Below are 72,089 nucleotides of genomic sequence, written 5' to 3' on the forward strand. Positions count from 1 at the left end.
CCGAGCCATCAAAGTCTGGCGGCTACCGTTAGTACTTATTACTTTCAAAAAAATATGCCTAAAAACGATGACCCAAAACCCAAATCTTTCGCAGATACAAACATTTTCATAGCCAGGAAAATCCAAAACCCGTCACAAAAGCTTCACACGCACGCACACAATGATTATCTAAAGGCCCGAGTTTCCGACCCTGGCCTATAAAATTTTACAACTTAAAACGCTGGATAACTGTAGGTATTTACTGGGTCGTTATGGTAGGGAATTCCATCCTGTAAGAGGTGACGATGATTGTGAAATTTAATCACTAAAAAAATATTTTTTGGGTGAAAAATGAATCTTTCATTGAACAACAACATAAGTAAAAAGTAATAACAAAAATTAACCTTAAATTAAAACTACCTAAAAAACTAAAACTACTGCTTAAAAAAAACTAAAAATCTATATCTAAAGAGGGCTGCATGACGGGCCCTGGGGCATAGTACCAAATATACTGGCAACATTTCCTCGCTGAATTGCAACGTTTATTGGGTTAAGTACAAAAGGTAATCACGGTCCATATCCCGGTCGATATAAGTCTAGTACAACTAACCGTGAATCATTCAATACTGTTATTTTTTTATAAATTTAAATGGACGTTAAGGGGCCCACTGATGTCCGCCGGACGATATCGGCCTTTCAGTTAAACGCAAAAGGTGACAGTTCCGAATAACTGACAGGCTGATATCGTCCGGCGGACATGTAATCAGTGGGTCCCTTTAGTCGTGTATGAAGACGCCGTTCAATTCCTTTTAATTCAATTTATCCCTTCTCTATAAATATAAATATACCCGCCTGTTGTTTTGAATAAACCCAATACCTACAACATTTCCCGTAATAAAAAAAGCAAAATACAATTTAGGCAAACAAAACAATTGCAATTGCAATTGCAATGGCAATTGGTCAATCGCTTTTTTTTTAAAGATTAAAATACCTACAATACAATATAGTAATGGCCACATATTGTTATTAGTATTACAAATGCCATGCACAGTTAGCTTGGTCCGACTCTATCTCTGTTCCGGATGTGACTATCATTCGAATGTCGTATTTTTATGGCAAGATATTTATAAAAATGGAAGCATAAATGCGGTAGGTAGGCACTGGAACTGCCGGCCTAGCCAAGGTGACAATCGCTATCGCTACGACAACGAAACGCTTTGTGTCTCTATTACTCTTCCATATTAGTGCAACAGTGACAGTTGCATTTCAATGGCATGTTGGCTACGCGACCAGGAATATAGTTGGGTGTTTTTACGATTACGAATTCGACCACAAATCAACAATTTTTATGCCTACCCAGAAAACGCAGTAAACAACATATGCATAAAACATACTACTCGTATTTAACCAGAAATGTGCATTCCGCAACAAAATCTGTTTAATACCAACCATAAAAGTATCCGCCATTGCATTAGAAAGTACATGTTCTAAATTTAAAAATGGCGTACGTTACGAACATCTGTTATTCAGGACCACCTAGTGAGACAGGCCTGACACTACCATTCATCTTTATTCGCTTAGACCTAGTGATGTACCGACGGTAGTTTTAACTTTAACCGACTAACCGACTAGTCGCCTCCTCGGCCAAGTTCATAGTTGTTACTTACTTCCCGATAAAGGTTACATTCGTATGGCCACTGCAGTAGCTTTGTCTAAGTTCGGGTGCATTAGAAAAACCATTTTCAAAATATTACACGAACTTACTGTGATGATATACATAACTACCTACACATGAATTTAATGTGAACAGCAAATTTTGCACCCTAAAATACGTATTTGAGTAAAATGACACAAAACATTTGAATAGTATGTATTGGCTGTTTATTTTGCTTATGTCCTGTTTTTCTGTAATGTAACTAATAATAGGCCGACTAATCGGCCTTTTTGCCGACTAATCGCCGACTACAAATGTGGCCGGATAGTCGACTCTTTCCCGACTAGTCGGTACATCTCTATTTAGAACCAAGTTGCTAAGGACAATCAAATATCCTTAGCACCTTCAACTTAATGACCAATATCCTGTATCTCAACTGTAAAGGTAAAGTTGTTTAGAATGAGGAACCATAATCTAACAACACTCTCATACCCTTAATTCTATAAGCATAAAGTTGAGTTCCCATTGTCTGGAATGTAAAGGTAAGTTTGTTTGGACAGAGATGCTAATTTATGCTATTCAATATATATTAAAGCTTATTTTGATGGGATAAGGTCGTATTTCGTTAGTGTATGGATGAATTATGAAGAGGTGCAGGTGACGTTTCGTTACCGAATGTATGGAGGTCTGTATTAGATCCCTCTTGAAGTATTTGGGAGAGGATTTCAGTTTACGTTAATAAGCAGTACCTACTTACATTTTATGCCGAGAATTATATTTTTGCTGATTATTTTTACTTTTAGTATAGACTGCCAAATATTAGATTTATAACATCTTGCGAAGAAATGCTGAATAAGATATAAATAGTCAATATAATATAATATGTAGTAACACCCTCATCAGGTTTTTAAAGGAGAAAATGGAGTATTTTTGTTATTTCAGCGCGTTAAAGGTTGAATTTTCTATTCGTCTATTATTTTCTCGACGTGTATACGAAAGACTGCAATTTGGCTAATAACATAATTAACAAATTAAAACTATGTTTTATGTACGGGATGTTATTTAAGAATCGTTTTATAATGAAATTGAACACTATTTAAAATTATTTATGCCAAATAAGCAATTTATATTTGAATGGTTTTTTGTATTTTGTATTAATTGTATAGCGACGGCTAGGTTCACGTGACTCTTAAGTAACATAAACATAAAGAATAAACATATAATCAATACATACGTGTTCATCGCATAAGTTTGGAAGTCTAGGTCAGTGACTAATAATACGTCGAGTTGATATGTGAACGTTAACCTTTAACCGACACTCTCTTGATAATAAAATGCACCTTTAACCTTTTAACCGCCATAGAATTTTTCATCGAGTGTGCTCTTGTCGCCGGGCGGTACGAAGTTACACAAAGTTTTGTCTTATTTATCAGATAGCGGCGAAATGAGCCCGATTTTATGTCTTATATATCAGTCTACGGCGGTTAAAGGTTAAAAACAGATAACGTAATCAAAAAGTGCAAAATAAGCGACTACATTTTTATACTAATACCCATAGGTACAGCACTGATGGTAAGCGGTTGCCGTAGCCTATGGATGCTTTCCATTCCAGAAGTGTGACATATGAAGTAACACTGAACATAACGGAGCCACCACAACATTCTATCGACAAAATAATGTTTTGTTTTAAGTTTATGAAACCAAAATATACACCTGGGTGGGCGAGTCCGACTCGCACTTATCCGGTTTTTTTAAGACCGAAATTACGAATTATTGTCGGCATAGATAATAAGACATGCAACATTGTAACTTTAGCTTGCTAAATTAAGCTGTACGGATATGATGGAGAACGACCATCATATCTGACTACGTGACAGCGTGATAAAACGGTGTCCGTCACTTTCTTTTCTATCCCGCGATGTTAAAAAGTGACAGTGAAAAATATGAAAAAAACGGGCCAAGTGCGAGTCGGACTCGCGCACGGAGGGTTCCGCACCATCAACAAAAAACAAGCAAAAAAACGGTCACCCATCCAAGTACTGACCCCGCCCGACGTTGCTTAACTTCGGTCAAAAATCACGTTTGTTGCATGCGAGCCCCACTTAAATCTTTATTTTATTCTGTTTTTAGTATTTGTTGTTATAGCGGCAATAGAAATACATCATCTGTGAAAATGTCAACTGTCTAGCTATCACGGTTCGTGAGATACAGCCTGATGACAGACGGACGGACGGACGGACGGACAGCGGAGTCTTAGTAATAGGGTCCCGTTTTTACCCTTTGGGTACGGAACCCTAAAAATGAGTGACATACTTTATCACGTGGATAAAACCATCCATAATACGCCTGCTGTAGGGCTAAGATGGCCGACTCTTTATCATTTGTCACCATGGCTGTCTCGTTCTAACAAATATGTAAGTGCGAAAGTGACGCATGGCATGACAGGTGATAAAAATGCGACCATGATAGATCTGATCGGATCCAGCATTATAATATTACCAGCTTTTGTCCGCGACTTCGTCTGCGTGGAGTTAGTAATTTAGGTAGCTTATTTTTATCCAATCTGCTTTTTATCGATTTCCCGAACAAACTTCCACCCGGATTCACCCCTTTAAAGGATGACTTCTGGGATAAAAACTGCCCTATGTCCTTCCCCGGGACTCAAACAATCTCTATAGCAAATTTCAACTAAATCGGTTCATCGGTTTAAGCGTGAAGAGGTAACAGACAGACAGACAGACAGACAGACAGACTGACACACTTTCGCATTTATAATATTAATATTAATATAGTATGGATATAGTATGGATTATGTAATATTTACAAGCGTGTATTAGACGAGCAACGTATAACCATTTCTGAAACTACACACAAGGGAGCCGGGCAATATTCAAAGCCAACGAATTTGTAAGAAAACTCAAAGGGGATAAATTTTATTTTATATTGGGGTGGTTTAAGACGAGGGAAGTTGGGGAATATTTTGTTGAACGGTTTGCTTAAAGTCTACGAATTTATTTTGGTGTTTTAAAAGAGAAAGAACCATCTTCACCGCTTAGATAGTTGGCAGTCCTCAGCTGTGCGTTTCTTTAGAAACTTCTTGCCTCGCACAGTTAAACTGTGGAATAAATTGTCGCCTGCGGTATTTCCGGACCGATACGACCTCCAAACCTTCAAAAAAGAGGGTACTCTCATCTTAAAAGGGTCAACGCACTTGTAACCCCTCTTAACCCCTCAAGGTGACGGTAATTGCTTACCATCCGGCGATTCGTCTACTCGTTGACCTCCTTTATCATAAAAATAAAACAATAGGTAGGTAGGTATAGATATTTTGTAAACATTTGACATTGGTAATATCAAATCCCGATAACAAACCGTATCAATGTCTAAGTAATATGTTCAAGTTAACACGACTACTTTACTTACCTACTACTGAATCCTGAAAGTGCAAATAGTGCAATACAATTTACCATAAAACGTTAGGGTAATCATTTTATTAACTTCAAAACTTTCTACATTTTATTAATCAACTTTCCGACAAAATTAAATTTGAGACATCAAATGTAACCGACTCATTACATAGTTGGCTATCTATCCGCTAGATGTAGGTATATGCACCTTTCTATAATTGTGTTTTTATCTTCTTGGCATTTCCTTGCATCTACCACCATTTACGCAAAAGTGGCTATATGGCGCAATATGTTATTATGTAAATAAGTCGAATTTACCTCCCATTCTATTTATATCCAAGCCTCGTGCCATCATCTGACTGACATCTACATTAGCCCCTAAAAGCCTCAATTTCCCCCTAATTTCCCCTACAAACGTATTAAGGACATGGTAATTCGTAAATCCCGCGCTAATGATCAGCCGATGTACCCTCAACTCAACGCATGATTTACATACAAACTTGAGCTCGTTATTTACATCAAAATGTCTTAATTCGATTCAATATCGTTGGCTGTTACGACCTTTAGTGATTAAGGGCGAAATAATGTACACCCGGTCCTACGATTACAGGCACATTTACATCTAATCACCTTAGAAGTAAAAGGGCTTATGTTTATATGAAAATCCTGGTCACGGCACCATTTTGTAACTGAGCCCCCTAATAGCTTACCTACCTACCTACCTTTGACAATACAAAATGGCATTCAATTTGCGAACCTATTGCTTTGAGTTAAGGTTGTCGTGTTTATAGATGTGTACTTAATAGGTTTGCGCGAGTGATATCAGAATTAAGTGGTAACAGGTGGTTTACGTGTTACTTGATGTAGGATCATTAGGAAACCAGTCTGTATAGGTAAGTACAATTAATTGATACATATGTAAAACACGATACATGTTGTAATGTTATGAACTATAAATACTTTGATATTCGAGTGACTCTGTAAGTATCTAAGAAAAGCTCTTTATATAAGTTTGCCTGTACAAATATTATTCTTAAATACATGGTACTTAAAGTTATATTTTTCATTTCTCGACATTTGAGTTTTCTCTAAGACATTCATTATTAAGACTGGAAAATAGATATTAAGGTAAATTACACTTGTGTGAATGTGTGTCTCCAAAATCCCAGTATTAAAACCCATTGGGATTAAATAAGCTACACACTCAGAAAGAATGATTAAATGTCATTTTTTGGATCTTTGTTATTTTAAGGTGTAGTAATACTTAAAGGCCACATTTAGTATTTAAGGGTAAGTATGCTTAAATAATAAATACATAGCTCAATTTAAATAACATCTGCGTCTTAAAAGCGGTCGATAATTAGAAAAAATAACACGTAACCCGCAACGTTCACATATGTTGCTAATTTCACAACTATACTTAGTAGGTATACAAGGCAGGTAATTGATGAAGCTATTGACTGATAAAAGCTATTACAGTGTAAACGATTTCCTCTTTGAAGATATTATACAGCCAGCTTTGTAGTCGTTTTAAGATTTTTGCATGCTAGTACAACCTGTATAGTACAAATAGCAGAATAAGCAACCAATTGTCACTTACCACCTAAGACACTATTGTACCTACTTATTCTTTGCAAATAAATACTTACTTACTTACAGTCGAAAGTTTTAATTTATGACCCATTTTGTACCTTGTCACAGTGACAATAGTATGAGGTCTCTTGCTACTTTCATATTGATTCTCACTGTGACAAGGTACGAAATTGGTCATAAATTAATACTTTCGACCGTATCTACGCTACGTTGTTATTACGATGTTTTAGGGTAATTTAGCCCTCGTAATTACCTATTTAATTCATACCCGCGAAGTGACGAATTAAGCCCCGTTGAAATTGCGGCATGCAAGTTAAGGTGATGTTCGAAATGTGTCTAGTAGAGAATTTGAAATAAGTAAATTCATAGGTCGTATCGTATTCAACTAATCAGCTAGGAAAACAGATTAGACCGACCCTCGTAGTCTGATAACTGCAACTTTTTATTATTGCCTTGAATTATCTTCACTCGATAAACGGGCATGACAGTGGGCTTATTACTTTTACGTCTCTTTGACACATTCAAAAGCAACTCCACTACAAACACTAAAATGCTAGCCGCGTACATAATACCTATAAACATGAAGGCACCCAATAAATGCCGAATACCTAGAGGCAGTACTTTGCTTGTCCCATCCACGCCTACAGTATGAATAAACAATTCTTGATTCCATTTCTCTATAAGCCCATTTTCGGATACACTGCGTATGATATTGTTAAAGCGCTCTAGCATAGGAAACCAGCGCCGTGCAAGCAATACTACACCGTATTTGTAAAGATTGTTGCCTTCTTTAAAACAGTATAAAAGTTGCTCTCCTTTACCTAGTTTCTGATCCTGATATTCCGCTTGACGACGCGATGCCACTATGGCGAAATTCCTTTTCAAAGCTGCCCGTTTAATCCCTTCAGAGAAACTCGTCGAGATGTATTTGCGATACAAATAAAACGAACTCGCGTTATTAGTCTCAAAATAGGATCTGTAGATCGCTCTGCCTCCCAAAGGAATGCCGGACTGGATGAGATCAGTCTCAGAGCTTATCTGCTTCTCGTATCGCGGGTGCATTAGAAAAGTTCTCAGAAACGACTCGTACGATATGCTCATGATCATACCAAAGAATAGCCAAGCGAAGATTAGGATCCGGAACGTTGCCATCTTTGGTTTAAACGATGCGCCCCAACCTAGTATCATACTAAACGTGTATAGCAACGAATTAGTCGGTAGTTTTGTCACTTTTCTATCATTTTCTCTGTAATAAATATAATGAAAAATTATTCCCATTGTGACTATGCTCAGCAACGTGGCCACCCACGTCGTCCATTGAAATATGATCACCAAATTGTTCCAAGTGGACGCTTGGGCAGACTTGGGCACGCACCACGTCATCTCGTCCTGCGTGTAACTCACGGTTGGATAAAACCACTTGCGGATGGTCCTCGTAACTTCTATGTCACCGATCACCAAATCAACCGAGTCGTTACGTAGGATTCCGTAAGCGCCCGTCGCCGTCCCGTTCGGGTAAATGAGTCCCCAATTTTCCGGTACATCAGATATTCTCACAATCAGACTCATGTTTGTGAACTCGCTAATCAGTTTAACTAGATTAATTTCACCGCCTTTTTGGAATTCGTAAGCGTCGGGGTAGGGAGTGTTTGTTAATTGGCGGACCGGTGGCATTACATAAGGTTCCGAGATAATGGCTTGTGTCACAAGAGGACATTGTTTCATGTTAAGTGGGAACATTTCTCTCTGAGCATTCTTCTGTCTCACAATGCTATTTTTACATGTATCTAGAATATAAACGGAATCGCATTCCCCTCCACAATTCGTATCGCTATAAGGCGCCCACGTATATGAAATCAATCCTGCATCGTCTGGGGAATAAATAAAGACTATGCTTTTCAGAAGCTTGTATTCTCTCAGTTCGTTGATAAATTTCTTTGCGATTGTTTCACCATCTTCATCTGGCAAGAGTTGATAATAAATAATAGCTTTAGCTAAAGGATTCCAAGTTGGCAGCTTGTTCAGCTGCAGAATGTTTCTTACAAGCTCAGATTTCTCTTCCAAAATCAGCATATAATTTTTAGCTTTCTCAGGGAAATGGGACGCGTTAGCATGTTTATAGAATGAATCTTTTACCATAACGGAATATTTAATGCCGCTGTGGATGGTGCGCAATAATAGCATCTGCGTCGTAGAGGTATAAGAGTTAATATTGATTATGACTATGCTTCCGCTTAGAGCTTTTTTCTCTACGAAATATTTTGCGGACAATTTTAAGACGCATTCGGCAGTGTCTTCTATTTGTCCTGAATCGCCAGATGCCGTTAGCGTAGAATTCTCGCTTTTTACAATGACAAAGTGAATGAAACATAAATATGATGCGAATAATGTGGAGTGCATCTTGGTTGTGTGGCGGCGGAGCAAAAAGACTCAAAGGAATCAGAGGAAAGGCCTTTTATTCTTGTTTATGAGTGAGCTCCCGTTTGATGTTGGCAGCGATGTGCAACTGTTACATTATTATTTGAAGCAAGATAGCTCGTATTTTATTTACTCTATAAACAAGATGAATTTTAATGAAAATGCAGTAGTGTTGTTTATTTAATACTGATTCGTACAGTGTTTTTGTGCATGAACAAAATCTGTATTAATGAAAACGTTATTTCTTATAATATATATTTTTATATTAAAACAGTATATTATTATAAAGAGTTCAATTTTAATTTGGTTGAACCTAACCCAATGTATATTTCAAGAAAAATATTAATATTTGACCGATATTATTGGCTCAATGATTATTGTTCCACGTTTAATTAAAACCTATAGGTATTACGTAACGAACATTGTCAGATTGGAAGGTATGAATGACAATACAGTAGAATCCGCTTATAATGACATCGAAGGGAACTGACAAACACGTCATACTAAGCGGATGTCATATAAAGCATAGTTGTACAACTTCTTATTTTTGTTAAGTTTTCCAAATTAATCTCAAATGCTTTTGTGAGAGATGAGTTTTATTAAACTTGTAACAAATATCGACTTGTCACTGAGAATCAAAACTAAAATACCTTACACGCCACGAACGCACCAAACGTCCTCGCAGGGAAAGACGTGGTGACGGCCACGAAAACCAGCGAAGGTGTCAGTATAACCGGACATAATTTCATGGAAATAGGATTTTTAGGTCATAGTAATTGGTTTGTCATTATAAGCGAAGTAATCTTATCCGAATTTGTCACAAAGAGTTTTATATGAAAACCAAACTTCGCACAGTAATTACGTCATAGTAAGCGGTTGGTCAGTATAAGCGGAGTCATAATAAACGGATTCTACTGTACATGAATTGGCGCGAGCTGGACGCACGGCCCGTACCTAAAACAAACTATTTAAATATGACAGGTTGTCTACATCTGATCCAATAAATTGTAGGTACCAATTTGTTGACATTTCGTACAAATTATCATGGCTGACATTTGTATAATGGGGCTATTGGCAATAAAGCTACTGTTACACATGCTGATTACTAGCACGAAAGCATGCCACTATTGAGCATTTGAGCAATTGCTACTTAGTAGTATGTGTGTCGAAACATTGCTAATAATGAGCATAATATATGCTATTTATTGCTAGCAAATGTAAACTGCTCATAAGCATGCTCGTATTGAGCATACTCAATAGCACGCTTTTTAGCATGCTATTTTAGAGCATGTGTAACAGTAGCTTAATGTCTCTTAACGTCGTAACTGACTTTACCTTGAACTTCTAAGTTTTCTAGACCTTCCGAGTCTTTTTATCTGATTTTATTTACATCAAGTTGAAAACTGAAATAGATAAGTATCGTACCGTAAAAGTATAAAACTTTGCCCTTTAACATAACTTTGCCTACTGCGTTATAGTTCAGTAAAAGCGAAATAACTTAAAAGTAGTAACAGATACGCATTTTTCAGAAAAAAAAATAGAAGAAAAAAAAAGAAAGAAAAAGAAGAAAGTGTATCTGTAACTAGGTACTTTGAAGTTATTTCGCTTATACTGAACTATGACGCGATGGGCAAAGTTAAAGGGCAAAGTTTTATATTTGTACGGTACTAAATATGAAGATTGTAATGCCAAAAAAAATCATTTTTAATACAGTTGCTCAAAAAGTGCTACTTTACGTAGCTGTTTAGCGTTCGCAAAGTTGTTTTATGCGAACTAGTGCTTTTTTTCGAGTTTTTTTAAATTTAATTCTGACCGTAATCGATACGTTTTATTTTGACATTAGACATATAATTCCAACAAACCGAAACACAATTAGGTTGGGTTGCGTTGTTTTATCATAAAGTTACTGCGGTCACCTCCTGTGTACAGTCAGCTACAGAGAGAGGTGATCCCCCTGCATAGAATTTTTTTCGTAGGGCGGGTCACCTCTTTCTGCAGCCGACATCTCAAATCAGCTCGATGGTACCATAATATTGCATTGTCACCTAACTTACATACGTATGTAAAGTTTCAACTAAATCGAATAATGGGAAGTTGGGCTAATTCAGTTTGCAAGATTTGACCCGAACATACATACCAACTTACGAGGGCATGCAATAATTGTAAGTAATAAAAGCTTGTAAAAAACCGGCCAAGTACGAGTCAGAGTCGCGTACGGAGGGTTCCGCACCATCAACAAAAAATAGAGCAAAACAACCAAAAAAACGGTCACCCATCCAAGTACTGACCCCGCCCGACGTTGCTTAACTTCGGTCAAAAATCACGTTAGTTGTATGGGAGCCCCACTTAAATCTTTATTTTATTCTGTTTTTAGTATTTGTTGTTATAGCTAATACATCATCTGTGAAAATGTCAACTGTCTAACTATCACGGTTCGTGAGATAGGTACAGCCTGGTGACAGACGGACGGACGGACGGACGGACAGCGGAGTCTTAGTAATAGGGTCCCGTTTTTACCCTTTGGGTACGGAACCCTAAAAAGTGACAAAGGGACAAGTCCTCCAGTGGCCGAAGCGGGGCAGTGGTGGAGGAGCAGAGGTTTCCGGTTTCCGCCCTCGACCACTTGAAGAGGCCTTGATTGCTTTGTCTTTAGTATATATCATCAATTTCAGTTAATAGTTTATACATAGTAGTGCGACTACTTGAAAACACGAATGATTTTTTTTTTATTAAAAATTTATTTTGATTTGGTCCCTAGTTGTACTTTAACTTCATTTAAAGTATAAGCTTGATTGTAATTTTTGTTTTATTTAGATTCCGTTACTAGTTGTAAGGGTGGGAAGGTCAGATGACAATCGCTTTCTTAAAAAATAGAGCCTAATGACTTTCTGAGTTTTCCGGAACTTTTGTACGAAATATTATTTAGCTATCTGTCGCTTTTCAGTGAAGGAAAACATCGTGAGGAAACCGGACTAATCCTAATAAGGTCTAGTTTCTTCCTTGGGGTTCGTTTCGTAGTGCCTACGCCATTTCTTGGAATTAGTTGCCAAGCAGACCCCATACACCCCCCATGCGCCGTGGCAACAACAAACCGGGACAAAGCCAGAAAGATGATCTTTATCTGGTAGTTGACGGTTCAACTTGCTATCGGTACGAAAAAAACACTGATTTCAAAATCTCGCTGATAATTATTTTGTTGTTTTGTGCGTAACTTCAACTCTCGTGAGTCGTGCCTCACGTATCACGAGAGTTGAAGTTACGCAACCTACCTTTAACAGTATTGACGATAGTTATGCGATAGCGGGAAGTGAAATAAAACACGCACATTATGTAATTTACATGGTATTATTTCAAATTCTGTCACTTGTACATTTAAAACAAAACTTGGTCCGACCAAAGTCGAGTTGACAACAACTTGAGGTGAATAACAAACGTAATAAAAAAACAGCAATTTTCTTAAAACACAGTCGCGGTCGAGGTTATAAAAACTAGTCTTATAAATAGAAATAAAGTTACTTACACTAAAATGCGTATATTCAAATGCCAACAAAGAGGTAAATAGACCTGTTAATAAAAATGCTGATGTAATACGAGCTTCAATAACGGTTAAGTATTGAGGCACTTCAATTAATTCTTGATACAAAGCTATAATATAACATGTCGTGTCTAATAAGAAAATTGCATCAATAATCCTTAATATCCCGGTACAAATCATCAACCATATTAACCTTTAAATTTTACACTAAAATTGACAAAACAAATTGTTGTTACTAACATTTTGTGCCGTAAAACGAGTGTGATAATCATACCGTACAGTACCGCTTAAATTTATTAATTACAATATCATAATCATTAACTATTTACAATAAATGCAATTTCAAAGACCTAGAACCTGTGCTTCATAACAATCTATATAAATATGTTTTTCGTCTTAATTTAAAGCTAATTCAAGGTTTCTTTTATATAATCGGAAAGAGGAAATGGGACGGTGGATGTACACTCTAGTTGTAAAAATATAAGCAATTTATTTATAACGATTTGAAGAGGAAACTGCATGCAATATAATAGATTATTACTAGAGGACCAAGGATAGCTCCTTGTGGCACGCCACCTGAGATACTCACTAACAATCTTTGAAACATGCACTGAGTTTTCAAACTGCAAGATAAATATTATAGAAGCGCCTTGTGTAATGGCAAGTTATATAATTATAAATATTTGAAAGTCACTCGCAACTTTCATTTATATTATTATATATTTAAAGCTTTTAATAAATCCAAACCGAACATTTGCAACGTGTTGTAAATTTCTTTATCATTTTTAATTAGGCCTATTACTCTAAGGGGACAGTTGCAGCTTGAGCAATGAAAAGAAATTGGCAATGTGAAACAGAAAATGTCTTTCTACTTTCCATATCAAATCTACAAGCTCATACTCGATTGTTAACTTTACGCGTTCTACGTATTTTACAATACCCTTCGGAGCATCTATCAAGCGAGTTTCGACCTTAAACTTGAGTGATTATGATTCCTTCTCTAAACTTCTAACGCCGCGTCTCACCTATTAATTAAAGTGTACAAGACCTAATAATATAGGAAAGAGATATTGAAATTTTAAAGTACGGTAGTCTTCATTTGATCGATATGCTTCATTTTCATGATGGCAGCCAATATTATCGTTATATTGATTTCGCTTGAATTCAAAGGGCAGCATAATAATGTTTGATTTCACCTGTATTGCTTGCTCATATTAGTATGATGAATTTACACCGATTTAAAGCTATTAAAATAGCTTTTTTTTTAATTTAGCATAGTTATTTTATCGTCAACATAAAAATTATGCTCCCCTTCTCCACTATCCACTATCTTTACGATTGTATTAAAATAACAATTTTGTTTTGATGTTTGTCATTCAAGCGATTTACTTTATCCTTAGATGTAATTAATATTACAGAAGGCAAGTTCGATAGAAAAGTTATTTCACGAAAACAGTATATAGATAAGCTAAGAGTACAAAAAATTGAAGTAGTAACAAATAACAATATAACAGAAACACTACAAACTTAAACAAAACACCAACGTCAACCTTGTAAATGCAATTCCATTTTAAACTAGACTTAACTTTCACGTATTGATCTTAAAAATTGCACATTAGATCGCACAAGTGACTAAACATTACAGTAATTAATATTTACAATACTAAACACTTGCGTATCAGTCAGTACTTCATCTTATTATATCTTCTTATGCATTAAAGCAACTTAATCATTATCATTACATTCACTATCTTGTTTCCTTTCATGAACGTTCCCTGCGAGGTTCAGGATCGAAGCAACTACGGGATTCGTGATACGAGTACATTCATACCTCTAGTCTACGATCTTTGATATGTCCAGGGCATATCACAAACACAATGGTGGTCGGTGGAATTCTGACCAATTCTAAAATTTGAGTCAAGAGCGTGACAAACAAAATGAAACTAACACGTTCAATATTTTAGGTTGACTTTCTATCTTCAGTTATTAACTCCGACTGGAGAGTAAAATCTATCGTTCTTTATAAGAAAGCGATATATTCGTATGTTTATTCCAAAGGTAGTAAGTACAGAATACAAAATGAATATTGACAACTCTTTGGTTTTGTGCACTCAAGTTAAGATATCGCTTTTAGTCTGGCAAACCAATTTCATCAATAGTAAAGGCATCGAATTTTTAAAAGGCTCGCCGGGCTTATATTCCATGCTGTTTTTTAATTTCGCGACGTTTTTATTGACAAATTAGTTTACCATACTATTGAAAAAAAATTCAAAAACAGTTTCAACACCACCCTCTTCCTCACATTTTAGAGTCGCATGAATAAAGTCTCGCTCAAAGTACAGCCTCGATAGCGTCCAACAGCGTTCGGCAGGGCGTGTGCCTCGGCCCGAAACGCACGCTCGACACTGACGCCAAACGCCGTACATTAGTTAAAACAGAAGTATGACGGTTGGCGTCCACGATTGGAGCGTGCGTTTCATGACCTCACTAGCGTTTCCCAAGCGTGGGTCCAATCTATGGCTGCTGCTCGACGCAACATCGACACCATTTCGACACTGACTGGACGCCGGCGCTCTAAAGACGCGATCTTCACTTGACATAGCCGCCGCACGCCCGGTCCCGTCCCGTTTAGACGTACCACTCCTTGATGCCGTCCCGCTTGACGGGCTGCGGCGGCAGCGGCGCGCCGTTCCTGGTGAGGGGGAGCGGCTGCAGGTTGCGCGCCGCGCCGCCCGAGGGCGCCCCGGCTCCGCTTTGGTAACTAGAGTGAGCCTGGGAATAGACGATTCATTAAAACCATGGAAATTCAAGAATAAACTGACCGACCCTCTTGAAAGGCCAATTAGACCTCCAGTTCATTATTATACACACTACCATTATCCATATTAAGATGACAATAGACCTGGCCCCTATTTCACCACGGTGACAGGTGCGACGATTGTCGACATCACTGTTACTGACATCACAGGCCTCCATAGACTACGGTAACCGCTTACCATCGGACGGGCGGTGTGCTTGTTTGCCACCAAAATATTAATTTAAAAAAAACTCCATTGTATCGCAAATAAATAAGTACTTATTTTGCGAAGCTAATGACAATTGTCACAAGAAACACGACAATTGTCACGAAATTTCGACACAGAACTCATTTCGTGTCAAGAATTACCGAAAATTCTATTAAATCGTGTGACAATTGTCATCATCATCATCATAAACTTCGAAAGAGAAATACCTGTTTTTTGCCGATATAATAACGTTTTTTTAAATAATACAATGATGGTTGCAAACAGGAATACGGCCCGCCTGATGGTAAGCGGTAACCGTAGGCCATGGATGCCTGTGACGTCAGCAACAGTGACATTTTTGTCAAATTATCGCACCTGTCGCCGTGGTGAAATAGGGGCCTGATCAGGGGCAGGAAACTTAAACCTTATGTATGGAAACCAGCGCTGTATCCGCAGTAGCATCATATCACTGCAATATTTCCTCACCTGATGCTTCCAAATGAATCAAACAGATGGCGCCACCGCGGAAAAACATGTGTTTAAAAAACTCGCATCCAACCCATAATTATTAAAAAGAAAAAAAAATTGTCTTTGCATTTTTGACACAAATTCCGTTTCAAGTATAAAACGTTTAAAATTTTCTGTAATTTAAGTATAGCCTGACCAGTAATATATGATAATTGTCAAGAGGGCGCTGTTATTCTCATGTATAGGGTGACAATTCAGTGTAGTATGAAAAAATTAGTTCCAGTGAAATTCCGCAACATGGCGCACCCTCAATAGATCCTGGTTCACCTATACCTCACATTTTTTATATCGTTTATATTCGTTTTAATATCATTTTATTTATATGAACATAATATAATCGTTTTTATTAACAACAACTAACTAAATAGATTCGCCAAGTGCCCTACGTGAAAGGAAACGTTAAAACAAAAAAAACATAGTAACCGTCAAACTACAAAAGTCAAACAGAAAACTTAAATTTTCTGAAATTATATATTAATAATTTAATTTAATCACTATAAATTGATGAAAATGTGTGCGCCTGGGAGAAAAAAGCGGCCAAGTGCGAGTCGGACTCGCCCATGAAGGGTTCCGTATTTAGGCGATTTATGACGTATAAAAAAAAACTACTTACTAGATCTCGTTCAATTTTCGGTGGAAGTTTACATGGTAATGTACATCATATATTTTTTTTAGTTTTATCATTCTCTTATTTTAGAAGTTACAGGGGGGACACACATTTTACCACTTTGGAAGTGTCTCTCGCGCAAACTATTTAGTTTAGAAAAAAATGATGTTAGAAACCTCAATATCATTTTTGAAGACCTATCCATAGATACCCCACACGTATGGGTTTGATGAAAAAAAAATTTTTGAGTTTCAGTTCGAAGTATGGGGAACCCCAAAAATTTATTGTTTTTTTTTTCTATTTTTGTGTGAAAATCTTAATGCGGTTCACAGAATACATCTACTTACCAAGTTTCAACAGTATAGTTCTTATAGTTTCGGAGAAAAGTGGCTGTGACATATGGACGGACAGACAGACAGACAGACAGACATGACGAATCTATAAGGGTTCCGTTTTTTTGCCATTTGGCTACGGAACCCTAAAAACGATATTGCCTTATCGGCTGTGCGAATCAAAACAAAATTACTCCAAAACGCGTCAATTCTTCGTGGCAAGTGCTATAGCTAGTCAAATTTACGTCCAAGTGTGGTCTAAGTTTTAATAGTGGATTTGTTATATTTCGAACTAATTTACTAAAAGTGGTACCCGTAGAAAATATAATTTTTATGGTTTGTTACGCATGTAAGTAATGAAAAATAAATACCATTTTTACACATCCGTGTTTTTACTTTTGCGACTAAAATATTCTTTGGTGTGAACATTTATAAAATACTAAATAAATAGGTTGTCGTAAATCGTCACTGCATGAATAGGTAATTAGGTATTACATAATATATTAGCGCTTTTTTCCTTGACCGTGTACAGTGTACTACAATGAGGTGTATTCATTTTTCACGTGATTGCTTTGCAATAAGGTGAAAGAATGGAAACCTCAAATTTGTAGTTCACTGTAAACGGTCAAGGAAAAAGGCGCCATAGTTTTATTAGTATGCATGTGTGCACTGTGCACGCACACATACGTAAAGGTTAGTTTGGTCAAATTCCGCTTGGAGCGTTTGTGTAGACGTTTTTTGACATTTATCGCGAGTTGGCTCTCTTTTACTATATATAGTTATTATACTCTTTGGGCCTGATACGATGGGTCCAGTGTCATATACCATGTACTTCACTATTATCAATATTCTCTGACACTATACCTGGTTGCCTAGCAACGCGGCGCTTACGCGCGCTGGTAGCTTTGTGACCATTTAAGACGGCTCCAGGTTATATACGATGTACTTCATTATTATTATTCACTATACCTGGTTGCCTAGCAACGCGGCGCTCGCTCCTTGCTGGTAGCTCTTGTCCTCTGTAACCTTGTACGACGGGTCCAGTGGATACACGATGTATTTCAGTACTATTATCACTATTAGTATGATTGCTATCAGCACTGATGCTACTATGCCTGGAAGGGAAAGCAGATAATTTTATTTTATCGGAGAATTCATTCAATAGTTAACTTTTTTATGGTTCTAATTTATACAGTTGACAAAGTGTCTGCGATACCTACTTAAAGTATTTCCTAACTCTACAGATAGTGACATTGACCGTCGGCGTACAGCGGGATAGCTATATATAAAGATAAAGATAAAGATAAAAGATAGTTTATTCAAGTAGGCATAATTACAATGCGCTTATGAACGTCAAATAAAGCTAGGTAGACCGGCTCCAACCCTACACCTCTGCCCCGAGAAGATTTAAATCCCCCCTCAATTGGAGGAGGGTATCCCATTATGGGACCGGCAACAAACTCGGCGGGACACATATTTCCAAAAATAATTACATCTTATAATTAACATGCATTACGAGAACATAAGGAAAAAAAAATACAATTTAAATTACTATAGAATTCATGCGATTATACACATAAGGTGTAATAGAAATTTGATTTAGAAAATATACATATGTACATGGAATCATACAAATTCGTATAGGTAATTACGCGTGTGCGATAGAGATAGAAACCATCAGGTCAACGTACGAAATTCAACCAAGTAAAACTCACCAACAATAGTAGCAAAGAACTCCGACTCGGGCGTCACAATCCTCCCCGGATCCGTCGTCTTCGGCAGATACCACTTCGTCGTCGCCTCATGCTCATACCCGTTATACTCGTTCCTCTCTTCGGCTCCGTTCGTGGGTGTTCGGGAGTCGATGTCGTTCTCGTTCGGGTCCGGGTATTCGGGGAGAGGTTCTTCTTGAGTCGTGTGGGTGACGTCGGGCGTGTGGTGGTTGGGCAAGGATGGGGTGAAGTGGGCGGCGGTGTGATCTGCAATCGAGTTTGGTGGGAGTTAAAATCGTTAAATTTGTTGGTCGTCATTTGTAATTTCCTATGTCACGAAAATGTCCACAGTCTTTTTAAATATCAGAATTTAAAGTAATGGAAGATTGCCCAACGTAACAAACAGAGGATCATGTAAGACAATACATGGCGCGATTACATTCAGGGCCAGCTCGAGCTACGAGCTACAAGCATTATCACGGGAAAAACGGTATTTAGTGATAACGGGTCGCTGATACTTAGTAGACTACGATTTACGAACTTACCGTCAGTAGGCGTCGTCTTCTCCGGCGTTGTAGCCTCAACTGTCCCGGCATGCATATTGCCATGATCAGGAGGCGTGGTTCCTTGGCTAGAGCGAGTCGAGCCGTGGGTGGCATCGGTCGAACCGTCCGTGGAACCTTCCAGAGTCTTGGCGTGTTCGGTGGAGATGGCGGCAGTGGGTGATGTCATACCGTGGGTGCTTGATGCGCCGTTACTGAAAAAGAATATTGAATGTAGAAAATAATAGAATACCACCATACAACTGTATATTTTGTTGATCTACTCTTTCGTGTGTACGATTTGACTTTATCGACTTCGCTCCATTTAATAAACCTTTTAGCCCCACGTTGGGCGCCACTGTTAAGTATGGTGTTAGACAAACTCAATGTTGAAAGTCGGTTGTTTTCTGTACTTTGACCTGATTTTAATAATGCTGAAAGGACTCTTCTAATTATATGTTAACCTTGCAAAAGATTAGCCTTTATTAACTATTTAAAAAATTTGACTGGTTCAATAGAAAAATCTGCCTGTCTACGCAAAAAGTCAGTTCAAGCTGAAACAAAGCCTTACTGAAAGAGGTATCTATGTAGTGGGTAACTTACGTGGTCATGGGGTGTTCTGGTTCCGTTATCTCCTCTCCATTAGACCCTGACCCTTCGATACAGTCCTCGTCGTCGCACGGCTTCATAAGCTTTCCACTCGTGTCACCCTGCCAAATTAGGTTATTATATTTATACATAAATAAATATTCAATAAATATACAAATCTACCTAGTGCAGACAGCATTAAAAATAGCAGAACAGACTACGTGACAAAAGTATCTGCCATCCTCTTACAGCTTTTTAACTTTGTCCCAAAAAAGACCCAACACATTGGTAATCTTCCAGGATTACAGACATTCCAGCATTTTAGCCTGATCATACAAGTAGAACAGTAACAGTACCTTATACACCCTGGACGGTGGTCTTCTTGTAGAGGGTACGTAAACCGGCGTGATCAGGTCGTCTCCGCTCCCAGCATCCGGCAGCACGCAGGCATCTTCATCATCATCTCTACATCCAGACCCAGCACCGGAGTAGACCAGCTCGTCTAGCACACCCGGACCGCCGTAGCCTGATGGTGGGGTCTGAAAAATAGAGATGTAATGTTTAGAATCAATGTTTGTATGAATTTCTGCAGATGCAAGTTGTGCAACAGAAATTGTTGGTTCCATTAAGAGTTTAATAGATTGAATTGAACTAACTGGACTAGACGATGAAGCCACGCCGGAAGATGGTCAAGATTACACACATACAGTTCAGGCGAAGATCACAGACAATAATTGTTGATTGTTGATGAAGTTCTTGATTAGTAGACGATTTTCTGATATGATGATGATGAAACGCAATGTTGCAATACTCTAAAGTTTTACTCTAACAACTACTTAAGCCAGAAGTGACTATTCATAATTTTTAGGTTAAATCCATCCGGTACCACTCAAGCGCTTCCCTGTTTCAACACTGTCAATTAAATGTCCCTCTCAGTTTTTCCCTTTTAACTCTTCTCTATCCTTAACCAAACCATTCTAACCTATTATTTCTACCTGACGTTCTAGCAGTTAAGTTAGTTACTATACTTGTTGCAATTTATTCAAATTTCTCGCGAGATAACTCTCGTTCCAAGATCCTCGCCACTATGTCATCGATGTTATCTATTTCTTCGTCGTCAGTACACTAACCTGTTGCATTCCATTGATCCACCCTTTATCAAGCGGCGACGTGGCTCTCCTAGCATCTCCCCTGACCGACACGGAGGCATCTCCGGCGGCGGCGAGGTCGAGCACGCGCACGCCGTCGACGGCGAGCCCGGCCACCACGCCGCTGAACGTGCGCGCGCCGCCCGCGCCGCCGCCGACGGTGATGGACGACATGCTGTTGAATATTGTTGATTGTTGCCCGCCTGGAACGGAAACATAAGGCTGATAAGGTATAAGTGACACTATTGCCAAGCAACTAAGTTTTTCTTTGTCAGTTATTAACTTATTAACCCTTTAACCGCCAGAGTCTAATATATAAGACATTACATATCCAGCTCATTTCGCCACAGTCTGATAAATAGGAGAAAGATCTGATTTGGTTTTTACAGCACATTTATAACTCCCGTAATTATGCCAACCTTACGATGTAATGTAATGTTACCTTAAGATGTAATTATTTTTTAAAAGATGTGTCCCGCCGAGTTTGTTGCCGGTCCCATATTGGGATACCCTCCTCCAATTGAGGGGGGATTTAAACCTTCTCGGGGCAGAGGTGTAGGGTTGGAGCCGGTCTACCTAGCTTTATTTGACGTTCATAAGCGCATTGTAATTATGCCTACTTGAATAAACTATCTTTTATCTTTTATCTTACTCTGCGTGGTACAATTACTGTCGGTGGCGACACGAGCACGCTCGATCAAAAATTGCTGGCGGTTAAAAGGTTAAATATCTTGATTCAATTGAGACATAGAGATGTTAAACTGAGTTTAAGATCTACTGGGAATAATGGGATTTGCAAACTCTAACAGGATTCGCTGTTGTGCTACAGAATTCTTATGGTCCGTCTAACACCGTTATCAGACCTGCCCCAAGTACCAAGTGTATCAAAACACAGCTAGCGATTATGATACACTGTAGTTGAAAGACAAGCAGGATGACATCAAAAGCGCAATTCTATGGCGACTATAGAAAAGTGCGTCTTGGTGTCTATCATAGCAGCCCGTTAACTCTATAGTTATCTCTCTGCAATGCTGCTGTCAATCTAGCTGTCGTATTTTATATTGCCTTGTCTGTTACGATTAATAACAATGTCTTACCTTGTGGATGCCTAATGTTAACCGCATAGTTATCAATCTGCAGGGCAGCTCTGCTCCCGTTCCTCGTAAACCTGGCTACGTGGTATGCACCATCATCGACTCTCGCCGTCTCGTCTCCTAGCGGATGGTCGCCGCCGCCGACGTTGTACACCATGAAGAGATTGCCGCGGATCTGAAACATTAAGATAACTTGTTTGATTGTATATTATGTCATCTTTTTCTGTCTGATTTCCTGCATAAGATCTCGTTTTTATCACAGTCGGAAAGTTCGCGGAAGGAAATTCCTTTCCGCCGCCGTGAGCATTTTAACCACCTTGTGACACCATGGTACACCAATAAGCAGGTATTGTCCTTAACACCAGTTCACGCACGGTCCCTGTTTCCTACACTTCATGCACACTCCTTTTAAAAAGTACAATTATAATTTGGATGTAGACCAGCGTCAGCTTTGCTTCTGATTGTGACGAGAGTAAGTATGTTTGTAAACTTGTAATAGTTTCTTGGAATTACGTCGACAGAGAACTCATTCCACGGCCGAAGTATTCGCAGACGGATATTCTTCGGAACCGCATACACTACGAGCTAGATAAGATGGTACATGGCAATGAGAGCAACAAAACTCGACAATGAGTTTGCTATACGGTCCTTATTACTAGATCGGGGCGATAAGGTGGAGTTCAGAATTACAGGTTAACCAAAGTTTTCAGTTGGAAAAACATTCTAGGTTTAACAGAACTTACGATTTCCATCTGCATATAATCCTGAGTGTTAGAAGAGTCTATCCTCAGCAGTACAGCGTCGGCTTTGCTCGTCACGAAGCCGAGAGCTACACGGTCGGTTTCGGTGTCTGCCACCGCACTCGGTGGGAAGGTATACGTTAGGATCCCTCGCCCAGGACCAAACTCGTAGGCTATCGACTCTGTAAATACGAAAATTATCATCGAATTTAAGTTTAATTCTTGACTTATGTTTATCTATTGCCGGTTACTGAAAAACAATTTCTGAAAAGAGAGTTCTTTCATATTGTGTGGAATTTCGTACCTATTTACGATAAACATGGAGCGTAGTACGATCTTGTAGTTAACTGAGTTTCTCAAAAGAAGTAAACTCCTTAGAAATCTTAGAATCTAAAAACTGAGGTTACTTTTTGAAGCCATTTTTTCTGCATTCGTTGAATGTGGTTGAAGGCCAACAATAAAATTAATGAATCCATATTTAACTTTCCACACCTTTAAAATTTATACCCAATGCTATCCACAATTTATTTTAGTAATACAGTGGTGGTAGACAAACTGACAACATACTAAAAAAACAATAATAATATGATAACATGACATTAAAGCTCTCTAAAGGGCTTCTTCGTGTTGGATCTATATCTCCACGCAAGCCTAGCAAAAGACCGGGATTTATATTATAGGCCCGTGAATTCCAAATAAAGAGATACAAATATAATAATAAAATGACGCACCATCGTAACAAGTTGGTCCAGTGAACGAAGTAAGGTCACAGTCGCAGACGTAGGTCTTCCATTGTTGAACACATACTCCTTTGTTTGCGCATGCGTTGTGCGTACACTTTGTCGGTCCTGAAATTTCAAATATATTTTAAGAACTCCTGCATTACGTTAAGCCTTGCAAATTTGTATAACTGCTAATGGGATGGTCAATAACTAACAACGGCTAGCAGTAAAACATTTTGTTCTAAGGAGTTTTGCCAACGGAACATTTTTGATTGAGATTGATCAAAATGAGAATGATATATTGTAAAAGAAAACCTTTGGCAAAGTAAAATATAGAACGTGACGTTTACCTACTGCCTCTACTAGCACATAACGAAAGATAGTACAACCATGAATTTCATACTTGGTAACCGTGACCTGCGTAAAGCGTGCGTTCATTACGCTAATCAATTATATGATAACAGTTCAATTAAATCATATTGTAGGTACGGCCAGAACTTGTTCATCTTTATGAAACTTGCAAAATTTAATGCCGAATATTGAATACCTTCACATCCAGACACCAGCGATGAACTAGGAACCACAGCATCTTCCATCAACGAAGGAGATTCCCCAGGAAGATCCAGGCTGGACATGCAGCCTTCGAACCCTTGGCGAGACAGAACCCCAACTGGTAGCGAGGAGTACATGTCCTTAGGAACTCCGCCTACGTATAGGACGCTGTCTAATTCTAACATTAGGTTTGAACCTGGAAAATTAAGATGGATGTTGTAACGATGGTGCATTGCCATCATTAGTACCTAATTCTAAATTATTTGCTAAAAGAAATTGACTTTTAGACAAAGAAAACCAAAATGAAAAGAATGGATGAAGTTGAGGATATTATTTGAATTTTGTAAAAAAAAAGATAATTTTTGTCTTACTGAAAAATTGCGTCTCTAAAAGAAAACAATCCTGTTTAGTTTTGAATGTAGATTCCAAATACTATTAATAAAAGGTCAAAACTCATAATCACATAGTTACCGCAAAGGTAGGATTAGAGTTGTCAGACAGCCCCTGAGGCAGTCATCCAAGATTGATCTTATGAACCTTCCCAAGGTCAAATATAAAATGAAAATTCGCAATATCATAACGTATCGATTGGTAAAGAAAGACGTGAAAAGTAAGATAAATACATCCACTACCAAAATAATATACCTCTATATCGATGCTGAAGATAACTTACTTGTGGTATGCATTTCTATGTCATCATCTACTTGCAGCGTGTGCATTTTCGGCGTCGGCCTTCTAACCGACACTGTGTGCCATCTGTTATCGTTCAAGAAATTCTTCAATTTGTCCTTCATGGTCACGACGTTATCCCCAAGATTGAACACGCAGTGTATATGGCCATTGACTAGCTCAATTGCTATAAAATCTTGCTTCTTTCCACCATTATAGAACAACAGTCCATCCATCTCTGTTGTGCGGAAGTAGAAATCTAAATATGTATTCCCATAAGCTTTCAGTAGCGGCAAACCTACGTAGGTATGCTTTGATTTAAATGTCACAGCTTTGTACACATTCAAAGAATCGGGTTTGACAAATGACCCAGTAAATATTATATTGGAATCGTGCTGATTAATGTTGTTATTGTTTCCATCGCTGCCCATTCCAATAGCTTTAGCTAGGTCTATGTACTTCATGCCATTGAAGACAAATTTTTGTAGATAACCGACGAAGTTGGGCAAAGTTGACGTCATTTGGATTTCTTCTTCAGGATGATACATGCCACCTAGATGGAGCGTCGATATTTCCAAAGTCGAAGCTTTACCTAAAATCGTTTCAGCTGCAAATCCAAAACCAATATTATTTAGCGATTACGAAATGAAACGTTTTAGAGACGATAACACAACATTGACGTTGAAATAAAAAGAAATTAGCTCAACAGATTTCAGTTTAACGAGCATTTACAGTTGCTTTACAGTACATAAACTATACAGAGTTAGCACAAGTATTGTACATGATAGAAAGCCGGATAGAACATCAGAGTATCTACAGGAGCATTTGTACACACTGCCATTCTAGTTAGTTGGAAAGAGCCATACTTCAAGATGCTTGTAGCTAGCTAATTCTAGAGAATGATTGTCAAAATGAGCTGGCTTTAGAAATTTTCTTAATATAATATTATTATGTCTTTTCTTATTAGCATTTTAGCCGAGCGTGCCTTTTGCCATTCAACTATGATTAACCTTAATTTAAAAGTTTCATATATAGGTTTAGAATCTTTAGCATCTGTAAAGTGAGATGATTAGTAAACACACTTCATAAATAAGAACAAGTTTTATTTATTAAAAACCGATTGCACACTAAAGATCCTGATTTAAATATAGAATTAGAAATTCAATTTAGAAAAGATTTTTTTTTAATTTAGCACATTCACATAGGATACTACAGGAGAAAGTAAAGTAAACAAAGTCAGTCAGGGCATCCAACTAAAAGGTGAAGGTATCAAGTGCCAGCTAGAAACCAACGGAAAATAAGCAGCTAACTACATCTCTAACAGGACATCTAACACCAATAAAAAAAACGTTTTCGTATAAACGTCTTTTGTACAGTAAATTATATTAAACTTAACTATTATATTTGGTCTCACTCCGTTGTTCAAATACATTAAACATTATTTATTAGTATTGTTTTGTGTAATGTTAATGTTCTCATTTGTAATTTACTGTAATTTTAGCATGTCTTGTATTAAAAGTGTAAGGTACAAGGTTTTATAGTCAGTATTTTAAATATATTGTCCACATTTTTATTTGTATTTGTGTCAATTCTGTTCGTAATAAGACTCTAATCTCTATTATCATCATCTTCAAACCCATGCTCATGCTGCGGAGTGAAACCAAAACCAACCTTATCTCCTTCTACATTGGGGTCAAAATAAAAGTGTGCGGGTGCTGTCCCGTGCATACGTACATAACATACCGCGCACGGGCTGCGCTCCGTCCACCTGGAGCTTAAGGTTGGAGGCGCGGCGCGAGAAACGAACCGTGTGCCAGTTGTCATCAGCGACGTTTGAGCCTGCTAGGAGATTCTGCAAAATAGAAATGGAATCGACTGTACTAGGTTCGACTAAATGCCTTGAAAATGCCAAGGGTTCTCGGGATAATTTTTTATACTTACCACAACGTAGTTTAAGGACTTTTCATGCTGATAGATTGTTGCATAGAAACCCTCAATTTCTTTTAATGCCTTCTACAAAAGCCCTGCTTAGCGTGAATTGTAAGAAGTTTCCTTTTCTCACCTTTTCCCTGTCCCCTAGCCGCACATTGGCTCGTGTACCCTCCCTGCCGAAACTATCTGATCGCTTTGATCTCGGACTGTCTAGAACACAAAATGACTACTGTAATATTTTGCCTATATCTCTTTTAGTCTACATCGCAAACGGTCTAGAACACAAAATGACCACATATATGTAGGTTAAGTTCGTTAGGTATCTTCAAATGGCCGAAGGCCAAACCGCACAGAAATAGGAGCCCCGCGGCAGCGGGGCTCCGTCGACATCGCTAACGTAAAGATAAACCGACGAAATGTAGGTAATTAAAGGTCTAAATAATTGTAGTCATTTTGTGTTCTAGACCGTTTGCGATGTAGACTAAAAGGGATATAGGCAAAATATAACACTAGTCATTTTGTGTTCTAGACAGTCCGAGACCAACCCTTTTAATCAAGCAGTCCTTTCTTTGGAGACTATTCTAGTTGACGTAGGTAGATTCATAGGAATTCATAACTTTACCAATTCGCAAAATGTTCTCATGCCTTCCGCGGAAGCCCCGCTTAGTAGAAGCGTTTCAATTTTACTTATTCTAACCAAAAGGTCTCTAGTTCATACCTTTTCCCTGTCCCCTAGCCGCACATTGGCTCGTACCCTCCCTGCAGCAACAACCAGCTCTATTCGATCAGCCGAATTCTCAGACGCCGTCCGCAGCAGCAGCCCCGCTTTGCTGGTCTTGAAGCGGAGCATCAGCTCTTCGGTTTGTGTCACGTGTTCGGGTCCAAGTGCCGCCGTGAGGTGCTGGCTGCCGTTTAGGTATATCGTTGCCGATTCTGAAATGTAAGGATAATATGCTCAGTGCGACGCAGAGATAACGGGTAGGTTTAAAGGATGACTCACGTTAGACCGGGAGGTATCCGGGCTGGAGCTCGTAAGCTCCAGCCCGGATACCGGATACCGGATAGCTCCGTAGAGCTTGGTTTTCTATGGAAAGCATCACGTGATCACTTGTCATCTGTCATTAAGCGCCGGAAGCTCCGCGGAGACGGCCCGGTCTGCCCGGTCATACGTGAGTCATCCTTAAGCCGCGGACTGGACAGTGGACGCAAACGACTCTCGCCGCGGCGCGGCGAGCGGCAAGTCAAGGCCGTTCAAGGTTGAATGCAATGCAAATAGTGCAATGTATTCAATGGCCTTGAATTGCCGTTCGCCGCGCCGCGCACCGCTTACGTCAAGACCGCGGCCTTAAACACTGATTTTGAGTGCCCGACGACACATTCGAAATAGGTCGCGCGAATTGTGACTTAAAATAAGTCAGTTTAACCGTTATGGACCCTAGTTTAATAGTAGACACAAGTTTTAATTGACAGTTTACAACAAGAAAGAGGTAGGTAATTGTCTAGGTATATTGATTTTTTTATTCAATCAAAACGCCTCATAAATTAATACGATTCAAAGTTGACAGAAAACAAGAGGTTTTCCAAAACGACGAAGTACGATTATTTTCTCGGAATTATTTCCCTGTAAGTAATTATAGATTTTTCAACAATTACGGCAATTAATAAAATAATAACATACACGAGCCTCTAGCTAGTCCACTTTTAATAATTTAAGGAAGTGTGATTTAAAGTAACTTGTACAAGGTGTGGTCTGGGTCTGACGGGGGTGAATAATTTAAAAGTTTCACATTACCTTCGAGAAATACATTTATAACTATGTGAGTAGGTATAAAAGCATTCCGTTAAGCGTCGTTAATGATTTAAATACGACACTACGAAGGCACTATGAAACATGGGACAGTTCTAGGTACAGTCGCCAACAGATATATCGGAGTGGTCAAGGCGCTCACAAATATCTGAACACGCCTCTATTGCCAAGGCGTTAGAGTGCGTGTTCAGATATTGTGAACACCTTGGCCGCTCCGATATATCTGATGGCGACTGTACTTACCTACAAAACTTGCAATATAGCCAACAATTTCGTTAGTCCTTGTTTTACTAAGCCACCCACCTGCTGTGTTGATCGTTATCCACCTGTATAATTGCCAGATATACTTGAACATGTACAAGGGGCTTACATAATTATCTTGAATACGGCTTTAATTGGCTAAATCCAATTGGTATATTCCCAGAAACCGACATATCGGAAACCGTTATCTTCATCGTCAAATACCAAATTGTTCCACAAAACGGTTATGATTATGACATAAGTTACTGAACGATTATTAGTTTTAGTACCAAGTGTCATAGTAATTTCATGTCGGTTACGAACGATAATTGTTATAGCGGGACTAAATTTTAACAATGTCACAGTCATTTTATTATACTGAGTTCTAGTTTAACAGGCTTAAATAATTATATTTTAACCTCGTAAGTCCCCGCGTACTTATACAAGTAATTGACCGAAAGCTACCAAAAGTGTCCGTTTCAACTTGGCCATAAAATGCTTTAGTATGTATGGATGTTCTCCCCTGCAGGACGCATTTCTCATCCGATTCTCGTAAAATTTTGTGAGCATCAGGCTTGGCAGTTTGATATTTTTTTTCAGTAATTTAGTTTTTTGAGAAAAATTTGCGGGAATTGGCATAAAGGACTTAAGCGGACAATTGTGAGTTCGCTGTGATAATAACTAAACGAAGTACCTAAGTACATTAGGTATTTTTAAATTTTAAATGTTTAAATATTATCGCGAGGTCTACAGCTCACGAGCCACTAGTTTTAGATGGAGAAATAGTACGCTTCGTGACGCTCAGATGTCCAAGTCCAAACAGTTTTGTTGAAAGGCTAGGGCTTCTGTAGATGACCTATGACATAATTCTGTTGAAACTCGTAATAAATACCTGTTTCTTTTTTTCTGTATAGCTAATATGGGAAGTCAAGAACCTTACATATTAACGAATTTACGAGAGCGCTATGGGGCGAACGCCGCAAAAGAAGCCCTTCAGGGACATTAACTTTCGGTAATTGGACAGAAGGAATATCTCTCTTTTTTGTTTATTATTTTTTATCTCTGTGAATACTCAGTATTTTTGCAAAAAAGATAGATAGATAGATAGATAGTCCATTTATTTGTTTGCCACAATACACACAAGATATTCCAAGTTACAACAATGACAGTATACAAAAAACAATCCAGAGAAAAATGGAAAATTACAAAGACAGATAATATATAGTCACACAGATTTACACAAAAAAGAAAAAGAAAGAAAACATACATAAAAACACTTTTCATACAAGTAAATGCTGTGTGCATCGCAGCAAAACAAAAGGGTTCTGGCTCAGTATTACGCTTCACCCATTGGGAGAAGCACTGGTATTCTGCCAGGACCAAGATCACGTCAACAAAAATCAGTGAAAAAGACGAAATAGTGAAAAGTTGGTACTTACCTAATTACCAAAAAAATATCACCAAAGGAAAAATTCTTCACGCCCCGACTATTTGTAATTTATAAGTGTAGGTAATATAGGTATATAGGTAAGTACAGTTGAATTTAAAGCTAAGTTATCAAACATTATCATGGCAAATATTTGCTTCTTAGCTATTGGAAGTGTTAAAAAATTGCGGCACGTACCCAAAACATTTCTAGCACTCCTCAAAAGTATTTAACAATGATTCTCAATCATATCTTTGTTAAGATAGGTAAATATTATTAACTAGTTGTTGATTTTATTAAGTTGGCCCGCCATAGTTAGTAGAGGAACAATCGCACAGAGGTCGGTTCCAGCCCTCTGAACAGACGCCGCCATGCTGGCACGGGGAGTTGACGCATTGCTTCATCAGCACATGGCATGCGGGTGGACGTATGAACTTACCTCGCCCACAAGTTGGCCCGCCATAGTTAGTAGAGGAACAATCGCACAGAGGTCGGTTCCAGCCCTCCGAACAGACGCCGCCATGCTGGCATGGGGAGTTGACGCATTGCTTCATCAGCACATGGCATGCGGGGCGGACCTATGAACTTACCTCGCCCACAAGTTGGCCCGCCATAGTTAGTAGAGGAACAATCGCACAGAGGTCGGTTCCAGCCCTCCGAACAGACGCCGCCATGCTGGCATGGGGAGTTGACGCATTGCTTCATCAGCACATGGCATGCGGGGCGGACGGATGCTGGAAAATTAATAATATCGGTTAAAACTTATGTATAATACTCGTAGTAGTTTATATAACTGGTATATAATGAATGCCCGCAATGCTCGCGAACTTTTTGTAACAAGATCGGCTATTACGTACGTCATCCACTTGCGAGCACACCAGAGACAGCACTGCCGTGTCATGCGCATCTCATGTAACTTTAAAACTTGAGTTTCGAGATAATTACGTTTAAAGTTTTAAAGATTCAAATGCTCTTATCGTTGACGGTTCATCGTATTTTTTTTTTTTCGAATCAACATGTAGGAAATATGGTCACAGAATAGGATCTTTCATTTTTTTTCGCATAATTGAATAGTTTTCATTTTATTCGAATTAAATGGTTCCGCATGATCAACTCTTCCATACTATAGTGGTCACACGAAGTCATATATGTAAGTCAAGTTACATGACATACGCGTGATCAGAAGTGGCACGTATTAAGCGAAATAATATTGTGTCGTATAAACCAAGCGCTCGGCCAGTCACGCCTAACTCCGGTAACTTAAGAAACGATGGCGATATTTTGGTTGTGTCCATCATGCAAATCAAGTTAACTGAGTTGTGTCTGACGCCATCGGCAAAAAAATGAAGTTACATGAGTTAGCCATATGCTTTTCTCAGTAAATAATGAAGATTTTCAAAATTTTATTTTTTAAGATATATTTAATGGTTTTTTAAGACGATTTAGACTGGTTACCCGTAACTCATGTAACTCGAGTTAACGGAGTTTGGCTTGACACGGCAGAGCAACGGAGTTGAAGCAGTCGCCGTGGCCGAATCGGCCACTAATATAATGAAATTCGTGTGATGTGTATAATAATAAAACTCTAATAAAACTCTGGTATGGGGGCGTCCATGGGCGATGGTAAAATTGCTTACCATCAGGCGATTTGGATGCTCGTTTGCGTCCTGTTTATTTCGTAAAAAAGTCACCAGATCACAGCTAGAATTTGTAGTTTTTAACACTGTTCCGTACCAGAATCAGGATTCTGGACAGCAGGCTGTCTCGCATACGCCATTTTAAATCATGAGGCTTAACGTGCAGCACCAAGTCGCTCACGCACAACACGGGGGTATCTTAGTTACAAAGTAAGACCCAACAAATAGAAGATCAATAGTAGATCAAATACAGTACTTACCAGAGTCCTGCTGTCTCGCATATGCCGTTAGATCCTGAGGCTTGCCGTTCAGCACCAAGTCTCTAACGCAGCCGACGAAGCCCTGCCTTAACGCTGCAGTCCACAACACGGGGGGAGTCTTGGACGCGGAGTACTCCGACCCAAGGCCGCCGACGAATAGTGAGCCGTCGAGTTCCAGTTGGTTTGACTCTCCTGGAAATGAAAAGTTTGTGAGAACATGTATGCTTAGAAATAATGGAGGAGTGGAAAAACATATGGGTGAGAACTCGAACTCGCGACTCCGTGATACCAACCCGCCACTCTAGCTACTACCACCATGCCAAATTCCAGACTAAAGACTTTACTGAAAAGCTAACAGACAGACAAAGTTACTGCCGTTTTATTCATTTAATCGTATCGTATTTAATCGTATTCATGTAATCGTAATATAATGATATAATACAGATACAGAGAAATCATAAATCTAACTCCAGAGAATTAATCAGCTTTTATGATATTTGTAAGCTAACTTTGCACTGACTTGAACAGAAGAAAGTGAGGGAGTTAAGTGTCACATTTTCATAGAAATTTTACATTATTTGATGACATTAACACACTCTTTTATTGAAATGCAGAGTTAGCTTGGTCCGCCTCTCGCGATTGATTAATTCTACACTCACCAGGCGTCTTAAACTCCGCATTAGCGCCGTCCACCGTAACCCTCCCGTCCCTCCCAGTCCTCCTCAACAGGAACTCATGCCAGTGCGAGTCGTCCACCCTCCTCCTCGACGCCCGCACCCTCACCCCCCCTGACCCTAGGTCCATGTGCACGTAGATGTACCCGTTCAGCATCTCTACGGCGAACAGGTCCGCCTGGAAAGTAGTCCGTGCCAGGCTATTATGGTATATATTTTCTAGGAGCTAGCATGCTTTTCGGCTAGTGTGTGATAACTAATGCGCTACGGGTATAGTAGTTTTATTGACAAGCTGTCACACTTAACCCTTTGGACGTCGTAAGTCATGTAGATAAGTCACACCAAGGTCAAGACCAAGGTACGTACAGTATATCAACATTACTTGAACGCATAAAAAGGAAAAATATATACAGACGTATTAGGTACCTATTAGGTAATCATTGACAGGGTTTATCATAAACTTATATCTGTATTAGTTTCTGAAGCGTAACCATTGATAACGGTTATAGGGATCGCCTAGAGCGTCAAAAGAGTTAAAGTTATTATCTTTATTTTTATTATGTTAACCGGGAGAGGTACAAAATAGATCTTCCGTGATATAGTTTTACTATGATCGAACAAAGATCTGCTTTAAATGGCCTTTGGTAATTATACTTAAATAAACGTTTATCCTCAGCCTAATTTACGACTAGGGTTTGCAATCCGGATCCGAAATGTATGAAATGTATGATCTGGATCCGGATCCGCGGATATTCCCATACATTTCGGATCCGGATTGCAAACCCTATTTACGACCAATAGTAATAAATAAGTATTGAACAAGTCAAGTCTCCAATAACTTAAAAATGTAATCAACATACTTAGTATCCAAGTTGGCTACATTTTAAAGACTAGTTTTGTTTGAACCAAGTATCGATCGTTTTATTTTGATCTTTACAATACTTAGAAAGCAGTAACATTGAAAGTGCCTTATTTGCAAAAGTCGATTCCATTCATTATAATTTCACTCCGTAAGCTACTACAATAGTAACCATGCAAACAAATTATAATACTGAACACAAACCTAAACTAAAATAGAACCTAACCTAGCAGAAATCAATAAAACTGTAACTCACGGGAAATAAAAACTGTCGCAAACTCACGTAATGCATGCAAACTATTCACGGACGATTTGAATACAGAAATTCAGGGCATGCTTCTATTGGCTTTGATCGGATTAGCGACAATAAAAGAGTTTGTTAGAATCAAAAGGCAAAAGTTTTAGATTTTCATATCGGTAAAAAAAATTAAGATAATTTTGAAGTAACTTGCGAGATAATTAAAGAGATTGACTGATAAAAGCTTGCAGATCAGAATGATAATTATATTAGAAAATAATTTAATGTGATTTAGTAATTTAAAGAAGCAATAGTGCAAATTTGTGTAGGTATTAATAAAGCCCTCTCTATAATCAAGCTTGAAAATTCCTCTGCGTTAGCAATACAATCCTGTGCTTCAAATGTCTAAGAAATTAGACATTTTCACCTTTCCCAAGCACGAAATACGTGTTTCCTACCAGTGTCGGTGCTCGCTTCTACAGTGCCCAAGTAACATATAAACATAAAAACACTTCAACACTTAAAAAGTGGGTGAAACTTTATAAGGTACCTTACACAAATTCCCCTATTTATGTGTGTTAATTTTCCGATTGTCTGAGCCTACCATGCAGGCTTTCAAGGGATTATTTTGTTTTGATCGAGTAGATTTTATCTTCTGATCAAATCAAAATTATTTATCCATTGAGTGATGTTAGTATAGAGAATTGCAATGAAGAACGATTTGTATAAAAATGGCGCTGCTTTTCAGTGACAACGTCTTTTAATAATGAAGCTTTCTAAAGTTGACGAACGATATTAATTAATAATATAAACAAGTTTTTAAAAATAAAGATCTACCTACCTACAGTATTAATTATTATAAGAGGCATAGATATAGAGTCGCCACCAAAAACGGTGTTTCTCCGGTGTTACACCATAAATCGTCTGGAATAGACGCAAAGTCCAATGATGATGATGATGATGATGAGATATAGAGTTAGGCTAACTTTCCACTGAAGCAGACGAGATGAGCGGAGATAAGAGGAATCAACCAATAGCATTAGTTGTAATCAACCTCCTCTCCGCTCCGCTGAATTACAACCAATTGGATGATATTGGCCGATTCCTCTCATATCAGTCGAAAGGCAGCCTAACTGGCAGGTAGATAACAAAGTTACTCTAAAAAGTTGGTCTGCCTAAATTCATACAACTAACAACCTACTTGTCGATCTCAGAAATGCATGGCATCGAATATTTTTTCGTGAATCTGTTCAGACTTTATTATTACGACTTACAATACTTTGAATATCAGTAAATTCTCAAATCAACGTTTTAAATGTATCCCGAGGCTAATATTCTGCTGCGATTTGTTAACTACATTTAAATTTATAAAGACCATAAGACGTTGTCACGAATCAGAAGCAAAATAAAACAACAGCCTGATTAAAAATGCAATCCTCCATAATGAAACCTTAAGTATTTGATGATAATGTCAATGGCGATGACTGACTTTGATGATCTTATTGATGACCATGATGATGATCTGGATATTGACCGGTCAACCCCAAAAGCTTCACCCCTTACCGTGCAACCTACCCTTGGTGGCTTGGCGCCCATATTGAAGAGAATAAGACCGTTCGGTTCATTCGTTCTAAATTTGAATGATATCGTTCCGGTTTTCACTGCTTCCCATTTTGGCAAGATCTGTAAACAAAAAAATAATATGTTAAAATACGAATCGGCTTTAGATCGACCGATTTGCACTTTTAAACACAGCCATACATATTTTAATAGGCATACAATTTTTTCCTGTGCGATAATTGTTGAAGACAGTTAAGGGCATGTCGTTTTCTTTTGATAAGAAAGTAAGTACATAAATAATATTCATTTATAATTTACTTTTGATAGATGAAATTCCCCTATTGCCCTTTAGCGTTTAGCGCCACTTGCACCATCCCACTAACCCGGGGTTAAGCGGTTTGAAATATAAATAAGACCTCAAAGAATGGAAACCCCTCAAGAGAGCACTTAAAACGGAGCGGAACGAAATATGATTGCTTTAATGAAACGACTCAAGATTTTATTACCATACTTACCTAATTAATATTAGAAGTAAACGGTTTTGATCTTTGATTAATTTTGCATTTGCTTTTAAATACATCAAGTATCACACAGTTAATTAATTAATTCCGCCTCCCTATTCAAGAAAATTTACGCTAGAAGTTACGCTCTCATTTTTAAACGATAAGCAATAACATGAAACTTGACATTGTCTTATAGCATTAAGTCAGCCTTTTATACTGAAAGGTTACTTTTTTTGTGCAATAAAGGTTAAATAAATAAATTAATAAACATGAATTGTCTTTCATTACAAACTATTCTAATAGGTACAAATAAAATTGAGCCTATAGAGGTTGTGTACGTAAAATTTCTCGCTCTAATTTATTTTTATTAATTGGTTGCACGTACTTTCTTTGACGTAAGCTTCCGGAGCTTCGTTTTCTATACAGTTTTTTGTATAAAGTATCACGTGATCACCTGTCAACTGTCATAGAACAGTAAGCGCCGGAAGGCTCGGACGCTGCCCGGTCGGCCCGGTCTAACGTGAGTCATCCTTATGTGCCAAACATGTCATAGTTTCACAGAAATTTTAAGTTTACTGTGACACTTTCACACTTTATCAAGTTTTTCCAGAGCTAGCTTGGTTTGACTTCGTCTATTGATTACGGTCTGCTTCTAGTTTCATCGTTCACTACAGTCATAAAACGACGTTGGAATTACAAAGTCATGTTCCCATCGGTACCGACATCGTAACCTTGTGGGATATTATCGATTGTTGTGATCAATAGTTTGCACATGTCTCTTTGGCAATACATGTGATAAATTAAAACGTACGGCCCATTTTTATTTTGTAGTCCGATTTATTGTTAGATTTGAATAAAATTTGGCTGGTTTGAAGAGTTCATTCAGGGCGGAATAAATGCGAAATCAAAACATGTCTCAAAAAAAGCGGCCAAGTGCGAGTCGGACTCGCCCATGAAGGGTTCCGTATTTAGGCGATTTATGACGTATAAAAAAAAACTACTTACTAGATCTCGTTCAAACCAATTTTCGGTGGAAGTTTACATGGTAATGTACATCATATATTTTTTTTAGTTTTATCATTCTCTTATTTTAGAAGTTACAGGGGGGGGGGGGACACATTTTACCACTTTGGATGTGTCTCTCGCGCAAACTATTCAGTTTAGAAAAAAATGATATTAGAAACCTCAATATCATTTTTGCAGACCTATCCATAGATACCCCACACGTATGGGTTTGATGAAAAAAAAAATTTTGAGTTTCAGTTCGAAGTATGGGGAACCCCAAAAATTTATTGTTTTTTTCTATTTTTGTGTGAAAATCTTAATGCGGTTCACAGAATACATCTACTTACCAAGTTTCAACAGTATAGTTCTTATAGTTTCGGAGAAAAGTGGCTGTGACATACGGACGGACAGACAGACGGACAGACGGACAGACGGACAGACAGACAGACATGACGAATCTATAAGGGTTCCGTTTTTTGCCATTTGGCTACGGAACCCTAAAAAGGTATGCAGTTTTCCGTTCATCATCATCTTCCTCGCGTTGTCCCGGCATTTTGCCACAGCTCATGGGAGCCTGGGGTCCGCTTGGCAACTAGGTAGTTTTCCGTTGAATTATGAAAATACCAAACGTTTTCGTAACTCAGAGGAAGATTTTTTTAGACATACGATGAAATTGCGCTTATATTGTACATCATAATAGGAAACTATGTGTTCACCAAAATGTTTTGAAATCTGACGAAAAAAATATACAACAAAACAAAAGCGTTTTCAAATTTAGACTCAAATACACGAGTTCCTACCTACCGACAGTACTAACACTAAATTCGTCGTAAATAATGATATACCTATATTACATGGATTTGCCTAAGTTTAACGGTCGGAATTAGTAGCCGCTGGAGTTAATCAGACCTTAAGGAAAATTTTAAACTGCCTTGACCCACCCTTGTCACTTGGGTTTGTGGGTCACGCGGTTTTCATTCAACCGAAAATCATTTAATTTGTGTTATTTAAAACCATAACGTTATATAAGTTACTTAGGTACAATTATATTTTTTTGTCAAGATATTCATATTTAGTACAAGCTTTTTTCGCTGATTTCACTTTTCTTACAACGGCAACTAATACTCATCGAGACAATTTAACAAACCCCAAACACAATTAGGTTGCGTTGTTTTATAACAGAGTTCTTATGGCCACCTCCTGTGACCATCATCAGATCAGCCCAATGATACCATAATAATTATTGCATTGTCACCCAACTTACACAATAGGTACCTATGTGAATATGTGCTAAAGTTTCAGCTCTCAAATAAAAGCTTGTAAATAAATAGTGACCAAGTGTATTGCCCAGTGTTTGAACTGGCATCTTCAGCATCAGTAACATGTATAGGTAGGTATAATATTCTTTGGGTTCGGATAGGGAATGCTCGCCCTTAGAGTATGATCAAGAGCGCCTAACCTTTCAAACATGGCAAATAGATTGATACTCGACACAAGAGGAACAGGAGGCTAATTCAAACTTATATTGTGACATCAACATGATATCAATCGCTCGTGCATTCCCACCCTGGCGGCCTAGCCAATGTGACAATCGCTTGCGTTTCGCCATCGAATCGCTTTGTGTGTCTCTATCACTCTTCCATATTAGTGTGACAGTGACAAGTTGCGTTTCGTTCGCTACAGAGCGTTTAGCGATTGGCATGTTGGCTACGGGGCCTGGTACGTTCGTATACTGGCACGAGCGAAATACACGGGTGACTGACAGCATTTAGGGATATTATCATTTTGATGTCACAATGTCAGTCGGAATTCAATGGCCTCTCGGTACCGCTGTGACCGGGAGGTCTAGAAGGAGGCCCTTGGTCACTTTTTCGGTAGTAAAATAAGTCATCCAAGTGCGAGCATCTCCTATCCGAATTCGAAATTTTTATACACTACATACAGTACTAGTGTGAACACTGAAAACAACATAATATTTAATAAAATAAATTAGTATTATTCCCTAATTGTATCTTATCTTACGAGTATATAAAACCTTACACTTTTGGTTAGATAGGTACATATATTTGTCTCCAAAAATATTACCTACTCTGACCTTTGTTAAAAAGGGTAATTAACTCTAAAGTTCCATTTGCTCAAGTAACTAATTAAGTTAGTTTGTTTAGTTGTTTGATTGTGTTTCACGCCCCAAACTATGTAATTACAGTTTCACCAAACTGGCTTTTCTTATAGTTGCTGACATGTTTATTATTGTTTTAGAATCTAAATAAAAACAGTTTTAAAGTTTGTTTTTTGTTTTTTTTAGCCAAGTAAATTATTAAGTTCTTCTTCTGTGATTCAATTTCATATTTCCATATTAGGAGAAATTTAAAAATTATAAAAAATTAAAGGTACTTAGTCTGATGAATAATCATTTTACAATCAAAAATTGACAGCCATTCATTTTACAAACAACCCAAGAATTGGCGTAGGAACTAGTTTTTACGAAAGCGCTTTTTTACCACCAGCCACCAGCGCTTTAAAAAAACGTACTAAAAGTTAAATAAGAGCATTTGAAATGAGTTAATTTTCCCGAAGGCCGCGTCAAGGGCGTCCTCGGCACAATTGACTAAATGACCGGATTCTTGGCAACTGCCTTGTGTACTAGCAACACTATTAACTGACTAATGAATGATATACCTTACGACCTTGCATTAAGGTTGAAATTGGTCAATCTTTATCGTCGATACTACGAGTGGTTTTGGCCGAATTCTGAATATTCGGCCACACTCTGATTTTACATTTTGTGTCCCATTCATTATGAAAACTGTTTGCTTACAATGATCAATGTTTGCAAAGATTTAAATTAAATTGCTCGTAAGTAGTGTATGTAGTTTGGAGTCAAGCAAATCTAACCTATGTTAAAAATATCATCGGCAAGAAACAAATGCTAAAAAAAACTATATTAAAAATGTATTTTTAAGAAGACATTTTAAATACCAAATTTAATGGTTTGCGGCAGGTTTTAATTCTGCATATTTTCTTCATAGTTCATAGGTGTGTTTTCGGTATATTCAGTTGAATATTTAATACTTACTTAATATTTGGCCGGTATGGAGTATTGGGTAATACTCGGAAAAGTAGCCGCATAGGCCGAATACCGAATACCTAGTTGCCGAATATTCGTGACATCTCTAGTCTTTATCGTCGATTGATCGCTCCTAGACTCTATGTATTTGTAATAAGGTTCGAAATAGATTAGTTAGCTGGTATTTGTAACGTATTGATTTGTATGCCCTTTACTAGTTTGGTTAGCCATTGTGTATTCGAGTGTATTAACTTTACAGGTATTAGGAAGGAACGAACATGAATTCAATCTACAGTATTTTGATCTGATGATTTTATTACCTTGAATAAATAAAACCTGGCAAGGCAATCGAAAATTCGACAGAACTTTAATATTCAGATATTTAACTATATTTTTGACATTTACGTGGAAGTGGGATTAGTCGTATCCTTCCAAGCTAATAAAGATTTAAAACCTTAATTTATATGTACCTACAGAAATGCGATTAACTAAAATTTTTAATTTCTATACGAGACGAAATGGACATCAAACCGTCATGTAAAGTTAAACAGCAAATTCTACATTTAAAACCTTTAGAAACAAAATCCAGCATCGTGAAATCACAGGGAAAAAGTCACTTTATTCGACGCCTTGATAGAAAGATAAAATATATGAAAGCGTAGAAACCTCACGGGAAAAGTTCCTATCTGGAAATAATGTTGGGAGAAGGGGCTAGTTCATCTGGTTTGTTTTGAGACAAAAGTCTTAGATTTAGCTTAAGCGTTTATATTTTAACAAATGAAATTGTAACTTAAATACTCAGTGCAAGTTGCAGTTAGAGAAACCTAATTTAATTAAGGATATTGATAATAAATTTGGCATTTCCTACAGCATCGCTGCCATTTGTTGATGTCTTGGGTATTATTTATTTTCGTCTTTTTTGCAGCAACGCTATGCTGCAATGATGTGGTAATTATTATATTTAAAAAAAATAGGACATTCTTACACAGACTAAGTCCCACAGTAAGCTCAAGAAGGCTTGTGTTGTGGGTACTCAGACAACGATAATAAATATAATAGGTATACAAATACATAAATATATAGAAAACACCCAAGACTCAGGAACAAATATCTGTGCTCATCACACCGGGATTCGAACCCAGGACCGCGGCTTCACATGCAGGGTCAGTGTCGACCCACTAGGCCAGACCAGTCGTCATACCATATGCCATTACTAATTGCTGAACACCTAAAAAAAGTGTTAAATAAACGTAAAATGTGTAGTTATTCAAACAATATTTTTGTTATGTAATAGTTTTTACATATTTTTATTATATACTGTTGTTTTTAATGTCCGTAGAGTAAATTTCACGAAAGCCACAAACCAAGTTTTTCCTATGAATTCTGATGTTATTTCACATTACCCGACCAAACACAATTAAACTTATTCAGAAACATCATACAACTTGTTATTCAAACACAAATGTTAGCTATTCGGACACTCCCAAAACTAACAACAATAATCCCAGAGGTCTGAGAATAATAGAATAGGAACCGACTTGTGACGTAATCTTGACAACTCCCTAATTGGCTACAGACCTTCAAACTAGAGTTTGAATTCAAAACAATCGCCAAGTATAACAAGAAACTTGAGAATTCAACAATTACTAATAGCTATAGTAAGTACAATTACTAAATTAGTTCATATTGTAAGAGATAGAAGCCTCAATATTGTAATAACTCGTTTAAAGCATTTGACCTTTTGTGCCACGATTAATGACTTCGATAAGGCAATAATACTAACAGTTTGACCTCTAACTGGTACACAATAAGTATTCTAAACAGTTTGAAATAAGATTCATAATCAAATGAAGGACGCAATGTAGATTTATTATGCTATGTAAGGAATTTGAATCCCGAAAGGGACCACTCTTGGACCGGAATGTTAAACTAAAATCCATTTTGATAATAATGACCTAAGCAAATTCGTCATAAGACATTTCCTATATTATTAAAGCAATTTAAACTTGATGTTAAATTCAATCAAAATAATTTTCTCGCTTAAATGTGACAACTTAGGGCTTTTGTAAATTGAAATCTCCATTAAAAGTTTTACCGTGTCAAATCAAGACATTAATAATATTTGTATTCATATGGTATCTACTTAAAATACATACTTGTTATTAATTTGAACAAAGCAAAAAATACAAATAATATTTTCGATAATGACAGTAAAACTTACTATAATTGCACCTGATAAGATATCTATAAACAACATCCGATCATTTATGAAACACGCCGTGTTCAATAATGTTGCCTATTCACGGCAAGTTAACACTGTAATATAAGGCACTAGTGATGTAACAAATAGTGTTTTAGTGAGGTAGATGTGTTACTTAGTTAACTTTTGCTCCTCAGAGCTGAAAGAGAAGCACCGCGAAGCGGGGCCGCGGGGCTTCGTCAATTGTTTTTCGGGGTTAGCTGTACGAGTATTTGTAAATATAATAAAACTCATAATATCTGGGAGACCGAGCTTTGCTCGGAAAACATACAAAAACTCAAAAATTAGCGTTTTCCCAGAGATAAGACCTAGCTAGATCGATATTTCGCCCCCGAAAACCCCTATATACCAAATTTCATCGAAATCGTTAGAGCCGTTTCCGAGATCCCCGAAATATATATAAATAAACAAGAATTGCTCGTTTAAAGGTATTAGATAGATAGATAGATATAAATAAATAAATAAATATTATAGGACATTTTTACACAAATTGACTAAGCCCCACAGTAAGCTCAAGAAGGCTTGTGAAGATATGTGACTATTATATCGATTGTTCATTATGCAACGTGAAGTAACGCAGATTAATGATTACTTACACCATTTCAAACTGTAAAAAAATGTTTATATGTGTTTTATTTTTACACAACTTGATCACTTATAGGTATAACTTAAAATTATTCAAACCGTTTTTATGCAAAATGAAAATATGTTTTTTGTTTGTATACAAAACATTACACACCCCGATCGTATTCGTCGCATCACTAGAGAACACGAACACAGCCACAAACCAATCAATAGAATACTTAGTCTGCCCGCAACCTCTAAAACGCTTAGGATCGAACGCAATCTAATCGTGGTGCATTGCCCTCTGGGCACTCCGGGGCACTCGACCAAATTCGAGAGTCCGCCGTTTAAAGGGCCCTCGGCACTCCCAAACTACGTCTTTAACTGTTCGGGTTACAGCATTTTTCCCGGCGACCCATTGTTTTTAATTGGTGCTTAGTTTCGGCTCTCTGGGTAATGAGGTGTCCCGAAAAATACTAAATTACGTCCACGAAGAATCTTGATCTCTTAACAAAGCCTTTGCGGTTTTTATTTGAAGAATTCATTGTGTTTTTCTTACAAAAGAATGGCCGTGGGATGGCCACTACGGTTTTCAATTGAAGGACGCCTGAAATCAGGTCAGTTGCAATTTCTTCCCGCAACGATTTTAGCGAAACAAACACAACTTTTAGGTGTCGTTGACGAAACTATAATATACAGGGTGGAAAAAATAAATAGGCCTTGGAGACAAAGTGTCTTAAAACCTTAAGTTAGCTCATTTTACATGGTACAGGTCGTTCAAAGAGATGCAACCTCACATACGAGGGGCAAACCGAAAGTTTTTAGAATAGAGAAAACTGTACTAGTAATTACATCGTCACTCTATATTAATGCGTACTTTAACTCGTTATGATGAAGCGTAAAAAAATAAGGATAGGGTCACCATTAAACGCACAGGGCTCATTTTCCCAAAGCCTTTTTTTAATGCCAATTTTGAGTCCTCATAGGATTTGTTTGAAATTCGTCGAGATTAAAGTCATTTTAGTCTTAAGCTTGATGCTAGTTCAAGCGAGATCTTTAAGGTTTCCAGTCTTTATTGTTTTCATGTGAGCCTTATGTATGATGTTTAAATAACACTTCTTATAATATGACTCACCAAATGCGCATCCCTGGTGGTGAAGGTGACTGGATCAGCCGAGTCGGTGGCTGTGCAGGCGTACTCTAACCTTCCGGTGACCGTGATGAGCTTACTTCCGGTTCTGGCGAGGTCTATGAGGTTCAGACGGAGGGTGTCTGCTGAGAACTCCACCTGAATATGAAGAGAACATTTAGTAAGATCAATGGTAAAGATCGTCTTTAAGGGAAAACCGTCTACAAGCTTTTTCATCGATTTTAACTCTTAACCGTTTAAATCTTTAACCGTTTACATAAGTAACTAGATAGATAGAATAGTAAGTAACACTACGGTTTCCATCCCCGGTAAAAGAGGCAGAGGTAAACCGAAAACAAGATGGAAGGACGTAGTTCTAAAAGATATGATTGAGTGCAAAGTATCCGAAAGCGACGTCGAGGATAGGGCGAAATGGAAGCGAAAGACACGGAAAGCTGACCCCATCACCCATGAAGAGAGAGAGAGAGAGAGAGAGAGAGAAGTAAGTAACTAGATCAGAAAGAAAGAATCTCTTATTTTTTAGAAACTTCAAAACTCAGAAGACCAAAAAGCTTGACGCCTTCTTTTCTTGCTCGACGCAACACGAGCGAGGATTTTCTGTTAGCATTTTCAGTATCATGTCCATACCCCGGGGTTTTAGGAGCGTGATGATTTCGTGTATTTATAACTTTATTTCTTGTATAATAGTTACCAAACTATAAAATAATAGTTGGTGGTTTAAGCTCCGAATGAGCTTAAAAATAAGTTTTTTCTACTCGTCGACTACAATGCTTGAATTAAGACTTTGTATACCAAAGTGAAATCGCATACTTTTTTCACTATGGGACCCCAACTCAACTATAATATTCATTTCGATACTGGTTAGGCAACTATAATATTCATTTCGATACAGTTTAGTCAACTATAATGAAATTGACCAATCGAAAGCGCGGAGAAAGTACCAGGGCCTCATGAGTTACGAGGTGTCGTTGACAAACCGGCCGGGGGCGCGGGGCGCGGGGGCCGGGTCGCGTACGAGTATGAAGGTATCGCGGCTGCTCGCGCATCTTAGCTGTATACTTTTGGTTTTTTTACCTACATATATGATTCTTCTACTAGTTTTAAGTATTTTTTTTTGTTGACTCGTAGAAAAAGTATTGTATACAATAGTGATATAATCAAGCTTTTCAATCTCGTACCTTCCTTAGGCAACTCAGCAAGCTTCGTTGCCTAAACACGGTACTCGACTGAAAAGCTCTCCATTATATCACGATTGTATAAAATACTATTTAATTTGTTACTTTTTTATTGGAGTGGAAAATATACCTACCGCACCCAAAACCTCGAAGTATGATCATGTCTTACCTTCTTCAAGCAGCCTATGAAGTTCGTGTGGACCCTGGCTCCAGGCAGAGCTCGGGCATTGAGAGAGCCCCCCACGTGGGCTCTGGAACTTGCCAGCATGGTGAAAGAACCGGCCACGTGGGAATGCTCTGTGTATACGTCATCCACCACTGCTGAGACCTGTTGGAGAAAAAAAACACTGTGTTAAAAGAACACCAGCAGCAGCAGATTTAAGTACGTCTAATTAATGCAAAATATATTTCAGGCCCATGATCCCATTACAAAACTGTTTCATAAATTGATCCAACAAAATCAAAAAAAGTACCTGCTGTATCAGAAAATGGTCACACAGTATTACATAGGGTCAGCCAGCCACTATTCCGTCTATTAGCATTTTTCTCGAACAACGAAAAGATTGATAAATTCATCGACAAATGGGTTTTTTCCTACGAAAATCAAAGAAATATACGCTCGTGGACGGAATATTATGACGGAACCAGCCATATTGACCTAAGTAGTAAGTTCTTTGTAGAGTAGTTGCATTTGTCCCCTAGATGCAATGGTCCTGGCTGACCTTAATCTATTTCGTCAAGTTGTGATGCCGTGAAGAATTGTTATAGTTCCATTATATATAAACTAAGTATAATACAGCTGTATACAGGGTGTTTCCTGTAACAGGAGCAATAAATTAAACAGTAGGCTATACTCCTCAAACTGACCAACATTTGTTTAACAACTTTTAAAAATAACTTATGTTTTGATTTTTATTACACTTTAAAGTTTATTCTAAGACGCAATATACTGCAAATCATGTTATGTTTGAGGCGTGACAAGCAACGTCAAACACACTGATGTATCAGCGTACATTGAAGGCAATATTTATTTTGTATGTAAAAGACGAAGTCTAAAGGATTCGTAATATTTAAAAGTTGTTTAACAAAAGTTTTATAGTTTGAGGAGTATACTATTTGTTTTGATTATTTGCTCGTGTCACAGGCCCACCCTGTATATATTACAGATAGGTATTCAGTTATTGTTGTGAGTGTGAAAGTGGTGTAATATAGTTTGGCGATTACCGGAACTTCGTAAGAGGAAACTTTATGTCATATTATATTACGGAAGATTTTACTCAAAGTGATATTCCCCAGAGTTGGAAACATCTGTGGGAAGTTTGTTTATTGTTATTATACATTCATTAGATGATAAATATTATAGGATTCCACGAAAAACTACTTTTATTTATCGTGAAGAAAGCAGCTACCCGTACCATGAGTCACTGGCAGTGCCAACACTGACATAATATACGCAAACGTCTACGTTCTATACATCCCTCTCGCACTAATATGTCAGTACGAGCGAGATGCATATAGAAAGTAAGTTACATTCACGCTAGCGTTTATGTCAGTGCCAAACTGGTGGTAGCCACATTAAAGTTTAGTTTTAGGTTAAGAATATATAGGATAAATATATCTTCTTCCTGACAAAAATTAATGAAACGTCAAGCTTAACCAGTGTTTAAAAACTGTATTTGTACTTATTTTACTCCGTTATTACTGACCTTCTAGTATGAGTTGCGTTGCGCGCGCGAGTCCATACTTGAAGTCGCGCTAGATGTAGGTAAGTATATGTAGAGTCGCGCGCGAGAACGCAGCTCATGCTAGCAGGGGCCCATTGCTCGAACGCTAAGACTAATATTATTAGTCCACGATCTGTCAATTCGTACGGGTTTCCATGACAACAAACTAACAATATTAGACTGATATCGTTCGAGAAATGGGCCCTTGGTCTGATGGCGACCGATGTACATCGTTCGATCATCGTCCGTGATCCTTTCTAAAAATATTAGGGCACACCTTGAGCGAAGTTTTCAATCGCAACAAAGTCAAGGCCGCCATTAAAACGTGCGTGCCCCTGTCGTTCGTGTCCACACGATTGTGGTGCTTTAATCAGTCACTGGCTTTTTGGGTCTGGGGCGTCGTTTTTTAGCTTACCAAGCGTGAGTCAAAGGATTTGCTAGACTAAAATAACTAGGTACTTAGGTATCTAAATTAATTTTGTATTAAGCAGAAACGCCTGCGAACAATGCTATTAAGCTTAGAATAAATTTAAAATGGAAATATATACTGTACTTGAACTCATAACACTGGATCGCTAGTCCATTGCCCTGCCATCTGAGCTACCAAGACCTCACCCAAGAACAGCAAATATTCCCACCAAAAGGGCCATTAGGGCGGCACACTGCAGCGACATCTACCGTAAAAGCGTTACACTTCTTCTTCGTGCGTTAGAACTGCCAAATCACATTTTGACCATCTAACGACAACCACATAGAAGGGAGGGTACGGGCGGGGAAAAAATGAATGCAATTATAAAAACATGTCTATGGTTCACTTATTTGTCAGATATGACATTTAAAATAAGGTTGGCAACAATGTATTTCATACAATATTTTTAAGTGGTCATTACACGAAGTATCGAAAAAGTGCCCAAAAGATACAGCGTGTATGCACAAATGCTTTTTTGGGGAATAGACTAAAGACTTGTCTTGACAACTATAAGAGGTTTAGAACATATGTGTGCACGACCCTTTCAATGACAAATAAAAGTACGGGAGTAGAAAAGGATATAAATGACACGCGATTTTCGAACGATTATTCACACGTAGTTTTGCTAGCCCGCGATTTTACAATTTTACCGCCTTTTCTACTGACAAGATTTGCTTGACCAACTACACCTACTCATTTTATACTTGTTTGGATTATATCGCTAAGCTTACTTTTTTAAGCTTTTGAATTCGTATTAGGTAAAATACTCTTTAGATTTAAAGAAGTCGAGGGCCCACTAATCCCTTTATCGGCACAGTGATTTGTTTCGTGACCTAAGTAAATTCTGTAATCCTCTAAGATTGTTATTTTCACGGTATTTACATTTAGTAATTTTTTGACAGAAAACAAAGTGACATTTCAGATTATATGTAAAGTGTCATTCTATGGAACTTGCTAACTATGTAAACAAAAGTCACTAGTAAATTCATATTTTTGACAATTTGTATATGGGTTAGAGAAATTTTGTTGTTGTTAAAATTTTATAACACTCATATATTATACATTTTAATGGAATATTGCTTATGAAACTACAAAAACTTATCCTTCTCTTGGGTTGGAAACTTTTTTCATATTCGCCGCGTATAACGAAAGTTCCGTTTAGGCTATTAAGCGCCAAATATATCAGATATACATGTATACATTCGTAGGTGTGTACAGATGTCGCTTCTCAAAGTTTTAAGGTCATACAATTTTGGTCATGTAATAAAATCTTTTTAATTTTACGGATCAACTCAATCATTCGGTTTAGTCCATGGTTGACTGGTAGAGAATGCCTTCTGGCATTGATTTCGCCACTTGCACTTTCATGTATTCTGCAATAATGTTTAAATAAATAAATTTAAGAAAAAAAGAAGGAACTTTAGTTAGGTAAATTCAGTTACCATCAGACATAATATTGGATCAGAGCTGCCAAATAAATAAATAAATAAATAATTAAGCCTTTATACGTCCCACTGCTGGGCACAGGCCTCCTCTCATGCGCGAGAGGGCTCGGACTATAGTCCCCACGCTAGCCCAATGCGGATTGCGGACTTCACATACACCTTTGAATTTCTTCGCAGAACCAGAACTGCCATTTCCAGAGCTGCCAAGATGCTCAAAAATATCTAAACATGCACTTTAACGGCTTGATACGGCTTTGTTCATAACAAATCCTGATCGAATTCATAACCTGTTACCTATTAATCACAGAATATATAGATTGAGAAATAACTCTTTTCACCTGACTGCGACGAATCAGAAAAATATAATTAACAGTACATATGGTGCTACTTTCCCGAACTAGTGCGGGAAATAGCACTTGCCGTGTGTATCTCGAAAGTTTAAAGTGCCATTTGTACTGTAAAACATTGTACGATACACGTGCGAATAGGTAATTCGCAACTCGTGTCGATTTAAAACACTCCCTTCGGTCGTGTTTTAATTTATCGCCACTCGTTTCGAATTACCTCTTTTCCGCACTTGTATCATCATCTTCCTCGGCATTTTGCCACGGCTCATGGGGAGCCTGGGGTTCGCTTGGCAACTAATCCCAGTAATTTGCGTGGGCACTAGTTTTTACGAAAGCGACTGCCATCTGACCTTCCAACCCAGAGGGTAAAGTAGGCCCGGCCCGTATTGGGATTAGTCCGGTTTCCTCACGAGGTTTTCCTTCACCGAAAAGCGACTGGTAAATATCTAATGATATTTCGTACATAAGTTCCGAAAAACTCATTGGTACGAGCCGGGGTTCGAACCCGCGACCTCCGGATTGCAAGTCGCACGCTCTTACCGCTAGGCCACCAGCGCTTTTATTTCCGCACTTGTATCTTAAATAACTATTTCACCTGACTGCGGCGAATCCAAAAAATATGAATATTATTTACTTGGTATATGCATATCCTAAATTATTTAGTTAGTCGCTAAAAACTGCAAAATACCGCAGCGCGTAACTCGACGCAATATCACACAAATGAAAATGGCTGTATAAATAACAATAAAATCTGGTAGAAAAGTGCATTGTTAGGAATAATGGCGTACCCATGAATAGCAGGCTTTACAATACAGTGCTATTCGTTGCTTAGCAACCATGTGCCTCAATAATGAGCAGTGGATTTATCCAGCAAATTTTGAAAAGTCGTAGCGCTTATTTAGTTAGGGTTCCCAAAAATATGAATAGCAATACGTATTGAGGCCTAGCTGTCTCTAGTAACTTCGTCGATTCAAATCCTGATTAAACAACTTTCCCTTAATACATTAAAAATCACAAACACAGGTCATAAATGCACCATTAAATTTGTGTAACTATTTTTGCACAAAAACATGACAATTGCTTCCAGAAATGCGTTGTTGAACTTATCGAACACTTGGTTTTTTGATAAAATAACAATTCAATAATAATGATATGACCTGAACTCATTGCAACTTAACCCATTCAGCGCTAATCACAACACGTTGTTGTTTTGCCTCTACGAAGCATTTTCGCTACATACCGGGAAACCCATGTTATCGGTTACAACGTAGCGCTATACGAACGTGTTAAAACAAAATACTCACCCTACAAAAGCTCGTCATAGGTGTAATCTGCGAACAAGAGAAAACATGTTAAAATACCATAAACATAAAAAAAAAAATTCTTTTTACGATTAGGGAAAAAAAATTAAATTAACGCTTCAGACTCAACAGACATTTTTGTATTTATGTATTCTCTTTGATAGGTACCTACTATTTTCATAATACTTATCTACTTTTGAACTCTGTAACAATATTTATTTTCTTTACTTTGACGCCGCAAGTCAACTCAAATCTCGTCAACATCGTTTCTATGTCAAGATGTTATTGAGTTTTCGATATAGGAGCCATGGAAGTCTATTCTTTACAATGTACGCCTTTGTATCCTATAACACTGGAAAATCGAATTTGATACGTTTGCAATAAAGTTCATATTAGAATGAGAAGAGCGGGGACATATTTATGATTGTATAAGGCATGGTGTTTCCGAATTTTATGGGGTGTTAATTTCTTATTCTTGTTGGAGTAATTTTTTTTGTTTATAGGTACCACTCTTCCTGAAAGATAACTTTATCTTTATATCTATTTTTGCCAAGTGATGGAATTTTATAAGTAGGTAACTATGATATGTACCAATCGCTTTTCGGGGAAGAAAAATTTTGCGAAGAAACCTATGTCAAATGTCAGTCGCCTTCCTAAATATTAGTGCCTACGCTAATTCTTGGGATTAGTTGCCGAGCGGACCCCAGGTTCCCAGAAGCCGCGGCAAAAAGCCGCAGGCAGAAAAGCGATTGGTAACATATAAAATTATATTCCGAAAACTCGCATGTAAAGTTGACGAAATATAAAGTGATCCAATCGTGTCCAAACTTGTTCGAGAGATCGGCTCACTTTAAATTTCGTTAACCTGTCAACGAGCTGGGGTTTGAACCCGCGACTTTCGGATTGAAATTCTCACGTTTTTACCGCTAGGCTACCAGCGCTCTTTGCTAAGTAGATAAGGTACGTATAGGTAATATGTTATGTTGATGTGATTTGTTATTTCTGTTCTTCCTGTGTATGTTGTATCTTGTGTTATATTTTTCTTGTAATGAAATATTTTGTAAGCGTTTCTCGGCGCATTGGTATTTTACTGTAATGCCGTGTAAACATAATTGTATTAAATAAATAAATAGAAAAATTCCTACATATTCGCAACTCGATTAAACTCCACTAAACATATTGGGTTCAACGTTATTTATTTCACGTATTCACGTGGCACGTCAACGTAATAGTTTATTTATGGCGGGCCCGGGCATGTCATTTCAATGCCATATTTATTGTGACCTTTAGAGCTGATGTGAAGGTACCTTAAAAAGGTTATGTGGGAGGAAATTGAAAAGAGCTCTATTTGATAAGAATTAAAAAAAAAGTATATTTTCGAGATGATGTTTTAACAAGCTTTTAATTTTTTTTTTCTTTTTTTGACGGCTGATCTGGCCTAGTGGGTGGTGACCCTGCCTGTGAAGCCGCGGTCCTGGGTTCGAATCCCGGTAAGGGCATTTATTTGTCTAATGAGCACAGACAGTTCCTGAGTCTTAGGTGTTTTCTATGTATTTATGTATTTCTATATTATACATATCGTTGTCTGAGTACCCACAACACAAACCTTCTTGAGCTTACTGTGGGACTTAGTCAATCTGTGTAAGAATGTCCTATAATATTTATTTAACTTGCAATAGGTATTCGTTAAGTTTATTTTCAAAATTTGCAAGTAATTTTTCTACTAACGTCAAAGCGGTCTAGGCATTTGTCGCGTAAACAGAGGACGCAGCACCCAGCACATGATTGGCGCGACAGTATCTCGCGGCGAGATAAACTACCCGTCTTTTTCTAACTGTGTTAATAAAAGAGGGACGAGTAGTCTATCTCGCCGCGATACTCTCGCGCCAATCATGTGCTAGCCCGGCTGGTTCGATTCCAGCTCTGGACACTGTAGACTTTGGTATTTTTTTCCTTCGTACCTATTTAAAAGAGTTTATCTTAACATTATGGCTTGTTCTTTTTTTTGCCGTGTCTCCACTACCCCAAGGTTGTCTGGAAGAGATCGCTTTAGCGGTAAGACCGCCTGTTGTCTACCATAGTTTAAGTTATGCTTAATTTGTATATCATTTGTCTTATTGGTAAGCAATAAAGAATATTTGTATTATTTTGGTAACCTATTACGTTCGTATTCTTTTCAATTTCTCGTTTCACTTGACGGACTTTTTATTTAAATAGTCATCAAAAAGCATTAGCTCAAATTGACAATATCTTGAGTAGCGTAATATCATCCATCCCTTCATCCCTACTCCCAAGGGATATTGAAATTTTAGAATTAAATTCAACTTTTCAGGGGAAAATTCACACTTCGGTTTAAAATTGGCATTCTTGAAGCGATAAAGCCTTGGGGGATATTGAGTCAAATCAATCATTGCATTGCAAATTAAACTTTATACGGATTGCTAAAAATACTATCAAGATCCTGTTTTGCGTTGTCTCATTCGCTGCTATTGATGCTGATTGTGCGTGTCATAACCATAACAAATCAATTTCTGATTCGGAAGTTAGCATCGGCCTCCCGCGATAATTCCACGCAGATCAGTATATCAAAATAATTTCATAATACACTGTCGGCGTATTTACCAATTATTGACTGTAATGAACGAAATACTAACATTAGGTATACTCGTACCAATACGGGTTTGATATCACCAAATCGGAATTTGTGTATTACCTACTTATTATCTGCTAATACAGCCAGGATTTGGATAGCAAAATATTATTTCGAATGCTAGTATCCATTTAAAACTAATTATTAATAGTATAGGACCCGGGTCGCGTCGAGAAAGCGGACATGGAAGAGAACAATCTCACACCTGAGGATGCCGAAGACCGGGCGAAGTGGAAAAGACAGCAGGAAAGCGGACCCTGGCAGTTTAAGATAGGACCCGGGTCAAAAGAGAGGTATAGGCACTGTGCATGACATCTCGATTTGTGTGGTAGGGCACAGCACAGCGGATGTTATTCCAGATCTAGAACAGAACCCTACTGGGGAAGTACCTCCTTACAGAAAACCGCAGCCAAATAACACTAGACCCTATTAGTGTTGTGTTCCTGCCGGTGAGTAAGATTGCCAGAGCTCAACAAGGGTCGGCAACGCGCATCTAACACTTCTGGAGTTGCAGGCTACGGTGCATAGGCAGGCAGGGTACATAGGCTACGGTGACTGCTTACCATCAGGCGGGCCGTATGCTATTTTGCCTCCGACATGGTATAAAACATTTTCATCGCGCAGGCACGTTTGCTATTTCAAGCGTCGACTATTACTTCCCAGAAGGCACAGGCGTATAACCTAAATAAAACACTTATCCGTATTTTCAATCACGGCACTAAGGCCATGGATAAAACTACAGCTGCTAAGTGTGTTTGCGCACGTACTCGTGTAATCCCGGCCTTATGAACTCGGTCCGGTATGTTGTTAAAATGTGAAGGTTTGCAAGGAATGGAACCTTATTGACATCATCATCTTCCTCGCGTTGTCCCGGCATTTTGCCACGGCTCATGAGAGCCTAGGGGTCCGCTTCACAATCCCAAAGAATTGGCGAAGGCGAAAGCTTTTACGAAAGTGACTGCCATCTAACCTTCCAACCCAGAGGGTAGACTAGGCCTTATTAGGATTAGTCTGGTTTCCTCACGATGTTTTCCTTCACCGAAATGATATTTCGTAGATAAGTTCCGAAAAACTAATTAGTACGAGCCAGGGTTTAAACTCGCGACCTCCGGATTGCAAGTCACACGCTCTTACTGCTAGGCTACCAGCGCTTGACCTTGTAACCTTGTAACCTTATTGACAATGGGTTGATAAGATTAACCATCTTTAGCTTTGACATGGTTGTTAAGATGGGTTGATAAGAAATTAATTACGTACGTAACACGTACGTAACGTAACGTAAAATGAAGTTTACGTCTGCCATTCATAGAAGGACTTAAAACCAGACTTAATGCACACAGATGTAAAGGACACTTAGCCCCCTAGCACTCAATAAAGCACTAGACCAAAGCTGTTTACAAACCTCCCCTCGTATATGCACTTTGAATCCTTGGCTTGTGTTCTCATAGTGAGTAAAGTCAGACTTAATGCTCAACTAAGATAAGAAGATCTTTAGCACTTAAACTCTGCAACTGCAGGGCGCACATAATTATTTTACAATGCATGTAATATGGTGCTGCTTTACCGCACTAGTGCGATAGTTGGCGCATTACGTGACTGTCAAACGATACATGTTCCAATCTTCCAATATGTGATTCGCAAATAGTGTCTCGTGTTTTAATTTATCGCCACTCGTTGCGAATTCCCTATTTTATTATTAAGAGCTTTTTCACATGTTCGATTCGTCCGATCCGATCTGATTAATTTTCGTTGCTAAAAATTGTAATCATAAAGAAAATAGTACTAGTGGTAATTTTGCAAGTGTTAAAGTCTACTCGTTCTATTAAATTGCTTCAAGATATTACCGGAGCGTCTGATTCGCCCGGCAAGCAAACGCAATGACTCCCCCTTACCATGCGTAAACTCACTCGGAGTGTATCTCACTCGCACAAATACATAGGACGTCGGTCTGAATGAGATGCACTGAGAGTGAATGTAAACTCATAGTAGGTGGTCTAGAGGTTGAGTGCTCCTGTATTTGCAGTCAAGTTTGTTTAAATGTAGCTAGACTGAAGGACCAAAGGATGTTTGTTAAGTTTTAACGCAAAACGTTTTTTGTGGTTTGTCAAAAGCAATTTCCACTTGCACCATTCCACTCATAGTGGGAAAGAGAAGAGTCGTGGAATATATGGGGCCCAATACATTCCACGACTCTTCTCTTTCCGCACAGACCAGGATTAACCGGTTAAACTGTTAACTTAGTGTCAAATTGTGCTGGTAACCCTGGTAACTCCAGGTTTAACCGGTTAACCCCGGGTTAGTAAATGATGCAAGTGGCCCTAAGAGTATTGCATACTACAGCGATCTTACCCCTTTCTAAGTCGCAGTTACACACGAAATGTTTGCGTCAAGAAATGTCTCTGTTGACAGCTGATATAAATACAGGTTGCTTTTGTTATCACTGACCAAACTCTGAGGGGTGAATATGTAGGTCATACTGAACATTTTTTACTATGGGACCAGCCCCCTACCAAGCACACTGTATATCCAGTTTCATAACAAGAATATACAGTACGAATCGCCCTCCAGGTTTTAGCAGCCAGTAGCAACAATAGATTTCGATTGACTAATTGTAGGTTTTTTATTTTAAAGATATATCCTAACTAACCCAGCGTGGGGGTAAAAATTAGATACGGAAGTAAACAAGGAAGGAACTCTTTAAAACAACTTATACAGACGAACAGGCCAATATGAGTTTTAGATATTGGATCTCATTCCGATATGATACTGATCTGTCAGTGTTAAAAGTGACATTTCTTCATCCTTTAACGTCACTTTTGATACTGAATGAGATCAAATGACTAAAAATCGAATTGACCTGGGAGTCACGAGCAAAGGCTGGCTATAACACTAGAAAATGCATTTCCTCGACCATATTGCGTGTTACAAACCAATTATATTATAGTTGTCCATTATCAAACCGCCTTTCAATATCGTGAAGTTAGCAGCAATTTGACCAATTACGAAATTGTTGATAAATTACCTGACCAATTACGTACTGTATTGCTCAGTTATCCAGGTCCATCAAAGATCAAATAGCATTGTCGATAAAATAAAGTCTACCGATCGATTAACCGTGTTGCTGTTAGCTGTTAATACTACCAGTCCTGGGCCAAATTATAGTTAAGCGGGCCAAGATGACGAAAAGTAAAAGTTATACCGGGACGAAAGGTGCCACGAAAAGTCACGTGACTATTTCCATACATTAGTTTGATTTCGATTGGGGTTTTCTATGAACTATTGTCATAATGTGATTTTATAAGCGTTTTTTCGTCTCATTTCAATCTTAATAACTATAAAATTAAAAGAAAAATTAAACCCCCTACGCTATATGCCACAAATCTTGTTTATGCCAAAAAAGCCTTAGGTACCAATTTTTTAGAAAAGAGCTGATACTCTACAAACGGCTGGGTCAATTTCTATCAAACATAGCTAAGAACCACCCCTCTTTTAGCGTCGGCGGTTATAAAACTTATAAAACATAATAAATAGGTATGTGATCGATGATAAATCGAATATGAAAAGTTTTAGATACTCAAGATAAGAATATTGGCTTTCTCTTTATAAATACAGGCTTCTACTACCTATACCAGAATAAGGAAGTTAGGATAAGGTCGCAAAGTTAGCTCAAGCCGCGAGGAAAACTAATTTAACCCGCATTTTGTACCTTGAATATAAATTGAAGCGTATGTTGACGGCTGTTCAATTTGTAATTTTTATGAAAGCTGAAGAAACAGGGAAAATGAGGTCTCAGCTATTGAGAAATTGCCTAAATGTGTTATTGATACCTTTTTATTAGGAAGCTACATACCAGTGGCGGCGCGTCCATAAAAGCTGATTTCCACCGGCTTGCCTGTTTTTGGACGTTTGAGCAGAGTTGTAAAGGAAACATGTAAGCCAAATTAGCCCCGGCTTGCCTATGGATATGTTTGACGCGCCGCCACTGCTACATAAGTACATAAAACTAACACCATTTAAGCTTTATAAAGCAGAGGGGATATATTTCCCACCTGATTTTGAACTTTATTTCAAAGTGATAGGGTTGAATTTTGCAAAATTTCTAACACCCTTAATGCCTTTTAAAGGGTTAGGCTACTTATGATGTGAACATTAGTATTGACCTGTAAGTTTAGAAAAAATATTTATCATTAGATAAGCAGAGAGAATCATAATAATTGTATTTTTCTTATGCTCGTATTTTAATTAAAACCCCAAAAAGCTATAGTTTTTTTATAACTAACCTCCTGTATCCTCCGATGCACCGTCAGCTTGTGCCACTGATGGTCATCGAACCTGGTCTTCGATGGTTTGATGTGCATCTCCTGCTTGCCATTCCCAAGGCCCATGGTCAGGGAGACGCCGCCGTCGCGAACTGCCAGGTTCAGGTAGTCGGCTTCGTGACCTGGAAAAAGGGGGGGTTTAAATTATCTGGCAATAAAGAGATTAGTCAGTAAGGCTAGTTAGCGCCACTTGCACCGTCCCACTTAAGGTGACAGTCCATTTCCAACCGCAGCTGCATTACTGTTCATTTTACTATAGAAATTGACAGTAACGGCGACATGTTCAGTACCAGTAGTGCACCTGCGGTCAGAAATGGAATGTTACCCTTACCTGGAGTTAACCGGTTAAACCTGTGACCATGGTTACCAGTACAATTTGAATTAGTGGGATAGTGCAAATGTTGCTTAATTAGGTTTAGGTTTAAAGATCATTTATTCTCATTGAGAATTTTACATTTTACTTATTATGAGAACTTAAATTATAATTAGTAATAGGCGTTAAGAAAAAATCAAGAGGGTATATTATCACTAACCCGTCTAGTGGTTTCTATTTCCACCTATTTAAGACAAAGATCGGCAATACGTTTATGAACTGGTAGCTTAATAATTAGTATCCGATGAAGATCTTAGTTAGTATTTTATAAATAGCAATAAGATTGCTTTCACATCCAACCGACTGCGCCAGATAGACTTTCAAAAGCACTTGAAATTCGGCACTGAATGGACCAGGCATGTTCCAAAGCTCTGTTGTTTACATTTCATGAAAAGATTAATGATATGTATCCAGCGCGAAATTGATAAATGGACAGTGCGGGCTAGATAAACAAATACAGGGGCGCAAAAGGGTACTAGGGTTATAAATGAGCATGCATTGTAACCGCGCTCGGATTTTACGGAAACCCAGTCAAAATAATGTACAAAACACAGTACCTTGCGAGAAATTTTATGTAACCTTTGATGCAAGACCTTTCTTCAGATTTTGAGATCATTTACGTTGGACAAGTGCCCACAAGCCCTAAGCTTACTCTAGGATACAAGTATGGCGAATTTAAGTCAATATATCTCTGCGAAATTTAAAATGACGTAGACATTCTTAATATTTGGCATAAGGTAAATGTAGCTAATTCCGTCATAGGGACTATTCCGTCCACGAGCGTATATTTCTTTGATTTTCAATCGTTTGATTCTTCTTTCTTTCTCCTGGCTTTTGTCCCAGTTTATTTGGGGTCAGCCCTCCTAGTAATCCTGCGCCAAAGCTCACGGTTGTGGGTTGTCTCGTCTGTTGCGTTCAACAGCTTCATGTCGTTTTTGACTGTTTGGAGCCAGGTTGTTGGTGGTCGTCCGGGTCCTCTCTTCTTCTCTTCGATTCTCATAACCCTTTTTGTCATATGGTCATCATCCCGCCTCATTACATGTCCATACCAGCGCATACGGTTCTCTCTGAGTTTTACTTGTATATTTGCTACCTTAAACGTACCATGAATATAATCATTCCTAATTTTATCCATTCTTGTCACTCCTCCAGACCAACGTAGCATCTTCATCTGTGTTGTGTGCATTTTTTGTTCATCTGTCTTCCTCATCGGCCAACACTCGGAACCATACAAGAGGGCATTCAATCGTTTGATTGCTGAAACTAAAAGCAATCGCTGCTTTGTCGATGAAATTATCAATTTTGTTCGTTGTTCGAGAAAAACGCTAGTAGACAGAATAGCCCCTATGACGAAATTAGCCATTATGGTTTGGTTTGTCCTTACCCATGACATAAACGTTTGTTTTTGTTAGTAAGTAGGTAAGAGGCGACATTTATCACAGGCAGTTTACGTTTTATGAATAAAAGGTCACTGGAGCATAAAAAAAAACCTTTTGTTTTCGGCTAATTCGGGTCTCGTTAGGCTTTTATAAATTATCTCATACAGAACGAGTTGTTATTATTAAATTTACTTAGATTATAAACATAACCATATTATGTCACGCTTTCTATGACCCATTTTAATTAACTGTGCATTGTAATCTTAAAACCAACGCTTCTATTTACAAACCCGCACGTACGTCCTTTCTCTAATAAGATAGGTACGTCAGAAACTAGGACCAAACTAAAACAAAGCAAACTTAGCCCTGGTTTGAAAAGGGCTTAAGTGTGTAGCAAATTTCAGGCAGTAGTTTTGTTACGCACGGAGACACTTTGCATGCAAATATCTGTTGCGGGACTAATAAACTAAATTAATATAGTTGTCGCTGTTTGGAGGGAAAGTACGAGTGCTGACCGCTGTGGGACCGTGAAGTCTTGCTTTGTATCTGTGACCCGTTTGTAATAGATACTATCTAAAGCAGCAGAAGTGGCTAAGCGGGCGAAGTGTTCAAAAAAACCTTGATACGCTCTTATTCTCTTAACAATAAAGTCGCGTCAAGATCATTTTGAACACCTGGCCCTCTTAGTATCTTCTGTTGCTGACTGTACTGGACATTTAAATGTTGTTTTTCTGCAGCGTCATGCAATACTGTTAGAAAGTGACAATCGCGGCGATAAGCAATAAGAGCATGATCAAAACGACAAAAATCTCCTTATAGCATCTCCTATTTTCTTGACTAGATCGGTCATTTTGCCTCAAGAACCTTCTTTCCCCAACCCCTAACCGGGCTCCTTAGTGCTCTTTTCTTCTTTTAGTGTCTCAATAGACCGTTCGAGCTTTGCTTCTTACTATCTTGACTGATCATTTTGCCTCAAGAACCTCCTTGCCCAACCCCTATGGGTTCTCAGCGCCTTCGTGTACATACCAGTATAGAAGAGCAGTCCACTCGGCTGCATCGTCTTGAAGTACAGCGAGATGGTGTCCTACGTGCTGAATGTAGTTCGCCCGCGGTCTGTCTCAGGCGGTACTCAAGACCCTTCCTGCCCCAACCCCCAACGGTCCCAATCCCCTAAGTGTACATACCAGTATTGAAGAGCAGCCCATTCGGCTGCCGCGTCTTGAAGTACAGCGACATGATGTCCTACGTGCTGAATGTAGCTCGCCCGCGGTCTGTCTCAGGCGGTACTCAAGACCCTTCCTGTCCCAACCCCCATCGGTCCCAATCTCCTAAGTGTACATACCAGTATAGAAGAGCAGCCCATTTGGCTGCCGCGTCTTGAAGTACAGCGAGATGGTGTCCTACGTGCTGAATGTAGCTCGCCCGCGGTCTGTCTCAGGCGGTACTCAAGACCCTTCCTGTCCCAACCCCCATCGGTCCCAATCCCCTAAGTGTACATACCAGTATAGAAGAGCAGCCCATTTGGCTGCCGCGTCTTGAAGTACAGCGAGATGGTGTCCTGCGTGCTGACTATAGGCTCGCCCCCGGTCTGTGTCAGGTCATACGAAAGGAACTCAGCGCCGCGGAACGTCGCCTCTGAAGGTGCTTTATCTGAAACAAGAGGATAGGTTTAAGAGCTTTATTTTGGACAAATACAGGAGCGGTTTTGGACGTTTTTTGCTATGCCCAAGAAAAAAATAAGGAATATGATTTTAAGATTATCAAGTATGTACCCACGCCAAAGAACGCTCGGTTCTTAAGCTGGCTTAAACTTTCAATGTTTCTTGCTTTTTTTTTAATGTGAATGGGTTCAAATTTTGCGTTTATGTTCGCTAGTACTATAGACAAAACTGCAAAACATATTAAATATCAGAACAATCAAAATAACGTTGGGTCTTCTTTGGCATGTTTCCACTACTACTAATGCAACGTCATCAGGTAATCACAAATTCCTCAAACATCGTACGATAACGAATTTCATTAAAAAGCCATTTTAAATTTCTCTCGTACACGCTGCACTCGTTGTAGGATTAATCACAGCCTGTGTTGTTACAAAAGCGCAGAGTCGAATGCAATGCCGCTTACGCTCCTTAGCGATCGAAATGCAACTGTCACTGTCGCACTAATATGGAAGAGCGATAGAGAGACACAAAGCGTTTCGTTATCGAAGCGATAGCGATTGGCACCTTGGCTAGGCCGCCAGGTGAACTTTTAAAGGACGCTTAGCATGAGGAACTTCGTGCATTGACCTGCCTGTTGCTATCTCTATCGCTCGCGCGTAATCATATTGCTGTCCCGCACATGATGACGGCGATCTGTTTTTGTTTGGCAAGAGTCATTTGTCAGTGCGGCATAGGCAGAGAGAAAATCATGCCGTCTTTTTCTTACGATAGTAATAAACCCCTCGCTCTCCGGATAGCCTGGAAAGAGTAATAATGACGGGGAAAGTTGAAGCCGCGATGCCTCAGGCCACTCCCCCTACTAGATTGTGTTCTCAAATTACGGCACCTATGCAATTAAAACGACACGAGGCCATGCGCTTGGCGGGGAACAGAACCCTATGGAGAAGCCTGGTCTTCAACAGAAGGATGACATCAGCCGGCCTAGCCAAGGTGACAATCGCTATCGCTTCGCCATCGAATCGCTTTGTGTCTCTCTATCACTCTTCCATATTAGTGCGACAGTGACAGTTGCGTTTCGATCGCTACGGAGCGTTAGCGATTGGCACGTTGGCTACACGGCCAGGATGGCTTCAACATCATGATGTCACGATCCTCAGTAGGTATTGAGGGACCGACTGAAGAAGAAGAAGTAATAAACCCAGAGGGATGAGTATAGTTTTTTAGGGTTCCGTACCCAAAGGGTAAAAACGGGACCCTATTACTAAGACTCCGCTGTCCGTCCGTCCGTCCATCCGTCTGTCACCAGGCTGTATCTCACGAACCGTGATAGCCAGACAGTTGAAATTTTCACAGATGATGTATTTCTGTTGCCGCTATAACAACAAATACTAAAAACAGAATAAAATAAAAATTTAAGTGGGGCTCCCATACAACAAACGTGATTTTTTACCGAAGTTAAGCAACGTCGGGCGGGGTCAGTACTTGGATGGGTGACCGTTTTTTTGCTTGTTTTGCTCTATTTTTTGTTGATGGTGCGGAACCCTCCGTGCGCGAGTCTGACTCGCACTGGGCCGGTTTTTTATTGGTTGGCCAGATTATAGACCTATTGGTTTTGGTCGTTCGACTCGCCGACGCAACGTGAACGCTGCCAGACACCTGGGGCCTGATTAATAGAGCAACTTCCGCCCAACGATTTTAATATTGCAGCCAATTTGAGACTTCGCCGATGTAAGCCTAACTTTACTTTAGTGGAAGGCTTAGGTTAACTTATGAATTATGTAGGAACGTATTGTATGAATCTTGTTAAAGTCTGGCGAACCAATTTTGTTATAAAAGGCGGAATATTTTAAAAATGTAGGCGGTGGGCGGACGGGTAGCCTAGATGTTCAGGCCAGGGCGCAAGCCGCCTAAGCTGAAGACGCCGGCCGGTTCGAATCCGGCCTCCACCACCAGAGGGCCTTATCACTTTTTATTTAGAATTAGCGACCCGCCCCGGATTTTTCACGGGTTATAAAATTATACATAAACCTTCCTCTTGAATCCTCCATCAAAATCCGTTGCGTAGTTTTAAAGATCTAAGCATACATAGGGACAGACAGCGGGAAGCTGTTTAGAATTTATATATAGTAGTTTTACTATATACTCGTAACAAAACACAACTCAAGATATATAATAAAATAATTTGAGTCGTTCCTCGTGCAAAGGTTGTCCGTGGTGATCCAGCGTGGCAATGCTGCGAGCATCATGGGCACCTTTGCGGCAGGAACGACTTGAAGCGTTGCCTTTTTTTTAATTTATTATTTTAATTTTAATTTGTAATTTTAACATTTTGATTAGTTCCCAAAGTTCTGGAGTTCCAAAAATTCTTTATTAAATTGCCTCGCGTAGACGGAACAAAATATTGATTCCACTCAAATTATCATCCCGCATAAAACCATTGTTATTGGCTCCACGTGGCAGCATACTCGTATTGTCTCGTATCAGTATATTATACTATACCGTAAAATGGGGTGAGTAGAGTCAAAACTGAAATTCAAACCTCGATAACATTTTATTTTTACATATGAAAACTGAATGGTGTATATAATAAGTAAGTAAGTAAGTAAGTAAGTAAATACACTTTATTGCACCACAAAGAAAAATACAATAACAGATTTACAGTGTAAATAAAGGTAGCAACAGGCGGTCTTATCGCTGTAAGCGATCTCTTCCAGACAACCTTGGGGTAGCAGGATATAAAGAACAGAAAACTTTTAAAAACAGGTAGAGCACGAAATAAATTACAGGAATAAGAAGATTACACATTCGATCATATACTATTATATAAATATGTACCAATAGGTACAACCAAATAACCAAATATCACATACATATATAAATACATACAAAAATACAAACACAATATATATATAAGTAAATATATATATATATATATATATATATATATATATATACATATAAATATATACACAGCGGCACATTAAAGAAGAGATAAGTAATGATTCTTTTCTTTATTCTTTTTTTTTTAAGTGTTCCGGACGTTTGTATTTTAGTTTTTATTTTAGTTTGGGTAGTTCCATTTCATAACTTTGACGATAAAGAGGAAAACCCACCTCACCCCGTAGTGCCTCGTATTTGGGGTGAACGGATTTTCATACAAAGGTGATTTTGGAAGATTGTTGGATCGATTTTTTTTATTATGCGTATTACTATAGCTCCATTTTAAATTGGAATACATTATTTTTGTAGCAGTAGCCTTAAAATCCCTTCTCACCCCCTCTCAAACCTTCTCTCCCCATTCATAACCCACCTCTCCCCGCAAAACCTACTCACCCCGTTTTACGGTATGTAACAATAATATCTCGCGTTGACAGGCTTTTAATATCTGTTTATTTTGTATCCACGTTTTTATTTAAAATGGCTGCGCGGTGAGTAAGATAGATCGGTATTACACGACTCTTTATACAATAATGGTACTGAGCAGACAAAATGGATATTACCTTTTGCGATTTCGTGAATTATCTCATAGCAAAAACAATTAATAAGAATTCAATTTTCAGTCTACGTTCCAATTGGCCTGGTACATTTACGTAAAGAGCGAGTAAAATTAACCGTTAAAAAAAGTTAAATCGACTCCAACAAGAATGAAATAAAGTATGCCTATAAGATTTGAAGAGCTCACTCAATTCTTCATGGATCTCACCATCAGAATTAGATTTGACTAAAATGGGACCAACTCGGAACTAAAAAAAAAATCCAAATCGGTTCACACAATGAGCACAGGACGGAGTTTTAAAGTAACAAACATACAAAAATTAAAACGGTCGAACTAATTAATACTAAGTCGGTTAATCTGTCAGCTCCCACGGCTAATGAGAACATTAAAGAATGGTTCACCTGTTTTGTATCACAGTGTTTTTTGCGTATCGTAGCAAAACGAGACGCTTTTAAAAGGTCTGAAAACCAGTAAGGTACACATAATATACAATGTCAACATTTTATGCCACGTGTATTTGAGACACGTGTATCGTCCGGTTACCTGTACACACTCTTTTTAATTACATAAACTTTGCACCGATATTAACAACAACATGTGGGAGTGTTACTATAAATGAAAAGTGTCATTCTATGGAACTTGCTAACTATGTAAACAAAAGTCACTAGTCAATTCATATTTTTTGACAATGTCAATATGGCGATTTGTTTACTTAGTTAGCAAGTTCCGTAAAATGACACTTTAATACTTATATTTATATGGAAATTTGACAGTAATGATCACATTTCCACTTATGTCAAATATAAGACTATACGAATGTACCTGTAATGTCTGACCTGCATTTTATTTTAGGTATTTGTATTTGATTAACTACGCATTATCATCACTTTTTAAATTTGATGTACAATGATGGGAAATAAGAAAGTAACACACCAACAATTGTTAAAAACGCTCTCAATAAAGTCACCTCTTAACAATAAATGTTTGATGTGCCCATATAAAATATTTAAATCAAGCAAGTACCTACGTAATCATATTTCATTACATTATACATTCAGCTGTTACCTACTTTGATTGAAACTTGTACGAAGCTGTACGGAACCTTCGGGCAGTGACTGATTACCATATTGGGATCCCTTTACGGGTGATTACTTTGGGTTAGTACTAGTGCGAGTTACTGGAAACAAGCCCTAATATTAGCGCGACAGTAGCTCACCTGACGCCTAAAACCCAACCAAAAGGGACTTGAACGAACTTTCATAGGGACCATCATTCAACGCGAGATGTATAGTTATTTGATAGTTGTCAGATGTCACAATTAGATTTTAACGGCCTCTTAGACTAATAGTGGGTAGTGGTGACACTAGTGACCCTGCCACGTCGCGCGTAGGTGTGCCCGTGCTACCGAGCACTCCGGACGATAAATAGACAAGCTTATGTCAAACAATAAGGTGAACAGCATGCAAAAATTAATCAACAAAAATATATTAATGAAATGAATTTGCAAAAAAATTGTGATCCTTATGTACCACATGGGGCCGGGCCGGAGCTTCCGGTGGTTCCTTTTCTTATGGGAAGCACCACGTGATCACCGATCAGCCGTCATAGAAAATGACATTTCGGACGCCTCGGCCCGGGCATGGCCCAGTCTATTATGAGTCATCCTTAACCTATCTATAGCTACTTGAACCAGTCACTAAGCAAGCATAAATCAGCGCATTAAAAATGCGTCAGAACGAGGCACGCGATGTGTGCTGAGGGATTTAATCCTATTTGTTTTAAACTCAATCCAATCCGTTTTGCGCGAAGCTTTTTGAATTATTTTACGCACATTTATCTCAACCAATTATAAGTACGACTTTATTCATAACTGGCGTGTATGAGTGCCATATAAATCGAAATGTGTAAAAAAGAATACTATTTAAACGAATTTTACAGCGTATAATAAATTTTAATTTAAAACACATCCAAATCTTTTGAGGGTATAATCTTGCAGTAGGTAAATATCTGGTAAATGTTTTAAATGAAATTAATCTAAGTCAAAGTCGCTATTATATTTGTTTTATTTTATTTATTTAAACTTTATTGCGCAAAATTACAAAAAAAAAGTACCTACAATTTTGTTGGCATATAGCTTAGAGGGTTTTTTAAATGTTTAATTTAATTATTATTTATCTTTAAATCAACATCAAATTTAACTGTATTTACCTTTTTTTTTACCTGTAGCATAAGTAAGTTAGTGTAGTGTAGTAGGTTTAGTAAGTTTTATTTTGTTGTTTTTTTAGTTTTGTGTGTTAATAAAAATTCACATGAAATCAAGATCAAATTTTGAAACTCCGAATGAACAAGAACCAACGAAATCTCCCGTCAACATTTCCACGGAAAAACCGTAAACGCGGAATCGTTTCGGAAACTCACAATTTAAGTAGGGGCGCGTGCGAACCCGAATTTACATATCCGCTGCGGCATTCAACTAAATTGAGTTTTTGTGCCCGGACAATATGGTGACGCCTTGGCAGGGCTCTCGGAATGGGATTTAGGTTTTTTTTTATGTGAAACTTCTTTAAGAGGGGGCAAAATTGTAGTTTTTAATATTGAATGTTCACTCGTTTTAATCATGAGCAAATGCCGTAGAAATATTCACACGGAAACTAGACTACGTTTTCAAGTCGATTTTAACAAAAAGCTTAAAACTTCAAAGTTTAGTAATTTTCAAATATTTACAGTTGTATAGCGTTATACTTATCTAAAATCTGTGGTATCCGTGTATCTCTTAGTAACGTTTGATTATGAATTAGCGCATACAAATCGTATAATATCATTTCTTAAGAACTTACATGTTAACTTTGGTATAAACTTTCACGTTTTTTACACATTATTACATTGTACAACGGGTCTTAATCGCGTACCGCTCGACGCGTGGCGTTGCGTATCGCGTTTATCGCGTACGCGATTAAGTCCCGTTGTACAATTTAACTTTGGTATAAACGTCATAAAGTTTAATTAACTAAATGCATATAGGTATATCTTGTCTATCAAAAGGACCTAGAAAGGGACATAATTTCACAGAGGTACTTGAAGTTTTATAAATAAGGGTTAAGTAAACTTTATGATGTTTATTCATAATTAAGGATAAATTAAACCGCTAAGTTTGTTTTTTATCGTTTCACTGTCAAGGCGAGAAAAACGTCGCGATTTCTACGCCATTCAGTATTATAATGCTTACCTACAATTCGCCTCTCGTAATAATATCTCTGGCAGACATATATGTATATGTGCCTATATTTCTGCATACATATATATGGACATTGACAGATTTCTCCGATAGACAGACAGTTTTGTAACTTTTTTCTGTTAAAATTTAGAACATATCAAAATTTAAAAACATGATATCCGCGGTCCCGAGCACGCACAACGCACATCCATCTCGCTCACGCTTACGCTCAGTGAGAATGAGAGAAGAACATAAACCTACGGGGCCTTAACAGATTAAGGTTTAAGCCGAAAAATCACCTCAGAAAATTCTAACTACAACCGTTAATTCTTCAATCTGATGGCGGTTGCCGCCTATAGCGCAACTTGCACCATCCCTCTAACCCGGGGTTAAGCGTTCAAACCGTTAACCTTATGTCAAATTGTACTGATAACCATGGTAACTCCAGGTTTAACCGCTTAACCCCGGGTTAGTGAATGGAGCAAGCGGGCCATAGTGTATTAATCTACCCGAAGCGAACGATTGTTACTTAAACTCGAATAATTAGACCCCAACTCACTTTAAATAGGTTATTCTTATAAATTGCGGTCTTATGATCGCGTGGCGTGTAATGTATTTTTAAACGGCCTTAGTGTGCCTAGTTTAAAACCTAGATTAGTTCTAGCTCATTTATTATGGGCATTACGACCTGAATAGTTTACTGTTAAATCAACGTACTATAAACGTCATAAATATTAACGAATATTTTATTTTTAATCGTGGGAATTTTAGAATTACAAACGTTGCTGCTAAAACATAAAATCCATAATAAATAAACAGTACCTAATGGGAAAGTAATTGTCATCTTTGACCGATTGATGCAATTTTGAATTCAATATCAGAAAGATCTAGATTAAAAACACGACATATATCCATTAACGTACTAAAAAAAAGCGCTTTTACGTCACATCCTTAATTTTCCAAACTCAAGTAAACATAATAGGCTAATAGCAGTTATTCATCATTCGCTGTCAGTTATCAATTATCATCACCTTATCGCGATATAAGGCACTGTTTATAATAAACCCCTGAAACGAAACTTAAGACGATAGTGGACGATCGTTTTCGGGCATTGTCGGCTCCGTTCGGCTCAGGCGGCCTAGCTAAGGTGACAATCGCTATCGCTTCGCCATCGAATCGCTTTGTGTCTCTCTATCACTCTTCCATATTAGTGTGACAGTGACAGTTCCGTTTCGTTAGCTACGGAGCGTTAGCGATTAACATGTTGGCTACGGGGCCAGCATTGCTCCGAGCAATTATTAGGGTTGACACAACTTGACGTCCGTTTGCGTGCACGACCACAGATAAGATAATGACTTGAGTTTTGACAACCCTAAATAGCCGAAAGGGATAGTGACATACATTAGAAAGATAACATGATTCGTCCCTGAATCGCTGTCAAACTTCGGTTTTGTAGGAAGTGTCCTTTCTGTACGATTATTTATTCTGTGGTACAGTTCTGACGAACACACAAGTTTACTGTCCTGTGAAAAATAATTACAAGTTTGTATCATGTAGGCATGTAGGTAGGCAATGGAAGGGGTGACTTTATCATAGTTATCCAAATAAAAGGAATACTTTTTCATATAGATAAGAAATTAAATATAAGAAAATTTACCTTTATAGCCGTTTAACTTTTGGGTACGTCTACAGGAAAGACGTGAACACAGTTTTGTCTCCAACATGTGTTGACATGATGAAGATATTGTACATATATTGGGGCCCGCCTAAGTTGACGAGACCCCACATAAACAGGGTATCATTAACAAATACAAAATGGATAGACGGCTTCGAAGGGTCCTAAGCTTAGGGCCGTATGACATGAATATGCAACGCAATACCTTTGGTTGCAAAATGTCGTAAACGTTGTGAATGTTTTACAAAGTTATTAGAAGAAGCAGAAGAAGAAGAAGAGTAAGAAAAAGAAGAAGAAGAAAGATCGGCCCCTGAGTTTGGTCTCTAGAGTCACAAGAGCAAACAATAAACATGCAAACTGATAAGAAAATACACTTATTTACGTCACACATTCGGGTAACAAGATTTCAATCTATATAAGTAGAATAACCGCCAGTGCATCAAAACAACATTTAAAGTGTACTACTTTTAAGTAAGTAAGTAGCTATTTTAATAAGTAAGTACTAAATAATTCTATACTGACCAATTGTATTAATAAATCGCTAATTAACTACGTCCTAAACTATCCAGACTCCATAATAGCCGACAATGGTCATAACTTCGGGCTATCGGTCCCCTGGCGACATTAACATGCAGATTGTTCCATTTCTACTAGAGATGGAATAAGATACTCAAGACGTTAGGTAAGTAAAGTTGGCTAACCTTTTCTTTAATGATGTCTATCAATACTTTAAGGCCAATGGTGATATTAATACTATCTTATTGTCCATATCACACGATGTTATATAACGTTATAAATGTTATAATACTGCCAATGTCGGAGCACCGTAAAACTTGAAAAATAAAGCGCTCAATGGTCTCGGACTAGGTAACCCGCCGGCCTAGCCAAGGTTACAATCGCTATCGCTTCGACAACGAAACGCTTTGTGTCTCTATATCACTCTTCCACATTAGTGCGACAGTGACAGTTGCGTTTTGATCGCTACGGAGCGTAAGCGATTGACATCTTGGCTACGCGGCCCGGTGTGAATATATTAAATATCTACAGTTGATCAACAGATGCATGTAAGGAATGGACAATTTTTGCGATTTCGGTAGTGGTCCTATAGTAAGTTGTGCGTTGTGCAACATCCAGAAGCCATAATGGCGGACAACGGCCATAACTTCAGGCTATCGGTCCCCTGGCGACATTAACATGCAGATTGTTCCATTCCTACTAGAGTTGGAATAAAAGTCGCAAGAAACTTATATAGACTTCATACTTTACTTGGCCATTAATACTACAGAGCTAAACGTTTTTTAAGACGTAGATGTGAATATGTAGGTCAAAGGGAAACACTTAAAAAACTAGATGTTCCTCATATTTTAGCAACATATATATATCGATATTTTATAATACATTTAGGCTACCAGATGTCAACACATTTGCCTTTATGATTTAAGGACGTCAACAAGAGTACAACGGCTACCCGTTATACTCTTGGTGCCTTACGGGTACGTTGTACCCGTTGTACTCTACCTACGTAGATCTATATTTACACATACATATATAATCTAGGTATGGTATATTATGTATAATGTACATCTGACACCGTAAGATTGTGAACCCGTTAGTTTATAATCTAACGTAGGTTAGGTTAGGTTAGGTTAGATTATAATCTCCCTACCGTCAGTTTATAATGTAACTAGCGAGATTATAATATGACGAGTGTTTACAATTTTACGGCGACATATCCATCTAGACACCATAATGGCAGACAAAGGCTCTTGGATATAACTCTTGGATATTGGTCCCCTGGCGACATCATGCAAATTGTTCCGTTTCTACTAAAAATGGAATAAAGGACAAGAAAAGTGGATAAACGTCTCAATTTCTAAGATAGTCTTTCTAAGATAGCATATACTCGAGAAATTGGGACGGATACCGCCGTGACGGGGTACCCTAGAGGTTCAGGACTTTAGCTGAGTGAGTTGAAGACGCGGTTCAAATCCGGCCTCCGCCACAGGAGGGCTTAGTCACTTTTTCTTTAGTGTATGACATTTATTTCAGTTTATAATTTGTATATTGAACGTCTTCGGCAGCGTAGTTGAAAAAGTCGCCGTGGTCGAAACCGGCCGGGAGATTATACCTATATGTGTGACTACTTAAAAAACATGTATGAAAATCCATACTAATATTATAAATGCGAAAGTGTGTCTGTCTGTCTGTTACCTCTTCACGCTTAAATCGCTGAACCGATTTAGTTGTAATTTGGAATGGAGATAGTTTGAATCCCGGAGAAGGACATAGGGTAGTTTTTATCCCAGAAATCACCATTTAAGGGGGTGAAAAAGGGGGGGGGTGAAAATTTGTATGGGAAATCGATAAAAAGCAGATTCGGTAATTTAATAAAATATTCGTGTTACCAAAGTTGTTCCCGCACTATTAACAATCAGCCATAACCGTCTCAATCGGATAGATATAGATCTTCCCACGAATGTTGTAATTATACATGAATCGGCCGTAAGCTCTAGTATCTTCAGTTATGAGTGATGGTGACATTAAGATGTACCTACACAGTGGACTAAAAATATTTTGACAGTGAATCAGGCTTTGATGTGTTATTGATACTTATTTTTTGCATCTTGCTCACGCTAATAGGTACGCTATTTACGTGGAAGAATACAGATATCAAAAATAATTACTTACTAATATCATAATTAAGATTAAGTACGTGAAATAAAAGTTTATAATACTTAAATGAGGTCGCGGGTTCGAACCCCGGCTCGTACCAATGAGTTTTTCGGAACTTATGTACGAAATATCATTTGATATTTACCAGTCGCTTTTCGGTGAAGGAAAAAACAACGTGAGG

The 72,089-nt window shown here is 38.2% G+C and overlaps 2 protein-coding genes across 2 annotated transcripts; both read right to left on the reverse strand.

Annotated features, from left to right (window-relative positions):
• Positions 1 to 7,014: 7,014 nt before the first annotated feature.
• LOC134655697 (uncharacterized) lies at positions 7,015 to 9,213 on the reverse strand. The gene has a single exon (XM_063511154.1). The coding sequence runs from the start codon at positions 9,031 to 9,033 to the stop codon at positions 7,027 to 7,029; it is 2,007 nt and encodes a 668-aa protein (XP_063367224.1). The 5' UTR covers positions 9,034 to 9,213; the 3' UTR covers positions 7,015 to 7,026.
• Positions 9,214 to 15,214: 6,001 nt separating this feature from the next.
• Positions 15,215 to 60,427, reverse strand: LOC134655745 (neurexin 1-like). Its single transcript, XM_063511211.1, has 23 exons — positions 60,374 to 60,427; positions 57,399 to 57,559; positions 50,472 to 50,498; positions 45,352 to 45,510; positions 43,993 to 44,145; positions 35,462 to 35,581; positions 32,787 to 32,979; positions 32,128 to 32,319; positions 30,821 to 30,964; positions 27,476 to 27,690; positions 26,569 to 26,677; positions 24,830 to 25,432; positions 24,152 to 24,352; positions 23,614 to 23,730; positions 22,886 to 23,064; positions 22,146 to 22,317; positions 21,031 to 21,251; positions 20,257 to 20,439; positions 19,916 to 20,022; positions 19,316 to 19,527; positions 18,774 to 19,037; positions 18,028 to 18,173; positions 15,215 to 15,358 (listed from the first exon to the last, which is right to left on the reverse strand). The coding sequence occupies exons 1-23, from the start codon at positions 60,423 to 60,425 to the stop codon at positions 15,215 to 15,217; spliced, it is 4,074 nt and encodes a 1,357-aa protein (XP_063367281.1). The 5' UTR covers positions 60,426 to 60,427.
• Positions 60,428 to 72,089: the final 11,662 nt, after the last annotated feature.

This window comes from Cydia amplana, chromosome 17, assembly GCF_948474715.1.
Source record: "Cydia amplana chromosome 17, ilCydAmpl1.1, whole genome shotgun sequence".
NCBI lineage: Eukaryota > Metazoa > Arthropoda > Insecta > Lepidoptera > Tortricidae > Cydia > Cydia amplana.

Coding starts and splice junctions, on each gene's coding strand:
- LOC134655697 (XM_063511154.1), bottom strand. CDS start 9,033: ATGCACTCCACATTATTCGCATCATATTTATGTTTCATTCACTTTGTC.
- LOC134655745 (XM_063511211.1), bottom strand. CDS start 60,425: ATGTCGCTGTACTTCAAGACGCGGCAGCCGAATGGGCTGCTCTTCAAT. Junction 27,691..30,820: donor CGGGCCAACTTGTGGGCGAG/GTAAGTTCATAG, acceptor CTTACATTTCAG/AATCGGCAACGATATACCTA. Junction 19,038..19,315: donor GAAGACGACGCCTACTGACG/GTAAGTTCGTAA, acceptor ACTCGATTGCAG/ATCACACCGCCGCCCACTTC.